This window comes from Puntigrus tetrazona, chromosome 23 (assembly GCF_018831695.1).
Source record: "Puntigrus tetrazona isolate hp1 chromosome 23, ASM1883169v1, whole genome shotgun sequence".
NCBI classification, from domain to species: domain Eukaryota; kingdom Metazoa; phylum Chordata; class Actinopteri; order Cypriniformes; family Cyprinidae; genus Puntigrus; species Puntigrus tetrazona.
Genome location: NC_056721.1, coordinates 18,322,924 through 18,383,871, shown reverse-complemented (window position 1 = coordinate 18,383,871; position 60,948 = coordinate 18,322,924). Strand labels below are relative to the sequence as shown.

Sequence of the window (60,948 nt, the reverse complement as noted above, 5' to 3'; positions counted from 1 at the left end):
TGTAAGGAAGGTCGAACACAATAGGACGTTGCACATAATTGTATTTATTTATTTTGCTTCAATCGAAAAAAACAGCGTTTTACATTCACGACAAAGTCATCCTGGATCACGTGTGGCGGCATTCATATCACAGATTTTAAGTTTGGTTGATTAAAACCAAGAGAAGAGTTTTTCCTCCCCCATTTTAAAATGAAACCATTCCAAACGTGAACATGAAGATCAGTGTTAACTTTGTGTTTATGCAAACAGCGGCTGAAAAATCCGGGTAGATTAGTAGATAATGTTCTGCACGCGTCCCTAATGTTTTTATCTGAAAAAAAAAAATACAAATTCACAAATGATCTATTATTGTATTGAAGAACTGGGTGGAGCCGACACGTGACATCTACGGGTCACATTTGCTCATCGAACCGTTTACGAACGTAAATATTTTAAGCGTATTATGTTTAGGTATAACGTGGAATGCCGTAACAGATTTCTGTGTACTTGAACAAAAGCAACAATGGCAATGACAATGAGGTAAAGCTCGACCCTTGGATATCAGCAGTGCAGCAGCTGACGCGACGACACAATAATAGATCGCACCAGTCGCATTTAACATAGTCTTCATAAGGTTTTAATAGTTTGGAAAGTCGTAGATTAAAAAGTGCAAGCTTCGATGCGCGTGAAAACAAAATGCGTTGCCTCGGACTCGTTAAATCAGCGTTGCTCCGTACCTACACGGGCTCCAACACACGCGCGCATAAATAGAAAACACACCTCTTACAAAACTCGCTTAAAACAACAAGCAGGAGACGTTACTGTTTCACATTGTCTTGCGCGATTTGAAAATTAATCGTTTGAATCTCGCAGATCTTACCCAGCTGAACCACTCCTACGCATCCATGTGTTCCAAATTGATATATGACAATATCTACTTTCGATCACGTGTTGCGGGGCGACTTAGACGGATTGCGCGTCATCTCGCCTTCCCAAATTTTCTCCTTCTGCAGCTCGAATCCAAAACATCATATCTGTAGTACGGACTACAGGAGAAAGATGTTTAACTCTGTTAATCTGGGCAACTTCTGCTCCCAGACGCGTAAAGACCGGACGTCCGAGTTCGGGGACAGGACTGGCTGTGCCTCCAACATCTACCTCCCCAGCTGCACCTACTACGTTCCCGAATTTTCCGCCGTCTCTTCGTTCCTTCCGCAGGGGCCCTCGCGACAAATCACATACCCTTATTCCACAAATCTATCTCAAGTGCAACCGGTGCGAGATGTTTCCTACGGTCTGGACCCCTCCAGCAAGTGGCACCACAGAACCAACTATGCATCGTGCTACTCAGGAGAAGATCTGGTGCACAGAGACTGTCTTCCGCCATCCACCATGACAGAAATGCTCATGAAAAACGAGAGCGTGTACAGCCACCACCACCACCACCACCAGCATCACCCGAACTCTAGCCACCCGTCCACTGGTTTCTACACCGGCGTAGGGAAAAACAACGTGCTCCCTCAAGGCTTTGACCGCTTTTTTGAAACCGCCTATTGTAGCACGGACAATCAGTCAGAACATTGTTTACAAAAGAGCGAGATGAACAAATTAGAGACTCCGTCCCAGCAACCCACAGCTGTTTCCGCAGCGCAGGAGCCGGAAAAGGACGCGGAGGATGAGGAGGAACACACAAATTCGGGCTCGTGCACTTCAGCAGCTGCTAAGGACGGCAACGCAGGCAAGAGCAGCCATTCGAGTAGGTACCGAAGCTGTAAATGGGGAAAGGTTAAGGGACTAGCCCGGTGTTTTGTCGGTCAGATTTTATGTGGAGTTTTATAAGCATTCAAAGGATTTTATTATAACCTACAAAGCTCTTTCCTCCAACGAAAAGAATTTTTACGATGGGAAAGCGCTTTGAAAAAAGAGGATGTTATACACAGACGCTACTATCCCAGAGTCTGTGAAATTTTAAGAGCGCGCTATTGTGACAAATGCTAACTTTGATCATGAACTTGCGTTGGGCATTGCGAGGGATTTTCTCGTTTAGCTGTCGGGGGTTAAAACCAATTGGGCAGAACATGACTTTTGGCATACTGTGAATTTTGTTTTAGCGGCTCGAATGTAAACTAGCTAAGCCCTTATTAGCTTTTTAAACGTGCTGTGACTTGAGTTACCGTGGGGCTGATGCAGCCTGCATAGTCGGTGGCCACACCACGTTAACGCTCGCCCGGTGCTAACGACTGATCGGATCCGGCCAGTCTGTCAATGAAATCATTTTTAGGGAGGTATTTCACCTTTTGGAAAAATATGCCGCGGCGTAAAGTTCGCCCAAAAGCAGCCTCCACTGCGAAGGCCAATCAGAACCGTCGCAATCACCTTTTCAGTAAAACACCATTAGATGTTTTCGGGTTTTGCTGTTTAGTCATTGCGGCGCTTTTTTAAACTCTAAGCGTATTTTGCAGAAGATAAGCTAACGCTATTCACGAGAGGCATTGCCCCAGGCCCACAGTGTTTGTTTGTAGTTTAAAAAAAAACAATTTCTAACGTTTATGAGATCAAGGGTTGTATAATTTGCGAAACACGTTTATTAATGAAGGAAATATACACACGCAGTAGCCTAAATAAAATTACCAAGCATTAAAAAAAGCTGCCTGTTATGTATTGAAAATGCTTTATTTGTTTGTGGTTTTAAAGTTAAAGGGTTTTAAAAAAAAGTTAGCCTGTATTATGTTTTTATACCATGTTTTTATCAGCTTTGCGTCAATGCTGAATCTGTTTGAATCTGTAACCTTTGATGAAATCACGCTAGAAACGACAGATTCGCCTTCCAGGAAAAAAAATAGAAATACGTGTGCATTTATAAACAAAAAAATGTCGTTTTGTTGTTGCAGGAAAGAAAAGAAAAATGTTTCGTAACGTGGTCGTTTAAAGTGTCTCTTTTGATTGCCCCGAGGTACCCCGCGCACAAGAAAGAAGAGATGTCCCTACTCCAAGTTTCAGATTCGTGAACTGGAACGAGAGTTTTTCTTTAACGTTTACATCAACAAGGAGAAAAGGCTGCAGCTGTCCAGAATGCTAAACCTCACTGACAGACAAGTCAAGATATGGTTTCAGAATCGCAGAATGAAAGAAAAGAAATTGAGCAGAGATCGCCTGCAGTATTTCTCTGGGAACCCGCTCTTGTAATCGTCGAAATGGCGTTGCTTTTTATTTAATATTCTGCAGACGAAAATTACGTATGTCTAAAAAATGCCCACCGAGCTAAATAAATCGTCGGAAATGTGTTTGTTACGGCCAGAAACAGTATTAAACACTGTTAGTCGTGTTTTTTTTTGGGGGGGGGTAACAGTATTGTAATGGCTGAGGGTGGGGAGAGAATGCAAATTTGCTTATTTGTCAAATTAAACCGGCATTTCTAGTTTGTGATTCACAAACTAAAACGTACACCTCACAAGTTTATTTTTATTTTATTTTTTTTTATGTACGTGACGCATCTTTTTGAGTGAAACGTTTAAAATCTTCACTTTGAAAATAGTCACAAAATAGCCTACTATAATATATTATAAAATTGTACCATCTATCCTTTTATGGTTGTATATATGTACATTAAAGCTCACACACTCGACTCTGGTTCGAATCTGGAGATGTCATGCTCTTCTTTTTTTTTATGTGTTCACCATTTAGAACTGTGACTTGTACAATCTGTAATATTGTATTCCTTGTACAGAGATTATGCATTGTGCATTCGTGAATGTAAATATAATGTTATTTTGAGTACCCTCGCCCTATCCCTGCTGCTATTTTTCTTTACATTGCGTTTGCAGCCTTGTGAGCTTTGTCGTTTAAATTATTTGCTGTACCCCCAAAGTTCTCGTTCATTTCGGAGGGCTAACCCGGCGACCCCGTTTGGCCTGTGTACTGCATATTAATCAAAAATAAACACGAATAAAGGTAAACTGTTATACGTCGATTGTGGCTTGATTTGAAAAAAAAGGTCATCTACGGTGGCGTAAAATTGTGAATGTGCGCAACAACTCTGCGGTGAAAACGGAGATCTAAGAGAAGATATAATAAACTGACCGCTGCCAAGTAATGAAAACTCTATCTCTCTCTCCCTTGCTCTATCTTCTCCCGGTTAGTCGTCTCCATCACACGTTAGTTCAAGTCTATAGATGTTAAGTTGTCGTTTTGCACTCAACGCTGCCTAATAAATGGGTTTAATATATTTTTTTACCAGGATTTTGGGAACGTAAGTAATAATTTGACCAAAATCAGAAAACCGCCAGTAATGATGGCGACCGGGAAAGGGATGCATGAAACGCGTCAAATATTTAGAGAGCATTTCGTTCTTTTTAGTACCTTCTAAATGGAATCGCCACTCTTGTAGTCTAGACACTGCAATAAAGCCAAAGCCCTAAATTGCCTTTTTTTCCGACTTAATTGCACCGTCTGTTCGAGGGGAATGGTGTTCGCTTCCGCAGTAAATAGTAAACAAGAAAGTCCGGCTGCTGTGGTACAAAAACTGGAACGTTTGAAAATGAACCCCGATTGCCTGCGAGCTGCGAGAAGTCGCCTACAGTCGCAAGCGCAGCCCGTTCTCTTCAGAAGGAGGCATCTTCAACAATCAGAGCACGAGTGAGATATTTATTTTGCGGTGTGCGCTCACGGGGGTTGGGGGGGCATAGCATGTCGTCCCCATGTGCGGTTTTATACGTGATCGCGCCGCACGAATTTTGTCACGACATGTGGGCTCACGAGGCGTGCGAGCGCGCTGTTGGCGCTTACGCGTATGAAGGAAAAGATATAATTAAAAGTTGTCTTTGAACTTCAATAATGTCAAGGCCTTCACCTTTAACCCATTGCAATAAAGCGGAATCAAGGAGCCCCTTTTGTTAGGAAACGTGGTGAACGGAACAGAACCAATCAGCGCGAGTGGGAAAGGACCGAGGAATGCCTAAGAAGCAACACTTTGACCCCTCGCGTTAAACTGCAGCAGGTAACTTTTCCAGTTTTAGCACTGCCATTAAATGCGCTTTATTGTCTCTGTAAAAATGTAATATTTTCATGCGTGAAATATTTTATGGCGTTTTGGCATGTTCTTGAGCGTTTAAGATGGCTCGGTTTGTGACTTTCCCCGGGTAACAGGAAATAGATTTCTGACGGGATTGAAAACGGAGACCGGGGTGCGTGTGTGCGTCGAACGCGAGCAGAAAACGGAGGGGAGGTCTTGCTCGCTGAATTAGCGCGCTGATTTATTGCTGAGATTTAAACACGGCTAACTGTATTGAAACGCAACACATGCGTTCCTTTGTAAATTCCGAAAATAGAGACTTGTGAGTGTGAGTGTGCGTGCGTGCGTGTGTGTGTGTGTGTGTGTGTGTGTTAGTGCAGCCGATTCATTGCCAGTGATCTTTGCTTGTAGAACTGTGGGAGAGAAATGGCGGGTGGGGAGGGGAAGGGGGCACAGGGATCAAGGCTGGAAGGCTTGTCTTCTCGTCACACCCACCAACCTTGGCCCTGGCTCGGTGACGTAGTTAATTTGCCGAATTCCTCTCTCTTGCTTCGTCACACCGAGAAGCAGGAACCGGGACCGTCCGCCTATCAAACGCCGGAGACGCCGTCGCCACCAAACCGAAGCAATCAGCTCGCAGACTTATGAACAATGGTCATAAAATCTGCATTTCTTGCCGTGGGGTTGATTCGATTCATAAAAGAGGCTCTCCTAAACAAACAGTTTGTTCGTTCGCGAGACGTTTTTCATTATGCGGCTGCGCTGTTCGTTCCGAACGGAACAGCTCGTGAAAGATCGAAACGGGAAGCAAGAGAGGAACGGAAGGAACTCTTTCGAATAAACTCTTAAGCTGGCAAGGAGGAAAATGGCGGAGGCTTCAGAGGCGTCTGCGGACTTGGATGTAAACGCAACCTGGATGTCATTTTTGACGCAAAAGCCCCCATGATTCAATAGAGCACATTTCGCATATCTGTTAAAAAAAAAGAGAGAGTTAACATAGTTGCGTTCAAAATGTCATTTTATTTTCCAGTAGGGCTATGCTCGTCCCATTCAGCCAATCATCCCCGCTATTCCAATAACGCAAACATACAAATCGTTCACAATCAGGTGAATTTAGAAAATGTCGCCCAGTTGGAAGCGACACGACATATAGAGTTTCCAGTGTGCGGTCTGAAAGATGCAGTGTTGTTCATTGCTTTACAGTTGCGGACTTTGGACGGATCCTATTAACGCTCTTTGTACGCTCGCGCTCACTTCCGCGCTCCTGTAACGCGATGAAAAGCTGTAAATACAATCGCCACCGGTGCCCACCAGTCATTTGTACGGTCTTTCGTGATATTAAAATTTAATATAATGCTGATGTGCTTTGCGATTACCGCTCTCTGATTTATAAATGTCTTTAAAACGTTACATGCATCAACCATAAATTCCCACAGACCTCTGCGGGCGGACGCCGGTTTGGTGAGGGGGGAAACGGTTAAAAAGCGGGTCTCTTTAAATTGGAAATATGTTTTATGGTGGTTTAAGTTCCCAAAACGGCACGGAATACCCGTCGAATCTCCCTTGCCCTGTTTTTACTCATTTCAAAGCCAACGGGCTCGAGGCCTGCGCGCTTCAACGGGACTTCTTGTGTTTCACTTTTCAAAGTCGTTTTGGCGACATTTCTTTAGTCTTTTAATCGCAATCTTTAGCGCAGTTTACGTCACAGTGCATTTCGAGCCTTAAAAATGATTAGAAATCAGTACATTATTCTCGCAAGGAAAACACACATAGGAAAGAATAAAATGTAAAACATCTAATTCTTTATATATATATATATATATATATATATATATATATATATATATATATATATATATATATATATATATATATATATATATAGTTATATATATATAGTTATATATATATATAGTTATCTGTTTATATATATATGTGTGTGTGTGTGTGTGTGTGTGTGTGTGTGTGTGTGTGTGTGTGTGAGAAACCCGAATGTGGTGCAATTCAATATTCTGTGCGCTAGATCTTTGATCCCCCTCAATGAAAAAGGAATTAGCTTTCTCTGTTTTACAGTAACAGCTGCGCGTCGACTTTTAATAGCATCCCCAAACTTCAGAAATGTTTTAAAAATACACTGCCGCGAAAGCTTAGAGCTTTTTTCATGTTTTTCTTTTCGGCGTGCACGCGCGAGCAAACAGAGAAATAAGTGGTTCAGTGAAGAGTAAGGTTACACCAATTAGTTTTTAGTTTTCTCTGCTGCGATTTGTTGTCGTCTTCGTCCTGTTAAATTGGTTTTAAAAAAGAAACAAGAGAACGGTTGATATTTTTATTTACATTAAGAAACATGGATATGTTGGCGTTATTCAACAGTAGACGCACTTTAATAATACATGCACGATCATTTGTTCAATAATGTACTTTGGCTGCAACGCAAAAATGATTTTCCACGTCCACGAAACATAATGCACAGGCATTTTTAATGTTTTGATTGGGCTCTTTTTCGTTGTTTCTAGACATGTAATTGTAAATATGCAGTGAACCGTGTTTACAGCAATTTAAATATGTAAATATATATCTCTGAAATACGTCTTCCTTGTACTCACATCTGAAATCCGACAGCCACCGCGCCATTGTGGGTACCTGTAATTAATTCATTAATTAAGACGCTTTAGCAGTTTTGTTATTTACATTTCTTTATTTTATTCAACACCGATATCTACAATACGTCGATGTACGCTGCAGATATTAAAGAGAATATCAAACAATATCAACATTTTTTATATAAACAACATCTAGAAAACGCACACACGTGTATATATTTATATGTGTGCGCGCGTGTGTGTTTGTACACACTTTGATGAACATACATTGTTTCATATGAATGCTTTTGAACAATGTGCATTTTACGTTGAAACTCTTCACTTGTGCATTATTCACAATAAAACGTTTTAAAAGACAACAATAAAACGTCGGCGTGCACAACCAATCGAATGCGCTGAATAAGAAATTGTGGTCTGCGTGTTGATATTCTGTCATGAATGTATTTGTCTGTTTGTTTTTTAAAGGCTGAGCTATAGATAAGAGAACAGACCAATCAAAACAATCCTCCGTGTCTCAAGCTGGGTCACAGGCGCTGACCCCGTTGAGAAATGCATTGGCCAGCAAACGCAGAAAAGATCATTCAAGTCCAAGGGGTAATACAAATACGAATTGCATAAATGGTTGCAAAAAAATGACCCAACCGTAGTGCATTAAAATACCTAAGCTTTGGGCTAGGTTTTTTTTTATTTTAGTACATTGTGTATTGTCATTCATCTAGCTAATTCGACGCGAGTTGGAAAAAAAACACACAAAACGAAACCGAATGAAACACAAAGCGTGCCATTTTACAATTTTATCAGTCTTTACCAAAATGGAAAACCACGTTTGTGTAAAGCGCATGCAAGGAAACACCGTAGGAAGCAGAAAAATAAATTCCATTCGTTTGACGAAAACTTCCTGATGGAAATTGTTTCACGTAGAACCGGGTTTATATATATATATTATATAATCAAAATGCGTGATAAAATACGACGTGCTAACTTAACACTTGCAAAAAGAAACGGTGACAACGAGGAAAATAAAGTGTAGGCTAAGAAATAAGCAACTGCATATAATTCTCTAGTTTTTATTTTGCATTTCGCGCGTTCGTAAACAGCTAATTATCAAACCCTGCCAACACAACTTGTATTTTCTTCTTGGTCATTTCAAATTAACAAATAATCTATTGTTTCAGTTTGAGTTTTCAGTAAGATAATAAACAAACCTTCCTCTTGTTACGCGTTTTTCCTATATATTTAAAAAAAAAAAAAAAAAACAGTCAGTTTAGAACAAGGACATAATGAACATTTACGTGATAATCTGATCTCGCAAAGAAAAAAGAAAGCAAAGCGGCGATGCATAAAATATTAAATGCAAATATTACTCCATCTTATGCAATTTGCAAAAGTGCGATGACATCTTAAAACGGATTAAATACCGTGTCGTGACAATAAAAATGAAAATAAAACAGAACGTGTCAGCATGGCACTTTAACAACAGAGCCTGCATGTGGACTGCTTTTATAAAACTGTACGGTTATTGCACTTTCCTCGTTTTGATTCACCTCGTAATGCGTTTCTTTAATTTCCACGAAGCGTTTCATTTACTTGCCTCTCTTTCTTTTGCAGACGCTTAAGCCAATTGCACGCCGCATCCGAAGACAGCGATTGTTCTTTGTTCTGTTGTTGGTTTCCTTGTCGGCAAAAGTCGGCTAGATGGCGCCATTGCTCCACGCCGTGCCACATAAATTCAACAACTTGACCCCAGTGACGTCAAGACGGTCTGGCGCATCAAGGCCACTTTCAAAACCCCATTGGTCTGAAAATCACATGACAGAGCGCCTTGAATCCATAATTATGTTGCTGATATTTTTCGCCCCCCCAAAAGATGTCAGCGTCCTGCTGTCCTTATCCGCTTCGGCATAAAGCAGATTGTTTTGAATCAAAACGAAAAGCGAGTCGAGTAGCAAAATGTCATGCCCGAACAACGTGGCAGCCAACGCGTTCCTGATGGACTCGCTGGTGGGAGGAACGTCTCCTTACAGAGGTGAGAGCTATTCCGCTAACTCTGGAATGTATATGCAAACGTCTGCAGAATATGGTTGCTCCATGATGGGCAGTTTTGGCATCGTCTCCAAACGGGACGATCCGCAGCCGACCGGGATGCATCTCGGCGGTTATCAGCACTCGCATTACCTGTCGCAGCGGGACGCTTGGATCGCAGGCTCTAAAACTTACAGAGGCTCGCAACCTGTTGCCCAGCCTTTGCACCCGTGCCCGTTTCCAGCCAGCAATGTGAAAGAGGAAGCGATTCCTTGCATTTACCAGCCCGATATCGACAGCGCTAAGGAGTCCGCCGAGAAATCCACCTACATCCGTCTGGGAGACGATAACAGCCACCCGAATCAACGCGCCGTCTCCACCCCCGATTATTTCCGACGGGGCCAGGTGTACGCCGGCGAAAGGGGCCACCATGCGGATGGGTTCTGCTCGGACTTTAACCCAATCGCGAGAATATCCACGCCCGCAGAAGCACCGGCAGCAGATCCCTACGTCAAAAGCGGCAAAGCGAGGCAGGACCTAGAAGGCAAGGGAGGGAATGCGCAGGGAGACGACATGGATCAGAGGCAGACTAAAAAAGAGGAGAGTGTCTCAAAAACAGACAGTTGCACTGACGATTCCGAGAGCGAATTGAAAGGTGATAACTAATTCCTTCTCTCTCCCTTTACCGCTGCTATTACGCGCGCGCGCGCGCACGCAAACAAATAACAAGCGCGCTCCTTTCCACGCAGGCAACAACATGTGAAATGACAAGCGAGTTGCACGTCAAAATAGAAGACCTTTTAGCTCGTTGCAGCGACGACCGATCGGGCCCTGTGCGTGTCCTGACCGCGTCTTACAGGCCCACATGGGCTCTTCGTGTTTTTTTGTTTGTTTTTTTTTTTTACGGAAGAGCGGTCGATTAAACAATATCAGGACTGCTTAAAATCGAAACGGCGTTTAACGCCGTTGCCAAAATAAATATAGGTCTTGGCACTGATATAAACAGGATCACCTAAGGATTAACACGTTGTGTTAAAGCGCGCGCAAGCATACCAAAACAAAACAGCGCACGCTAACCCGTTAAACGATGTTAAATTAGATTATTTTTTTTATTATTGCACCCCGGCTGGTTGTTTACAGGCACATCCAGCTGCACCCGCAGTAGTGCGGGATTCACCGCAGCTCCCGCACAAATGCACGCGAATGCATGTCACTTAAAGGCATAGGCTGGGAATTGGTAAATCCAGCGGTTTGCAGAGTAACTTAACGGCACTGGTAAACACGTGGACACCATTTTGTAGACATTTAACGAAAAAAAGCGACCGTCGTTTAAATAAGCGAAGTTTATTTGAAATATTTAAAACGTTTAATTAATTGGCCGGTTTGCGTTAATATTGCGATGTTGATTTTGTTGTCTGGCGCCATGAAATGTAAACAGTTTTATAAAGGAAATTTGAAATCAACGTGTGGTCCTAAAATCATTAAATAAATACCTGCGGTGTAATAAACGCGTGAGTGATGTAACTGAGAGATACGACAAACAATGAACGTTTTCATTATAGGCTCTGTTATCTTCACACAAGCAGTTAAATGATGTCTTTTAAAATCCAACATTCATTTTCTTTCATTCCCGTTATTAACACGTTAATTAGACTGAGTCTGACAATTGCTGAAATGTTTTAAACACACAAGTCAGTTGCGTTTTTTCTTCTTCTCGAGTCTTGGCTTTGTTAACGCAAAATGACAAATTAGCCCAACACGAAAATAAACGTTTTACGCGGCTTTATGTTATTTGCTGATTAATCATTATTTAGTTGAAGAATTTTTTTTTTCTTGCTTAGGCGTTTTAATGAAAGATAATTCCAGGCCGATGACCAACATTGTGATTTTTTGTTGTTGTTGTTGTTGTTTGTTTTTTTTTAATTACAGCAATACATGTGCAGACCATAATTGAAAATTCGTGAAAGAAAATATCAGATACGTTAAATGCCAAAATGGAGGAATCGGCCGCACTGCATGGCTTTGATATTGCTAAGAATAAGGCCATTGTTACATTAAACAGTGACATAATAGACTGTAGACTCTTAAGTGCAATGCTTTAATGCGTAACGCGGTGCTTATTCTGATGAACAAAAAATATATAAATATTTTGTGGGAAAGAGACTAAAAGATTTAGATCAAGCGAGCGTTTGTAGCGCAGGTCGTCACTGAATCTGCTCTTATCCTGCGATCATAACACAACGTAAATTTTTTTTTACTCTCTTGTTTGCTTCTGCAGACGAGGCTAAATTGGAAAAAACCACGGGGAGCTGGCTAAAAGCGAAAAGCGGACGCAAGAAGAGATGTCCTTACACGAAGCATCAGACACTTGAGCTAGAGAAGGAGTTCTTGTTCAACATGTACTTGACTCGAGAGCGCCGTCTGGAGATCAGCAAGAGCATCAACCTCACAGACAGACAGGTCAAGATCTGGTTCCAAAACAGAAGGATGAAGCTAAAGAAGCTCAACAGAGAAAGTCGCGTCCGAGAGCTAACCGGCTATAGTTTCAACTAAACGCGCTTAACGCAGAAGAAATAAGAAATGACATGCTCTCGCGCGCTCCCCACGTCCAGCCCCTCTCTATTATTCAATCTCTCTTTTTTTTTTATGGTTTTCTCATTTTGCATTCACAGACTCACGCACACATACCGATACAGAATAGCTAAGCGCTGGCCCGTGACGTTTAAGGCAAAGGGACGCATCCGAACCTAATTTATCATTGTTGAACAGACCAGAATAATTACTGTATATACGCCAGTGGGGTAAGAAAAGGACGCTTGGTGCAAATAATCGTGGCGGATTTGTAATTAAACAAAAAAAATGAACTCAAAATATATGAACGAGATGTCCGTTCGATGTCTTTAGATTAGTTTGTTTGCTGTCCGCGCGCTTGTCCCTCGGCGCGCGCTCTGTATTTTGCATGCTTTGTTCTTTGACGTGTATTTGTCTATTTGATGTTTAACTCGAGAGGCTGATAAATAAAACAGGGGGTGGGAAAATATAATGTCCTGGTATGTCCTTCCCCTTGCGTATTTTCTCCTGTATTCTGTTGACAGAGAAATTTTGGGTGAAGACAGGGAAGAGAGGCAGGAGGAGAAAGTGCATAGCGCTTTCAGTGTGAGTGGGAGACCCATAACGTTGATTTAAATATTATCCAGGTGACCACAGTAAGTCAAGGTCATAAAATTGTAATGTCATGACGGTCCTGGAAAGCGCTGGGGGTGGATTTTATGATCTGCAAATATAATGTGCTGCTGCAGTAAAGATGCATTAAAAGGTGAGTGGAGGAGGGCTAATTCACATACTCGGAACTGCAATGTGCTGGCCTCACCGACGCGCTCTGCGGTCTGCCTTGGCTGTTTTGGAACCGGGAACCTTTCATTATGGAGTAATGGAACGCTATGATACGATGGACTGAACACGGAAGAACGAAAGACCTACAGCGGCGGGGAATGAATGAGCGGATCCTACGGGTTACGTTAATCAGACGCGCGCGCGGAACGTTCAAGGTAGGATAAACGTTTTCCTTATTATTTTTTTTTATCGATTGAGCTCGAGGGAGGCTATTCTGGACACCCTCGGATAACAGCTTTGATTTGAACGGATTTCTTGAGATGCTGGACTTTGCTTTCGGTTCTTCTGACAAGTTGTTGATGAGATAGTGCCGTTGTGGCGGAGATCTGCTCATATTGACATTTTAAATAAATACCAGCCGGTTCCTCCTTTCACTGCAACTCCATTTGATTGCTTTCCCGGTCTGCTAAAAGTCTGCAGAAAACTCTTTTGACAGTGTCCAGTCCTTGCTAAAGGTACACGCTCGTTTGCATGCTACTGTTTTTTTTTTTTGTATGTGTTGGAAATTGCGATGTTGGTTGATGGAAGTGTCATTTGGCGTTCAGTTTGGTGTCAATTCCTGAAACTACCCAAAGCTGTGGCCTCATCAGGCATATTAGAGCTAACCATCTACTGTAACAGAACTATCGCACGCGGCGTTTTATTAAATGAATGCTCGAGGCTTTTAGAAATGGAATAAAACGACTTATCTGTGCAGAGTTTGTTGTTTGCCTCCTCCTGTGGATAACGCCGTTACGCGCGGCTGGTGCGTGGTTTAGGTAGTTTCATGTTGTTGGGATTGGCTTCCTGGCTCGACAACAAGAAACTGCCTTGATTACGTCAGTTCGTCTTCATCAAGGGCGACAATTGCCGTTAAATTACACCCTGTGCAATGAAGTTTCCGCAAATGGCATTGTAAATGAACTGAACGATTATAGCCACAGCGGGCTCTTTTTCTCCTTTGCTCGCCTTTATGTGTCGGGCTGTAAAAGAGAATTTAGATTCTCAGAGGGAGAAAGGACTGGGGCAGACTCAGCCCGTTTCTTGTTATGGCTCGTTCTTTTATTTCAAGCTATGGACAAACGCGTTTTAGCCACTTTGATGGTGACTGAGGTGGTAGCGAGGGGTTGCAGTTTCTAAAAAAAAAAATTGTGTAAAAAAAAAATAAATAAAAAAGTATAAACTGATGGGCAATTATGAAAAAAGTGTGTGTGAGTGTGTGCGTGTGAATGCATATATATATATATATATATATATATATATATATATATATATATATATATATATATATATATATATATATAAATAATTAAGTATTAATTCTTTCCACATGCTATTCCATATGCGTACTAGACACCTTTACAAATTTCATGACTTAGAAACCTGACCTAAAAAAAAATACAAAATTAAACTTCATATTTGTTTTGAAACGCTACGCTTCTTTTCACTCGTGTGGGCCAACCGCACGTTTTTATAACCCGTAAACGGCTTGAATAGCAAAACTGCATTCGTAAAAGGCCATTTAAACACTAATTATATTTGCATAACAGCAACATGCAGCAGTGGCAGCGGTTAGTAGTGACAGCACACGCAAAACCACATTAAAAAAGCTTTGCCGCAACAAAACACACCGGCTGTAGTATCCATGGCAGGCAATGTTTGACCTGTAGCTTCCGCGCGCTATAAACGGTGAACCTGTGTGGCTTCCTCGGAGAGATCAGGCTTTTAAAAAATTCGTTAGTGTAAGCTATTGCACGTTTATGCTATGTGCTATTCGGTATAACGGCCTAGTAAGGGCGACTCGAAACGTTTCAGTTGTAGATCATTTTAAATGCACAGGTTTTCTTCACTCGACGTAATAAATAATTCTAAATACTACACTCCTTTCTACGCTTTCATGAATTAATTAGTAATATCTTACATGCTTGTACAGAAAAGCAGAGACGAGGGAACAATGTTATGTTATAGTTATAGTTATCTGTTGACTAGTTAGTTGCATTGCGGAACATGTGACTTCAGATTTTTTTGTAAGTTAAATATTACTGATTTATATAATAAAATGCACACATGCACACACACACACACACACACACACACACACACACACACACACACACACACACACACACATACACATACATATATATATATATATATACTATTTTAAAACAGTCTAGATGTGTGTGTTTGGGTTACCCAAGATTAATAAGCTGTAAATATCATAGTTTGTGCTATGATGTTATACACTGTACAGTAGCAAGGAGATTGCGGCTTAGCATGTGGAAAAAAAAGAGAGGCTAATTTAGTGAAGGTAATGTTACTGGTGAAGTTGCTTGTTGTTAAAGGGCCTCATCAGCGACTTGTCTTTTTTTCCTGAGAGAGTAGTCTTTGGATTTCACCATATACGCTTGTTTTCTTAACCCCCCTCCCCTCCCTTCAGCTGTTTTGCGACGGGAGGAGACAGTCTGGAATCCAAAGTCATTTTCATTCAGTTGAGTGAATGGGGTTCTCCTCTGGAATGCGTCACCAACAAAGAGTTTACAGCACGCGTAATAGCCCCACAGGACACTGCCGCCTAGCATGCGGATATAGCGGCAATATCCTCAAATAGCCTAAGGATTGGAGGACATCAAAACACCTTCTTCTGCTTAGTATATATATATATATATATATATATATATATATATATATATATATATATATATATATATATATATATATATATATATATATATATACACATAAAAATAAGATAAAATGAGTACCGTTTCCAAACCTGTGGCGCATTACAGGCCTATCTGTAGTAGCATTAGCAATGGCCTGTTTGGTGCAGACCTTAATGTAAGCCTTTGAATAGACGTTCACTATCACACACTGGACTAGAGTTTAACGCAGATTACACTGGTTAGTTTTCAGTTGGTTTGAGCTAAGATCATTTGGCTTTACATGTGGCTTGATTTTTTATTTTTATTTTTTTTTTTACGTTTGTTCCGAAATGTAATTTTTTTTTGCTTCACTATTTTACTTTTTAGTGAACGAACCTGAATGCAGTTTAAAGCACACGTGGTTATTTCAAACGATTTTATGTATCTGTATTTATAAGCATTTTGCTCTCCGTTTAGTCTGAATTTGGTTTACGCGCTTGTACGGAACCGCGTTTGATTGCAGCTAAAAGGGTTTCTTATTTAATGTAAGTTATAAAGGTTCGCTAAAAATGTATTGTCATCTGTTCAGTGCAGCTATTTAACACCATGCATTATTTTAATGCAACAGTATTTTTTTGTAATACTGTGTATGCAACAGTAGCCTTTTTTTGGATATGACAAGTAACTGGTTACGCTATAATAATTTGACTTGTTTAATTGAAAGGTTAAACCTTTGCTCTGATTTTCTGTTTATGTTGCTGAAGGCCACAAGAAATAGTAATATGATGTAATATGAGACTGTCTACCAGTTGTGATAACAATGCAATTGAACTCTCAACACTTTTTGTTTGCTCCGTAAATAAATAGACTGAAAAGAGATCTAATATCGACATATTTATATCGTGCTTTTTTGTAAAAATGTGAAATCGACATTACACATTTGAAAAAAATGTTTATTAGTACTAGAAGAAGGCCTTATATGTTTAACACGATATCTTAAAATAATGTGGGATGATTCTGATTTCCAATATTCTGGATTGATACGTGTCTTTTAACAGCGTATAGTTTTTTTTTTATTAAAATGGGTGTATGCCTACTGGAAGACGTAAACGTTTCTCGTTATACTCCAAAACAATAAATAAACAAAAATACCGTTGCTCGGGGAAAAAAAGGAAATATGAATTTTAACCTGTTTTTTATATTATAAACGTCAAGTATTAAAGCAAATGCAGAAGCCTATTAAAGATTAGCCTAACTTTATATAATAGACGCCGGAGATTAATGTCGATATATTCCCGTAAATCAAAGTGCATTAGCAATGATACCGCCATGCTGCTGTTGTCTCCGAATGGAAAGTACTCTGATGTTTCTTAATGACAACTCAAAGCCCATTTGAAGTATTCAGTTACGCTAATGCAAAAAAAGCTACGTGCAGCTATATTATAAAACCCCATTGTTTATTAAAGGAGACTACGAAATGCACTGGAGGGACCGTGGGTGAATAAGTAGCTCCTTGCACCGTATAAACAAGACGTTTGCTGCGTTTCAGCCACACACGTATGTGATACGCGCGTGCATATCCCCGCATCTTATAAAATAGTTTGCTGCGTGGTAACGCGTGTAAACCGCGTGGCGTTCTAAAAGCTGAATGCTGGGATGGACAGAACGGTGCGCTCGTAAACGTGCAGTGTGCACCGCGGTCTCGTTTTTACCCTGAGTCACCCCGCACGGTTTAACTGCCAAGACTGCAGCGAATACTGTATTCCACCGATTCGTAAAGTCCAAGCACGAGATCGTTATCCCCGAATTAACGCGACCTCACGGAGGACCCCCTCTTCGAGTTTTTCTCATCTAAAATTATTAAAAAATTATAGCAGGTGTGAAAAACATCCTCGTTGGCCACCGAGTTCATTTAAACCTCTACACGGGGTTTTAAATGAGGCCGGACAGAGATCACAGTTCGGTTAGACGTTTTCAAAGACACTCATAAAACAGTCAAACAATTATTATTATTGTTATTGTTTATTTCAGTGATGCGTTATTCAATTCAAAACGACGTTATATCATGAAACAAATTGAATTTGTATAGGCTGTGCCTCATGTTAACATCAACAATATCAGAACACCATAATAAGAAAAATAAATAAACGTAATGAAAAACGGTCACGATGGAAACAACTTTGGTATCAAAGAACCACGCCCTCGGAAAAGCAGATATAAAGACTCTTTAGCTCCTTGTTTTTTTCCCTCTTTTTTTTATGTGTGTTACAGATGTTCCTGAATAATATGCAACATTAAACGTGCGTTTGTTCAGTATATATGCCACTGCGTAATTATCCCAACAATTTTGATTTAGATGCGTTGATCCCCACAATATGCTACAGTCTGCAACCAAACCTTTCAATTATTTATACAGTAATATAAGATTTTGCTTTCACTTTTGTTGTAAATTAAATTCACTTTTGAGAATCTAAATCCCATGGCTTCCGCAGTACATTACGATGAGAAATCAGATCCAGGCTTCCTTTAAAACACACACTGAATTCGCGAAACTGCATAAAATCAGAGATTTAACGCCCTTTGCTTCCTCTCGCTTTTTAGTCGTTTTGCTGAATCAAAAACATTAATTCGCTGTTCAGCAGCTGAAAAGAGAGGCATAATGGCGCTCGTTGCATCGAGCTGCACTCTCTATAAAATCGTTTGACTAATATAGCTTCGCAACTGTTTTAATAACATATTCGCAAGGCAAACGGAATATTAATAATCCAGATTGCCCTCGTATTGTTATTTGGTGCGTCTATATTTTGGTAATGTCTGGTGTTCCCACAGAAAACAGGACGGGGAAAAAAAAAAGCCTGACCTCATGTGGCCGATTTCATACTGGGCCTAACACTGACAATGACTGCAGACCAAAATCAACGCATTTCCAATACGTCGCAATACGCTTAGGAGAAAGTTTTAACGTAAAACAATCACGCATTAACTGAAACACGGTCGAGTGGTCTCATTTTCATAAAAGGGCATGTCCTTAAAGAAGCCTGTTGCATTGATTCGTGTGATTTTTGTTGTTGTTGTTGTTGTTCGTGTGCGCGCCTGTATTAATAATTGAAAATTAAGAAAGCAAACCTTTATATTCACGAATATTTCACACAGTTTTATTTCTAGCTGTGGTGTATAATTGTATTTTCGGCTAACAAGATCGTTTCTCTCGTTTGACAACAATTGGAATTAAGCTGGACAGAATCGCAAAAACGGCAAATTGCATAAAAAGAAAGAAAATGGAAAGGGAACGGATAGCACAAGGAATTTACTAAACCTCTCTATATTGTTTTATGCACATGCCTTTTTAAAAAAAAATACCACACGAAGCCAACAACGCTTTTTCCTAGCTTTATCACGGATATATACAATTTTAAGAGCTTTGCGAACAGCCACTCGTCTATTTTCTAGTGTATTCGACAAAGGTTTGATGAGACTCCTTTCACAAGCGTAGTGTTGGTTTTATATTATACCAGGAACTCAACTGCAGTTTTATTAACGACACGTTTATGAACAATCAAATGGTCCTCGTAAAAATTTATTGAAGGACATAAAAGCATGCACGACCACTTGACGAATATAGCCGCAGTTGTGGTGCGTTTTCAGGCGTCTTACTATTCCCACCGCCCCGATTTGTTTAAAACTCCATTTTATGAGGGATATCCCAATTGCATTTATTTGAAACTCGTGGAAAATAGGACTTCGGTGCGTAAAAGCAACCCTCTAGACAACACGAGAGCCGTATATTTGTCAAAATTATCCCGTTGGGTCCTTTCCAATTACATAGAATTAATAGTGAAACTGAGAAAGAAATATACAACGGTTTCTTTTTTTTTCTGACTGTTTTAATAAATAACATTGTGCAGTGAGGGATGCGCGCAGGGCTAGCCACGGCACAGTAGCACGCTCCAGACAGAGATTGATTACGCCGACAAATAGTGCCCTTTTTAAGAGCGTTAACGCACGCGCACCGTCGCTCCGCGGGGCTACAAATAATCATTCGGTTAATCGGCCGCGTCGCAATATACTAGAAGCACACCGCGTTCGTATATTTAGGCTCGGCGAAAAAGACAACGTTAGTATTAAGCAACCTACTGCAAGCTCGAAGCGCGTCGCCGTTCCGGGAGAACGCGCGCATTGATCTGCTGTGCAGTTTTTCTGGGGGTAAACGCAATCACGTGTTCCTCAGGCGTCCAATCCCAGCTGGGGAAGCTTTCTGAAATAATTACCTGTCTTGATTGTTCTACGGTCAGATAAAAAAGTACACATACACTCCATATAATAATCGGATGCATGTAAAAGAGAAGGGAAACATCGCCATGTCGGCTACGGGTCCCATAAGTAATTATTATGTGGATTCCTTGATCAACCATGAGAGCGAGGATGTTCTAGCGAGTCGTTTCACAGCCACCGGTCCGATATCCTCCAGCTCACGCCCGACGCCCCTGGTACCGGAATGCGCGGATTACCCGTCTTGCAGCTTTGCCCCGAAACCACCAGTCTTTACTACCTCGTGGGCCCCTGTTCACTCCCAGTCGTCAGTGGTTTACCATCCATACACTCACCAACCTCACCTAGGCACAGACTCAAGGTACGTTCGCTCTTGGCTGGAGCCTATCCCCGGCACCGTGTCTTTTCCAGGATACGCAGGGAATAGCAGGCACTACGGGCTGAAGCCCGACACCTTCCAGGATCCCCGCGCCGGAGACTGTTTGGGCTCAAACGGACGCACTTACACGGATTATCTCTACTGCTCTGCCGTCGACATTCGAGAAAAGCAACAAAACACGCCATCGCCTGAGACGGAAAGTCTGTCTTCCGGGAAGCACAAAGACGACAAGGCTGAATTAGACCCGAGTAAGTCAGAGCTATTATTGTTTACAACCGAGAATGGGATGCTTCCCAGTTTATTGCGTTCGCTTGGTGGTTGGCTGTTGTCCGTCGTAAAACCAAGTTCTATACCCTTTCATCCTCTCTGTGCTGTTGTCGGCCGACTCAAGTCTGCTTTGGGGCTATCCGTGGATGACAAACGCCATAGGATTGGGTTGTAAAACGGGTTGCGAGCTATAAAAACGGTCTCCTAAAAAGCCAAGTCTAGCTAAGAAGGTTGCATGTGATGTTTACAAATAGCCGTACCATTATCGCTATCGTTGCGTATATATATATTTATATTTTTTTATTTATTTATTATTTTTTTGCACGATACGCTTGCGCGACAGCGCGTTATTTAACGCGCAAATGTATAAACGTAGCCTTGCCGTTGGCTCGGCAGCACCGGACGCGTCTCAACGTTTTAAGCATTTACATAGCTAATTGTGGGTTACAAGTGTGATCTATTTTATCATAGCTAACCTATAAATACTAAATTACAGGCTGCTCGTCGCGTACCGTGTTACAACACAACCACCGAACTGTCAAATTAAAAACGTAGCCGCTCTCTCGAACGGTTCAATTAAATATAATTTACATATAAATGAAACGCAGCGTTTGCATCGAGAAACAGCACGTGGAACGCTCTCGGTGCATTCACTGCATAGCAGAAGTTTGAGCGCAGACTTGTGAAGGCTTGAGTCACAAGCCTTCGCTTTTTTATGGGCCTATAAAGCAAATAGGTACATTCACCAGTTTACAGCGCCATTTCTCTCTGAGTTTGCAAAGCTATTTAAAATAGACAAGAGATAGGAAGCTCCCGTGAAAGTACCCGGTGTTTATTAAGCCTGGACATTTCATTGAAGAAGCGTTGTTATGTGATACGGCATGAATATAATATATATATATATATATATATATATATATATATATATATATATATATATATATATATATATATATATATATGCAGCTTTATGCACGCGAGCAAGCAAGATTAAAAAAAAACTATCTATAATGCTCTATTTCGGATAGCTTGTTTGTTCACAGCAGCACCTAATCAAGCTTTTCATACGTTGTTTTTTCAGATAATCCTGTGGCAAACTGGATCCACGCGCGCTCGACCCGAAAGAAGCGTTGTCCGTACACCAAGTATCAAACACTCGAACTCGAAAAGGAGTTTTTATTCAACATGTACCTCACAAGAGACCGGCGATACGAGGTAGCGAGGGTGCTGAACCTGACGGAGCGACAGGTCAAAATCTGGTTCCAGAACCGACGGATGAAGATGAAGAAAATGAACAAAGAAAAAAACGACAGCAAGGAACAATAGACCAAAAAAAAGCCGCGCTCATCAAAAGACTGAAGGAAGATCATCGTTAGCATCGTTACGAGTCTTAACGTTCGCGCCTCCGGCCCGTAAACAGGAAAGGGAGAAAACGAAAAGGCCGTCCTCGCGTGGATGGCCGTCAAAACGCGATTATATACGTATGATTTAATGTAAGTGTAATTTTACCATCCTGACGCGAGTCGTATTAATGCGTAGTTTGGATTTGCGTAACATTTCTTTACTCACAAATACGAAAGTGGACTCCGCGGAGAGGCTGCCCCGAAGTTTCAGAGAGAAAAATACTTGAACTACTTTATTTTCAAATTCCTAATTTATGCTCTCCACGTGGCTGTCTCTTTTCTACGCTTCCATTATTTGTAGGAGGTCCGAAAGCCGAATATTTTATAAAGAATAACAATTCTGTAGTTTAAAAAAAGTATATATATATGCATATATATATATACGTGTTCGCGTCGATGTGCTTAGTTTGTTTCTGATGTACCTGTTTGTGTATTTTACATTCTTTAAACTGTAAATGAGTTTCATCATAGATTGTAGATATATCCAAATATATACAACCATGTTAATATGGCTTTTTTTGTGTCTCATTCCGTTTATTTGGGGGGGGAGAACGAGCGCTAACCGGTCATATCGTGGAGTTTGGCCTGCACGCGCAATGCTCTCACGCGGAAAGCACCGAGGTTGGAGTAAGCGCGCAATGGCAAGGTTATTGTGAAGAGGCTGTTTGTTGGTTGCGACCGTCGAAATGTCAGATTCGAGCATCCCACAAAGAGCAAACGCCGAAACGCCCGCGGCAGGCCTCGTCCTCTCCCGCGCCTCGCTCACATTTCGCCATTTAACTCGAATCCAGCTTCCAAAGCCCTCTTCCCTCATTTTTAAAATTCGATTCGATTTCACCCTGAGATGTAAATAAAACAAATAAATAGATGATTGTCGTCGCTGTTGTTGTTTGTGACTGTGGTCTTACGTGCATCAACCTTTTTTTTTTTAAAGGGAAAAAAGTACGCTGTTTTAAATCCGTCAGAGCAACAGATCGCGTAAATGTTTAACACACACTTAAATAAGTTAAATAATAATAAAAAAAAAAACTATCTACAACAATAATGGCTTGCTTTGATAAGACCTAGGGATTGGTAAAAATATAATAGGTTTGAAGGCCATGCAAGATCCGCGTTTTTGGTGTTTGAACTTTAAAATTTTAAAGAGCCCTGTCGTGTTTTTTTTTTTTTTTTTTTCTCCAAGTCACCACTCTTATCTTACGGTGAAGCAATATACCTAATCGTGAAATGTATCTTGCACTTATTTATATGCGAGAAGCAGCTGTGGTGTAGATATAATTAAAGTTCATATGTTTAGCACCAGCCTTATACGCTGGGTTGAAATTGCCTTTTTGTGGGCCTTAACAATACGAACAGGATGCGGCCGTTTCAAAGCCCGATCGACCACGTTTCCGCTCCAGAACAAAAAAATGCTCGTTTTACAACCCTGTTGGAGCTTGGTGTTGTTTGTCTCAGATGCAGACGAACAAAGCCAACCTGGCTAACTGGCTAGACGTCTGGGCTAAATTACTTTATGGTTTAATGGACGTTGGTGGTGGAGCTCTCAAAGAGCTCTGCGAAGCCGTTTAGTCCTTCGGGCTGACTCTGGGCAAAGGCAAACCAGCAGCACCACAAAATCCATTTAGGAGTCACTCCGAGGCTGAAAAGCGAAAAAAGCTTAGTTTTCACTACGGCTAATACGCTACACGGCTGCTGCCACCTTTAAAACCGTGCTTCCGGTACTGCTAAAAGCCTTGCGTAATTTCACAGTCAAACGTTTCCTGCAAAGGTGCATTCAAATTAGCTTTCTGTCATTGTCCTAATTTATTTGGATAACTGTTTGTTTTGCGGTACGAATTGTGTGGCCTTGGCCTCCAGTCAACGGTCGTTTGTAAAAGTGTCCCGCACGCACACTAGATGGCGCTGTTGACTCACACTTAACGCGTTTTGGGCCGCGAGAGCAGAGCCGAAAAAACGGCCTTCTCCGTTATTAATCACAATTTTGGCTTAAAAAAAGCAAATGTCGACACGCAAAAGCAATAAACTTTACGGTCACACCATCTTTATCATATTCTTGAAACAATCGTTGGGTTTATTATTTTTTAATGCAGTTTTTATGTCGATGCTACGATGCTTTTCGCACTCCTCCGTCTTTCCTTTGTTTTGTCAAAATCCGAGGATGCTTTTAGAAAGCAGCGCGTCGGTTTTAATGCCTCGGTAACCCACATAGCTGACATAATTTATTGAAGGTTCTGGGAAAGGGTAACAGATTTTTTTTTTTTTTTTTGCTTTTTTATTTTTATGCGTATTTTGCGCACTGTTTATTTTTTACATAACATTTTAATCTTTACATTTCGGTTTAATTGTCCCTTTTAGATAGCAATGTGCTATTTACCGTTCAAAAGTCTATCAGCGATAATAATACAAATTATTAAAATGATTGCGTTAACCAACACGCGTTCGTTTTTTAACTAAATAAAATGATTGACCCAGTTACTGTTTCGTTGCTCTCTTTTTTTTCGTTGCAAAAAAAAAAAAATAAAGTGCTCCATGGTAGCCGTGTTGCTGTGACTGAGACGATGACCCGGAATCTGCATCTTTATAGACTGTGAGATGTCTATAAATTTCCTGTGTGTGCCTTTCCCGTTTAACAACGGAGTGTAAAAATTGTCAAGTAACGACACAAAACCACATGCTCATATTTTGGGAAGGGCTTTAAATGAGCAAAGCTGAAATAAACAACACGCCATTAATGTCTAGTAAAATAACGAGGCATCTATTGCGCAATTTTATTGTGTCACTGCGGCAGATTTACAACTTTTTAGTAAGGTTTAGGAGGGCCAGGAGAGGCTTGCGTGTTCAGCTTTTCTGTGTGTGTGTGTGTGTGTGTGTGTGTGTGTGTGTGTGTGTGTGTGTGTTAGCAGTCTAGCACAAATAATCGAAATTAGGCGTCGCTATTAATTGTCACAACTATAATAATAGCAGCAGCGGCAGCAATAATAAATAATAACGTTAATTAATAACAGGCTTAAAATTGTACAATACATATTTTGCATGTGTATTATTATTATTGTAATTTGTGTTTAGTTAGCTGGCACGCCGCGTTCGCCGATTCTTCATAATGTTCGTAAACTTGAGTAATGTTGACCCTGTGGGTTATGGCTCGATGCACAACCTTATAAACCCTTTAGCGCACCGGTCGAAGCGTATACGGCGTTTTAAAAGAAAACGATACCTAGTTATATCACAAATGAAATACTAGACAGATTGTTTCAACGTGACCGCAGGTCTAAAATGACCGCAGTAACCCGCGGTTACGTCCTAAAGCAGACATTAAAAAGTTAAAAGATTGTTTCATTTAATACGTGCAGCCGATGCTATTCATCGATAATAAAAAAAAAGCACAGACAACTGTGTTTCCCCTTCAAGGTAGACGCCTGTGGACGCTTTGGAAAGATGAGGAGCCAAAGGGTGGGGTGTAGGGGACAAGGGGTGTGGGGGGTCTCATTGTAGTGGGGTGGCTGGTGGGAGGCAAAAAAAAAAAAAAAAAAAAAAAAAAAAGAGTACGAGCTTGTGACTGAGCCGTCGGAGCTAGCCAGCTTTAACCTTAACACACATCCACCGCGCGCGCCATGATTTGAGGCTGCAAAAGGAAAAGGCTGGCGATAGGAAGAGAGAGAGAGAGACTAAGCGAGTGGAGCTGAAGTGGGAGCTGCCTCAGATTGTCCGAAGGGGCAGCATTTCTCCATCTAGTTCCGGTTGCTCTGTCTGCGTTGCATGCCATTTGGAACTGCAACAATAGGTTGCCACCATCTGAGAGGGGAATTTATTTTTGTTTTTCAAGCAGACTGACTCTTTTTAATGCTAGATAAACATGAGCTCCTATTTTGTTAACCCTCTTTTTTCCAAGTACAAAGGCGGCGAAACGTTAGAGCCAACTTACTACGACTGCAGGTTTCCACAGAGCGTTGCCCGAAGCCACACGCTTGTGTACGGACATGGAGCAGCTGCGCCGGGCTTTCAACACCCGTCGCATCACGTACAGGACTTTTTCCATCACGGGACCACAGGTATCACCAACCCCGGCTATCAACAGAACCCTTGTGCGTTGGCATGTCACGGAGACGCTACGAAATTTTACGGATACGAAGCTCTTCCGAGGCAACCGCTGTACGGTACCCAACAAGAGGCCAGCTTAGCGCAATACCCAGACTGTAAATCGTCCAATAGCACTAACCCCGGAGAAGGACAAGGCCACTTAAGTCAGAACTCCTCTCCGAGCCTCATGTTCCCATGGATGCGGCCTCACGGTTAGAGCTCTTACTCTTTCTCATTCTGTTCGTTTGCTGTGCCCGTGTGTCCGCGTCAGCGCGTCAGGAGCCTTATTCCCGCGTAGCGTTCGTAAACACAGATCAACACACAAGCGAGGTACGCTTTTATGGTCGCGTAAATGAAAACACGGTTATACGTGCCGCGGCGTTTTTTGTTCGTCCACCTCGCCGGACCGTCGTTGAAAATTTGTAAAAACGAATGCATTGGTTTTGATGGCTGGGCAGATCGCGTAGACACGCTATCCGTTATCCATGCTCGTTTTTTTATTATTTTATCCAATTTGTAACGACCAAAGGGAACGTTTTTTTGATTGTGATGTGTAGGGGTGTTAACGGTAATAGGGAAAAAGTTCGTGTCGGTTTTTTAAAAAATAAATCGACGTTGTTCGAGTGCTTCCAATGATACGCGTTTCCGTCTTGTAGAGTGAAAAAAATAATAAAAATTCAAACAAAACAAAAAATAAAAAACAGTCAAATCAAATTATATTTTAAAAGATAACTTTTGAACACCTACTAATGTCAGGTGTATTCGGCTCTCATTGGGTACTAGCCCACTTTTAATTAAAACAGACTCGTAATGAACCTGAATGAGTACATAAAGGTTTCATCTATTTATTTTGTTTGAGTGACGGGTACTACGAAAACTTGTGTGTGTGTGTGTGTGTGTGTGTGTGTGTGTGTGTGTGTTTGTCTGTCTGTCTGTGACTGTGTTTGTGTGTGTGTGTGTGTGTGTGTGTGTGTGTGTCTGAGTGTGTGTGTCTGCGTCGCGAGCGAGCGCACACGCGCGCGCTCCCTAGCACCAGGTTAAGTGAAATTCTGCGCGCAACTGATCTAAAATGAAGCTGATGTCTAATTCAAGCACAGAAAGGGTGCGTTTATGGGAGCTCTACTAATAGCAAAGCCACTGAGCATTTTGGATACATCTCCTAGATAACTAGTGTCTGCCTACAGCTGAGAAATTTGAATACGCTCTGGTGCAAACCTCGATTTAAGGTACACTCAAACAAATGACAAATTTTGCTCCAGTATTCGTCTTTAATATGCAATGAGTCGAGGTGCGCGCGCGTAGGTGGGTGTGTATTTTTCTACAGTTCGAATAAAAAAATTAATTGCACTTCGTGACAATTCCATTACAAACAAATTGTAAGTTATTTTGCGTGCGCTTGCGAACAAGCGTAGCTACTGCTGATGTTTTTGTGACCGCATCCCAGAATGTGTAAATGTGAAGAGAAAGAAGCGACGAAGACGTGCGATTGACAGATATTTCTGTTTCACTCCAAAGCTCCAGGGAGACGCAACGGAAGGCAGACGTACAGCCGTTACCAGACTCTCGAGCTGGAGAAAGAGTTCCTCTTCAACCCGTACCTCACGCGCAAGCGCCGTATTGAAGTGTCCCACGCGCTGAGCTTAACCGAACGGCAGGTGAAGATCTGGTTTCAGAATCGCCGAATGAAGTGGAAAAAGGAAAATAACAAAGACAAATTTCCGGGCCAGAGAGGAGAGGCTGAGGCGGAGGCCGAAGAAGAGGGCAACGAGGACGGCGAGGTGGAGGAAGGAGAAGACAAGGAAACGGAAGAGAAAGAGGAAAGCAAGGAGTGATTTTATGGTCTTTTTTTATGGTTATATGGCAGATATCGAAGAGGTCTCGCGAATGGGCAATGAAAGAGAAGACGCGCCAATTTTATTACAAACAGTTGGGTCAAAAAGTGAGAAAATCCCCCTCTATACAAAAGCACCCTAAAACCTGCCCAAAGAAAAAAAAAACGTTTTTTTTTTTTTTACCAACACACGAGGACTTTTACCATTAGCGAAAAGTGGATCTGTGCGTTTGACAAATTACTCAAAGAGACAGACTAACAGCAACACAGTGACCCATCGTTTTACTTAGGGAAATGTAAGCAGCATGAGAAGCATATAACGGAAATAAACATTAATTTCATACTTTATGAAGATGTTTGGGGTGGGGGTGGGGTGGGGTGGGGGTAAAATTGACTAAGATGCAACCCATCGAAACGCTGAAGTAATTGCATCAGCTCGTCACTTTTAAAAACGATTGGTCTTGTATATACAATCAGGCCACAACGTGCTGACGTTACGAATCAAATCGACAAAAGAATAGACTGTGTTCGGTGTAACATTATTTCTGCGATCCGAATATGGCAATATCGCATTAGCGCCACGCGCGTGGAGAAAAGGGGGCGGCAAGTGTAGAAAATGCATTCTGTATTACATACTTTATCGATTACTTAACTGTTCTTTATTGTTATTCTGTGCGAGCGGGCGAGGTTACAGTTTGTATTTTTTCGATTTACTTTATCGGACTCACTAGAGATTGCAATCGTTTGAAAATCTCGAAAGAAGCTACCTAATCATGGGGAATTTGCAATATACATTTCTACCTAGAGATTTCACAGACTCTTGTTTTGTAGTATATTAAACGTAAGTTATGTAATTTACCCTTTAAACACTTATTACGATCGTCGAGCTCTTCGAGGTCTTCGGAAGACGCGAATGGGCTCGAAGCCAATCTTTAACTATTTTTCGAAGATTGTACGGCACTACCTAAAAACGAAGTTTTGCTGGCGAGAATGAATGGCTCATTTGTTCCACGTTGCTGCTTTGTTGACGATATTTAGACATTTCCCCCAACAACTTAAACTGCCTATAGAAAATGCACATTATGTGTAGATGAATAAACACGCTAATTACTACCCTACCTTACCTAAGGAAAGAGAGTCATTTATCGTGCTGGTGTTATAGCGTAGATTTTGAATTGCACTGAGTATAACCTTCATGTACGTCTTGTAATATCTTGCTGTTATCAATATGCTCGTTTTACTTGTGTTCCTCGTGTGAATATAGACAAATTCGTGTGTGTCCACGCCATTGTTGTTGAAATCAACAGAAGAATAAACAAGGTGGCTCATTCTCTCACGTCTCTTTTTTTTTGTTGTTGCTTGAATCCGCTCGTTGACACAAAATACCCCGAAAATACCCCAAACTGCCTTTTTTTGGTTAATGTTAACTAGGCTGCTGCAAACGGACGACTCTAAATGCTTTTGGAGCATAGCCATGCGTTCCATGCGTGCGTCAAAAATGGCGGATTGAACGCGTTTTTAGATTTTAAGTCTAAGGTGATGTAGGCCATCGATGCAACACTTCAGGCTTTGAGGATTTGCCTCCACATCACCAAAAACAACGCAACTGCAAATGGTCATATTGTCGGCTTTTGAACTGCCCGCTTAATCAGAAATATTAGTCATATTATTAATATATCAGCACGAGCTAAACCGCACGCAGTACGGTGCAGCAAGACGAGGTGCGTCATTTAAATCAGGTCAAATAGTGCAGTTTTGGTTTCGAGCAAAATCTCAACACAATCATGAAATAAAAGTTCCTTCTCAGTTGTCTTAATCCGCCTCATATTATGCAATTTATCAGAAAAAGCACTTCACGTCAGAACCTGTAAGAGTCGCAAATAACGGCACGTTTCAAAATAATAGTATTTAAATATAAAAAGTAATATAGGGGGTGAATGATCTTTGGATTCACTAGTGAGAGGCTTTGCTCGAAATAACAGCACTGGGGAAACATATGAGAGGACAGGTCGCAGGTCTCGGCCTTGTTAGGAGACAGTGAAGGTATCTCGTTGTTCCTCACCTGTGCCGTCTTCTGTAATAATAATAATAACCTCACTAAAATGTAAATATTCTACAGAAATACAGGTGTGTTTGCTGTTTGCAGTCTTCTCTGGTCCAGCATGGAGACCAAAGTGTTGTCCAACAAAACATAAACTTTCCGTTCCACGCGCTGTTTACATACAAAAACGCAGAACCGTAACGCTCATGTAGCGCAAGTTTGGACGTTTACCGAAGACGCCTTCCAGAGGACGCACGAGCTACAACGTTTGTCGATGTCAATAACCATAAGCAACATTTACACTGCATTTGTTTACCATGCGACCAAAAATATGACCGGGAACGTGAGATTTCCAATCAGTCGCCGCAAACGCGTATTTGATCCGCGTTAATGATAACGTGTCGACGTATAAACGTTCGCGAGTGCATGGAAATATTACTATCATCGCGAAAATCCTGGTGCGGCCTACTTTACGCTCGAGCGTTGAAACATGTTGTCTCTTTTACAACTTTTAATGGCAGGTCATAACAGTAGCCTAGTGCCCAATAAAGCAGCCGCAATTAGGCGAGTCTGTGACATCACGAAGATGAGGCTAATATAAACAGAATATGGAAATAATAACAGAATATCAGAATTTACTAGCACCAGTGAGATTCACTGGGTTTTACAGGCAAACAGCTCGCAGCGTGCCCGAAAGCACAGCCAAAGCAACGTGATACATTTACAAACGAATATTAAAATCCTGAACGCCAAAACATAAATCTAAGCGGTTGAATAAAGCGCAGCTACAAGCAGGCGCTCGAAATCTTCATACAAGCGACACCTGCGCAAAACGCAGCGATGCTTTCGCCATATTTTGCGAAGCGCATTTTCTTGAATTTGCATAAACGCAAAAATCTAATTATTAACGCGTACAAAAAAAAAGTGGCGACCCGCATCTGCCGCTTTAAAGAGCTACATCCACTTCATTTTTGAGTTTTGATGGCAAAAATGAACGCATTTAGTTATGATGTTTGTATTTAAAAACCAGGATATTAACGATTGACATTTGTAGCTGCTCACTTCGCTCTCCTTTTGTCGTTGTGCTGTCGGATGGTCCCCTGTTGTAAAAAAAAAGATATTTTTAGTTAAGGCATGGACCCTTTCAGGAAGTTCCTGTGGTAGTGACAATTGCAGTGGTCATTGTCCATCCGCCTTGCCTTTGTATTGCACTGCTGTTACATTCCAAACGAGGGCTTTACTATACCTGCAGTAAACTTTATTGGTGGTGTAAACCCGACAGTGTCGCATCCGGGCAGACGTTTTTGCCTTTTGATTTCTGTGCAGTTGCAGACAGGCTAGAACAAGACTCAAGGAAAGCAACGTGGACGTGGGACTGCTTTAAGTGTATGTATGCGTGGCTGCGCGTGTGCGTTTTTTTGATGCATTTCGCTTATCGACTTAACTTGCTTAACGGTGCAAGTTATTATTTGTTGTCTTTCTTTGTGGCTGCTGTGCTATAAAAAAAGAGGGAAATTGCAGTGAAAGCGGATTAATTAAAGGGGAACGCTCACCCCGGCTCTTGGCCGTGCTCTTCGGTTAAATAATTGTGCTTTTTTTTTTTTTTCTTATTGGATATTTGTATGTCCATTTACATATTGTTTATGTAATATGACGTGAAACTAAAAGGGCATGTAAAATGAAGCAGGGAATAGTAATAGCTTGCATAGACTTTGTAAACTTTCGTCGGTTGCTTTAGCTGTGAAGGATCGTTGAGTGAAAGCATAGCAATCCCACAAAATAGACTTTTTTTAGGCGTTTTGTTTTGCTTTTGTCTGTGCTCAGTTTTAACTATCCGCGTGCATTACATGTTACAGTTACCCGCGTGGAGGATGTTTAGGGCAGAGGTAAGGTTAGACGCTATCAGCTTGCAATTAACGATTTTAATACTATTTAATTATCCACTCCAGATCATATAACGAATTTCGTTAATGGAAGGAAAATGACCGGCGACCGTGTTGATGAATAGCGCTGAGGACTGACAAATAAAGTAAAGCCCCATCAAAACGATGCGTTTTACTTGCTTGCGCCGTAGTTCAACAGTGAACTTTGTCAGAAAATTGCAAGAAATGTCAGTTTCAGAACTGTTACAGTCTTGAACATGTTAATATCATATTTAAAATACAGCTAATTTAATTCATGAAACATACCTGAAGCTCTATCTGTCTATCTATATATCTATAGAGATAGAGCTTCAGATATGCTTCATGAATTAAATGAGCTGTATTTTAAATATAATATTAACAGGTATGTTACGTTAATTAAATAATTAAACATATAACGATATATATATATATATATATATATATATATATATATATATATATATATATATATATACGATTTGACAAAAATTATAATATACCACTGCTGTCTGACGAGATACCACTTTTTAGCATTAATATGATTATTGAATATATATATATATATATATATATATATATACACACACACAATATATATTTTTTAGCATTAATATGATTATTGATATATATATATATATATATATATATATATATATATATATATATATATATATTCAATAATCATATTAATGCTAAAAAATATATATATATGTGTGTGTGTATATATATATATATATATATATATATATATATATATATATATATATATATATATATATACATTCCACAGCACAAGAGCAGCCAGACTTCTGCGAAAGCGTATATCACGTCAAAAGTATTTTTGTAAATAAATAAAAATCCAAAGAAATCCTAAACTTTCTCTCTTACAAGTGCCTCTATACGCAGGGAACGCATCCAGTTACAGGCTAAACGATAACTTTGTAAAACAAATACGTTTTTGAATTAATAAGCGCATCAGTTGGGATCTCAATCGACATTTTGCTCTCATGAATGCTTTTTGAAATTGTGTGATTATTTTAACTTTACCCTAAACACGTGCCTGTTACAGGACCTGTCTATCCCAGGGATCCTGAGTGATGCCCAAAACTAAACCTCTAAAGGGTCAAATGGGGTAAATAAGGAAACAGCCCCTCGGTTAAATAGTGTGAAATATTTACTGCATCGTACTTTTAATTAATTTCTTATATTTTAAATATTACCAGTAATACTATTTATTTATCTATTCATCTGCGTGCCTGTTTGTTTGTTTTAGCAAAATATAAGCTAGATATAAGTATGCAATACCCACTATATTTCATTTTTATATTCGCATTCTCACAGTTATTAACCAACAGGCCTGCCCTTTATGCTTTTTCCCCCCGTCTGACAATTTTCAGAATACGCACCATCACAAAATGTGAACGTTATCGTTAAGCTCTGCACTAATAAAGTTTTTCACAATAGGCGACGTGACGAATATAATAGCGGGTTATCAGTGCCGTCGACTCCGGGGACAACAAAAGGAAAAAGGAAGAGGAAAATGGGAAACGCGATCTTTGAGAGAGGGTGAAACGTAACACATTCCTAGTTGTTTAGAGGGGGAATTTACAGCTAAGTAATAAAAGTTTACGACTGAATACACGCGGTCATTGGTTGCGTCAGACCACGTGGTACTCACTCTATGAACATGAACTTTGTGCTGTTGTCTTCCCCTGGATCTCCCCATCTATCGACTCGCGAGCTCGCGGTGCTGTTGAAATGATCTTAGCGCCAGACGGGTTTTTTTTTTCTTTTCTCCCGTTTTCCCGTTGCTCGCTAGCCCCGGCGGATTTTTTAATTTTTTTATTTAAAAACGCGCTATAACGCCGTCTCGTCTCGCCTGCCTCATCGCCAGCAGTGACTGACCGTCCTCAGACGCCGCCGCCTCCCCAGTCTCCTTTCTACCCATCTCGTCCCCTAGAGGGGAAAACAGCCCCGATGGCCGGAGCGCGAGGGGTTAGCCTAAACGTGATCGTTTCTCCTCGAAAGGTGACATTTTTCCCGAGCGCGGGAGATTGGGATCCTAGTGCCGTTCCCCGGCGCGATCCGCTTCTGTGCGCCACCGAACGTGCGTCACGCAGACGACCGCGAACGCTGGTAAGTGAACGATTCTACGTTTCTTATTGGCTTCTTCCAGACCCGCGGCTACGGACCACGGGGATCTGACAGCATCGTATTCGAGTCTGAGGAGACACGCGATGCGTGGAAACGTGCTTGTACTGTGGCTTTCAATGCTTTATTGACCGCGAACGCAGAGCCTCGCTGACAAGTGACTTGTGTCGTCGCTTTCCGGATCCTATTGCTGAATTGTATTTGTCTCGGCGACAGTGAGCGTAATGTATTTAAGTTGAGTTGTCCACACGGGTGTGGTTGCTTTTTGTTGTTTTTTTTAATAGTCAAATATACTCTTGTGTTTGATCGTGGTCATTTGACACGGGGGTACTGGATACTCGAGCTTGCGTTTGTTTATTCTGCACGACTTCGTAGCGTAGCTTTATAAAAATGGGATGCATGGAAAACACTAATGAATGCCGGGCCTTTGTTTTTTTTTTTCTCCCTAAATCTGTGTTGTGTGATTATGGCTTGCACTCGTCGGGCTGTGTGCATTGCGTTTTCTTTCTATAATGCATTTTAGTAAAATTCATTGTTATAAGGCGCTGGAGAATGCTAGTTATTTATGAGCGAGATATTAACGAGTGAGTCATATTTGGGAAGGACGGGGCAAAAATTGAAGTGGTCTCGTTAACTTGTGTTCAAACTGATGTATCCTGGTTGTATCCGAGTTGTAATGACCAAAGTGTGTCAAACGTCCATGCAGTCGTTTACTCTTGATCATGCCTGTAAAGCCTAAAGGCCTTGTGGTTCATAGCAAACGACTCATTAAGCGAGATATAGTATCTTATTTTTTACGGAATCAGGATCAACAACTTCTCTCTCTCTCTCTCTCTCGCTCCCTCTCTTCCTCTCTCTCTCTCACACACGTGTTCAATCATCCAACACTGTCATTCCTTGAGGATTAAATCAAACAACACTGCCACCTTGTGCCTGCTCCATATGCAAGGCATTATACAGAGCATAAAGTCAGGAAGAGCAACCGCCCACGTAAAACGTAGATCTTAATTTTCATGTGGTAATGCGTTTGCCATTTGCTTTGTGCCATTTGCAATGTGTTTAACAGAATTCAAAAGCATCGCTTTAATAGCGTTCTCATAATCTGCGTTCACATCAATACACTCGTTCGAGAAGATACGAACATTCATTACGTCTGCATGGTGGCTTGCTGAATATTATTAATAACAAATCGATCATCATTAAGTAGAGCAATTTCAAAACAATTACAGAACACAGATTGCTTTTTTAAATTAGGTTTATTGCCGATACAAAAAAAGTTACAAAACTGACAAACATCAAGCTTTAGATTGAATACCAAGTTACTAACAGATACGTAATGAAATATTAAAGCTGCGATCTTCCGTCAAGGGCCTCTTGAAATCCACACGTGAGGCTGGAATGAGAGGAAACAAAAAGAAAAAAAAATGTCAGCAATAAAACCAGTCATCACGAGCGTGCATTTTCAGCTGGTAAAGACGTTTTTAGCAATGCATTTTTAAAACAACTTTATTTGTACCATTAAAGCATGATAAAAGAGGTTCTCTTTCAATGCTAAGTTTGCGTGAACTCTTTTTATTCTCGATTTATTAAGGCAGAACGCCTCCGCGCGTTCGTCGATGTGCATGTGTGTATTTGTGTGTAAGTGAGAGACAGAAAGCGAGTGGAGGGCGGGGTTGTTCTACAGTGAGCCTCCTCTCCGCCTCGGAATAATGACTTGTCTTTTGTTTGTCATTAAAATGGAGGCTATTAAACTAATCCTCGCGCCCTGCGCGCGTACGAGGCGCGCGAGATTTATTCACGCGCGCGCTACAGTTATTCTTAAGGTTAATAGCGACGTTCCAAACGGGTTTATGGAACTGACACGTTTATTATACCGTCTGACTCTCGTTCGTGTAAACTTTGGGCCGGTCTCGTGTCCGCCGCCGCCGTCGAATTTGAATCATAGGAGGCATAATTCAGAGTCGCCACGAAAATGAAAACAAATTCCAGGCGAACTTTCAATTCCAAACATTTCCTTACAAGAACCGCAGGGCAATGCGACTCCGCTCTACTTCAAAACGTCTTATTCCGAGGAGGTCATTACGCGGCCACATAATTTCACAGAATTATCTCGCGCTAGTTAAAAACCATAATGCCCCTTCGGGTCGCGTGTTGTTACAAGCGCTCAGCTGCACACGAAGCTCCGTTAAAACTGTCACGTTACCGTTATGGATTTTGTTTTCGCGTAGATGCATCGACGTGGATGACAGGGTAGGAAAGTTGGGCTTTGGAGAGGAAAGCTGGAAGACTCGCAGGAATTCGCAATTGCGAACATCCGTTACAAATAAATAGCGAATAAAGTTCATTTAACTCTCGAGAATGTGCAGACCGGGCCGTTACCGAGCACGGTTAGGACGTGCGTTGCTTGCTTTTTTTTTTTTTTTCATCTCCCAGATCATCATATCACGTATATTACGCATTAGAAGCGAGTACGGTTTTGGCGCACGTTAGCGCGCAGTTTCGTCGAGCGTAAAGAGAATACAGGCCAAACGGGATGTCTATTTATTGCCTCTTCAAACGCTAAAACACAACCGTGCGATTTGTCTTAAGGGCTGCAATAAAACACTTAAAGCTCTTTCTCTCAGTCACATCAACATACCAACTGCAGACTGAGTGTGGTGTGTTTTACTCGCCGCTCCATTCACAAGACCGATGCTGTAAAATAGATCACGTTATTAAAAATCTCCCCATCAAAGGCTTTCAGTTCAAAGTCGTTGAAGCAATATCCAACATCAAAGAGTCAGATATATAGATACAACCTTCACTTAGTATCTGATCTCAGTTCCGCCAAGCTACACGTCGAACAATGCGGTCCGGTCATTTCATTATACAAATCAAATATTTCTTAATTGATAATGCATCTTCAGTTCGCCTTTGGCGGCGTGCTTTCCTTTGTCGAAACGTTTTTAGCGCGTCGGCGGCGTGTCGCGCTCGCGTACTGAAAACGTAGGCCTATGAAAATACATCAAAAAATGTAATTATTGCTTTGATAAAAAAAAAGTTTATTGCATTTCAAATATTTGAACTGGCAACTGTTCAATTTCCACAATTTTAAAGGCCGTGAGTGAAATATGGCAAAACGTGAGCGCGCGTTTTTCACGCAAGAAATATTTTTTATTACGCTTATATATTACTTTAATTAGTTTCTCTTCACATTATACGTGGTGCAATATTGTATAAAGTAAATTATAGTAACACGTTATTGTCCACGCCTGCACTACCAGACGAATATTTAGTGCGGCCCGCATTTATTTATTTTATTTTTAATTACTTTTATTGCAGCTCGGTTATAATAATAATTATATAATAATTATTATTATTATTATCATTATAGTTATTACCATTATTATTATTATTATTATTATTATTATTATTATTATTACTACTACTACTATTAGTATAAACGTCAATGAATTAACTTCGGAAGATATTTAATCATATTCATATGCAGCAGTCATGCACCGATGAAACAGCACTTACCATATTGGTGTTTAGATATTCAGATTCGCCTAAAAGAGTTACATTTCGTCGCTCTTATATTTTGTCCAAAATATGACAACCCATCAAAAACATTAATCCTTGATATTGATCGATCCCGGTCTCAGGTAGCCTAAATTAGGATATAAAGAAATATTGTACGCGTTTAATCAGTCGTTAAGCAGATTAGCCTGTTTTATAGCTGCTAAATGCCTTTTCTCACTGTCGGGCTGGAAGTAAATTTTACTGTTCTGTCAATCTCGTGTTTTGCGCACCTCTTTCTAAACCACTGTTTTTGGCCTCACACGTTCCGTCATGTGGCCTGCATTAAGGTCATGGAGCAAACCGTAACCATTCGCTTAAAACTAGTCCTTTTCCCACCACTGGTTCTTTAAACGCGATAACATAAATCGGGCTTTCCAGCGATGTAGCTGCAAGTATCTAACAAAGCAGAAGAGTTGTTTGATTTGATTTGTTTCAACGGATCGTTTGCACGGATGATCCCTGTGAGAAATCCTGTAAAAATAAACCTTATAAATAAAACTGATAGTGCTTGCGTTTTGCGAAGACGGTCGCACGGTATTCTTTTTTTTATATTCATAATTATTTTACATATCCTAAAAAGTTGCACGGTGGAAAAAAAAACGAGCAGCTTTCTGTCCACAAGATAAGAGACTGGCTGCACAGCCCCCATACATTCAAAGGGATAATTGCCTCAGAGCTGGAAGTCCTCAGTTGGTTTTGTGACTTTTATGGCACCAAGGCGCGTTTGACGCATTCTTTAGTAAGATGCCCCTTCCCCCCCTCCTCGCTCAGGTCCTTTTTACCATTGAAATTATCAATACATTACAAATGGGGAAAGGAAAAGAACAGACGTTTCCCCTTCAGCGCAATAAAAGCCCGAGGAAATCGGAGAGAGACACAAACGTTATAAGGAAATATCTCCTGAAAAGCACGAACAACGGTGTGGTCCTTTAGCTTGTTCGCCGGCTTGCGAATATTTCTAATAATGTATCGTGAAAATGTGCGTCAGACGACTTGTTCACACTTTTGTTTTAATGAAATGATAAAATTCCGTGTTTGAAAAAAAAAGGGAGGGTGAACGATATAAGCGTAGATAAGCCTCGTAGCATTCAGCCCTCGGTCGTTTTCCTTTTTAAAACAAAGGGTTTTATTTATTTGAGTTGCATGATCCATCGAGCAGTTGGATAAATAAGCAATAAAGTAGTTGCGTCGATGAGAAATATGCTACATGTAGTTATGATTAGTATCGTCATTTTATGAAATATATATATATATATATATATATATATATATATATATATATATATATATATATATATATATATATATAGCTTTGTATAAGTCAGCGACAACAACTGTAAACTTGATCTTACTGCTAGTTCATTAAGAAGAAAATTAGCTCTTTGTAAAACGCACGATTAAAAGTGTCGATTTATCTTCTCAATACACGTGGATAAGCTTTGTGCATAGAACAGATTAACTCGACGATTAATGCGCAAAAAGGCATAATTGATTGCTCGCGTGAGTGCCTATTCTGTATTTTTGTGTGTGTTTACTTAAACATTATCAACTGAAGCCACAAGGATAAGAAGCTACAAGCTCGATATTCCTCCGTACACAGCGCATTCAATTGGCTGAAAGTGGTCAGGTGACGCTGTCATATTGTCCTTCCATGAGCCAAGCCTTGGCTATAACACTTGCTTTGCGCGTCTTAACCGGAGACTGGAAATTAATATTATTGAAATCCTTCTGAAGTTCGTTTGAAAGAGAGTTAGGAAAGAAGGCGGGAGACGCGTGTATGTGACAGAAGGAAGCGGACCCCAAAGCACAAAGAAAGTGCGAGATTGAGAGAGGGGAAATAAGATAGGAGGGTGAGTTGATGAGAGGGCGATAGGAAAGGTATGAATTCGTATTTCGCGAACCCGTCGCTCTCGTGCCATTTATCTGGTGGGCAAGAGGTTTTGCCCAACATGCCACTGAACACGACCACATATGATTCAGTCAGACATTTTTCGTCTTATGGCACCACTGTGACCCAAAACCGGATTTACGCGTCCCCTTTCTATTCACCTCAAGATAACGTTGTGTTTGGATCAAGTCGAGGACCGTACGAGTATGGATCTAACGTGTTTCTTCAAGATAAGGATGTGCTTCCCAGTTGCAGGCAAACTAGTATGGGACTAAACGCGCAGAGCCACGTTGCCCAGGAGTACAACCTGGAACAAGCTCGTGCAGGAACACAGGAACAGAAAGGGAACAACATTCAGATCTACCCGTGGATGCAGCGCATGAACTCGCACAGCGGTGAGTTTTTACTGCGACTTGGGACATACCCTGGCGGAATTGGTCTGTTTTACGATACGTCCTATCAACAGAGTAGCTACATTTTATGGCCTCATAAACCACTACTAAATCATCAGACTATAAAAGCCCCCTTTTCCAGAGAGGGGAATCCCATTTGGCTACCTCCTTTTAATACCCGAGTGCCAAAATGATTTCAAAAACTCGTGCAATAAGCGCGAGCGCGTTAGAAAAATACGCGACTAAAAGTCAAATTTCAACCGAGTTTGAGAGCGCGCGCCGCTGCGTTAAAATCTAACCCGGCTCTTCCGATGTGCTGTTTGAAAGGCAAAACGCGATAGCGGAGTAAGTTGAAAGAAATGTTCCAGAAACGCTTAAATTCAAACGTGTCGCGTTGCTTCGTGACCGCGATATGTGTCAGATACCGCGTAAACGCACCATTTTTGCCAATTCGTTATATTAGTAGCGTTGTGAAGTTAATTTAAAAAGAAAATAACATGCACAAAGTAGCCTGTTCCACCAGCCCTTGCGTCAATAGCGTTTATAATTAACAATTTCTCTCTGCGTGCATGTGTGTGTGTGTGTGTGCATTTAATTTATTTTCGCTCTTTTCTACAATAGGTGTTGGGTACGGGTCAGACAGAAGGAGAGGTCGCCAGATCTACTCCAGATACCAAACCTTGGAACTGGAAAAAGAATTTCACTTCAATCGGTATCTGACCAGGCGCAGACGCATCGAGATCGCCAACGCTCTCTGCCTAACCGAGCGTCAAATCAAAATCTGGTTCCAGAATCGGCGCATGAAGTGGAAGAAAGAGACCAATCTGACTTCTACTGTACCGGGGAGCGAATCAACGGGCGCTCCTCAAGAGACCGAGAAGGAGACCGAGGAGGAAACCGAGGAAGCTAAAAAAAAAGATTAGGAAGTCCATTTCTCGTTCTCGAACGCCTGTTAACTGCAACGTAACTACCTAAACTCTGAGAATTTGCAAATATTAATGCATGGACCGTATACTCCGCTATTCCTTTGACTGCCCCCTCCTCCTCCTCCTCCTCCTCCTCCTCCGACCCCGAATACCGTACACGAGCTCTACAACAGCCACCACGCCACTAACATACACACACGTTGAAACAAATGGAGAGATTGAGAGAAAGAAAGACGCACGTGTTATCCACCGTAATGTAACTCACGTCTCTTTGTATTGAAAATAGCTCCTTATCGGCTGCGTGGTGACAACGCCACAGATGAACTTTTTGTGTGGTTCTAGTATTATCATGTTGCTATAGGCTAGTAGAAATTACATTAGATGAAAATGTATTCGAATTTGATAAGTAGGCTACGTCTCCCCAACTATTAAGCCTCTGAACAGTACCCTAAGCATTCCAGAAGTGAAGGAAACTTCTTATATGCACATTCATTTTTTTGTGGATGCATATTTGTACAATGAAACAAGCACTGACGGGATGAACTATACTACCTAAATCCTTAATGCATTTTTTTTTTCCTTTTTATTTTTTCTTGATATTGCCTTTGCCCTGTCAGTGTTCTGTCGTTCAAAACGCCGCCGTCCCGGCGCATTAACTATTGAGAGAACTTCAAAATCATACATTTCATCATACTTGTAGCTGTATGCATATAAACTTGTCTTAAAGTGAGAATCACACCCATATGAAAACAAACGTATATCTTGTTACGCAATTATATTGTTTGTGTAAACTGTGTATTATTTAATAAAATTCATGAAAAACAAACCAAAAAGAAACTATTGTTTTAATTTTGTCTCCAGCTTCGCGCTCCCCGCGCGTCAAAGAGGATTTCAGAACTGAATTAAAAAAATAAGTCTTTACACACTTTTTCTTTTTTGCTTTTGGGAAAGTTTTTATTTACGAACTATTAGGCCCACATATGTGTGTGACTTTTTTGGTTCAGATCCACATTTGCAACGATTTCAATGTTGCACCGGAGTTAAATGCGCTCTTTTAACTACAATTTAACTCGTCCAAACTCCAGTATTTGAATGGAATAGTGCACCTAATTATCGTTCCCATACCTAATGAATGTACGTGACGACTTGAGCTTCATTTGATAAATAAAGTATGGCTTACTTCATGGCACAGCGACTGTGCTTGATTGACAAAAACCTTTCGAACCACGTTTGCTTTGCATCTAGTCGCATAAAGCTGAATCAGTTGTTCCGCGATAAATAATCACATGTGGGTTTTGGGATGCCGCCTGCAGCAAATGCACCTTTATTGACGCAGCGTATAGTTCTGTAATAATCACGATAGGCATAGCCTCAAATTCTGGAAAAGAGTGACACGTACGCACGCGCACACGCACGCAAAACACTCCAAACCCGAGACATATACTGTGAAACTGGAGAAAGACACATTTGATGCGTTTGGTGTTTCATACTCCGCATTTTTCATATTGCCCTGTCATTTGATGTGTCATAACATCGTATCGCATTGTATCTTGTCCATCATCTTGTTTGCACAAGTCTGCGTGCGTGCGTGCGCGCGCGCGCGAGGCGGCTCTGTCCAGTATTAGACGCCAGATGACGCTCTTGTCTAACGGTCTCGCCCTTTTTAGCCCAGACCCTTAGATGATTTCCATACCGAGAAGTTATCGGACACGTTTCTCCGTCTATCAATAACCTCCTGGGGATCAAGCCAATTTATGAGTGGCCAGGAGCTGCACGTGATTCTATTTAAACATTCCATATTTGGGCATTACACGTCGTATCAAGAAAAAAAAGGAAATGATTTCCTCCACCTATAAATCCTGCTCTTTTTTAGGACAAGCCCAACGTCCTCTAGAAATACAAATAAAGCCCAATAAACAAATAAAACTCCTAAACAACTTATGCATACTTTATTAGCCTATTCCGTCTCTGCGGTGACCGTGCGCTTTTTTTGCGAGTCTCTCCAAGGTTATATTGTTTTGGAAACAGAATGAGCTCGTACGTTGGAAAGTCTTTTTCCAAGCAAACGCAAGACGCCTCCTCTTGCAGAATGCACACTTTTGGCAACTATGGAGCTCACTCTGAGTTCCACGAGTCCAATTACGCGTACGAGGGACTCGATCTCGGCGGATCGTTCAGTTCTCAGATCCCCTCCAACTCTTTGAAACGGGAGGCGATAAACACAACCGACCGCGCGAGGAGCGGTGCGGCCGTTCAGCGAGCACAGTCCTGTTCAGCTTTGGGCTCTCGTAGCTTCGTAAGCACTCACGGGTACAACCCCCTCAGTCACGGACTGTTGAGCCAAAAAGCCGAGGGGAATATGGAAGTTATGGAGAAGCCCAGCGGCAAGAGCCGCGCAGACGATATCAAAATGGAGACTACTTCGGCGATAAAGCAACAAACTAATTCGACTCAGCGTCAGAACCAGTCGCAGCCGCAGATATATCCGTGGATGACAAAGCTACACATGAGCCACGGTAAAGTTACGTTTAAAGTTTGTTTTAGAAGAGAGGAAAACCGCACGCATCTCATCCTCCGTCATTGCATCTCCTTCCTACCCCGTTTTGTCGCTCCATATTTTTCCTCTTGAGTTTTATAGGCCAAACGCAGGAAATAATAAAACTAGCGGCCGTAAATTTTATGACAAAGGCATCTATTGCTCGTAAACCTGTCCTGTTACTGTGAAGAGGTGATCTCCGGTCAAATTTATGGAGAAATAATTGGTTAAGAAAAGCAAAAAATGTAAATGCACGTTTTTTTTTTACATGCTTTGAGAATCAAAGGGAGTTCACGTGTTATTTAAGTGAGGTGTTATTAAACAAATCTTTTGTATACACATGCATTTCGTTTCCGGTTAGTTGCACTCTTCACCGCTGGAGTAATAAAGTAGGCTACAGCAAAACTATTTGCGTTCTCTAAACAGTGAGGCATTGCAATCGCAGTGTCGTTTTTTTTTTTACTATATTTCTCTCGTGGCCTTCTCACAGTTATGACAGTTTCATCGCGTTTGTGTTATTTCTGCGCATGCCACTTTCTTATTTCAGAATAAACGAATATTAGCGCCATGCCACCTGTCCACTGTTTTCATTTCGGATTTCATAATGCTTGACGTTTTCACATCGCATCATACGGACTGTGTTTGGTGGCGACTTCATGAATGATTGTGAAAATTATTTTTTTATATATATAATTAATATGCATGAGGACGACAGTCGATCGAATCTTTCACAAATAGGTAACCCAGTATCTTTCTGATGCCACCTCAGAATCTGATGGTAAAAGGTCACGAACCAGTTACACCCGGTACCAGACTCTGGAGTTGGAGAAAGAGTTCCATTTCAACCGATACCTCACGCGTCGCAGACGTATCGAGATTGCCAATAACCTCTGCTTGAACGAACGCCAAATTAAAATTTGGTTCCAGAACCGTCGCATGAAGTGGAAGAAGGACTCGAAGTTGAAAGTAAAAGGAGGACTATAATAAAGTGGTGTGCGGATCAGCTTGGAAATAAAGGCGGTGTACTGATTTCAAATAGATTTTCTTTGTGACAACAGTCGATGTCTTTTCATTTGTCTACACGGTGTCATGTTGTTATGTGAATATGTCCATATTTTCCATATTTATTGATAGCGCTGCCTCCCAGGAGCGCGGGAGGTGCTTATCTGAATAATGTATGAGCTTAAAACTTTATTTGAATATGCTTTACTAAAATCACTTGTGTCAATAACGTGCATAATATGCCAAGGCCTGCATCCAGTTACGTTGACTTAAATGTAAGTGCAAATAATGTGGTGCTTTGCTTAAACGTTCATCAATCTGCCCGTCGCGTTAAGCGTTTTGACGGGACCTGTCTTTCTGTCCGTTGTACTTTCTGTCGTAAATACATCTATACAACTGTAATGTCCACAGAAGGATGGTAAACCGCACGCCACGATGATAACGCAACAACTGTGGTGTCATATTAATCGCCGTGTATCATGTTGTCTGTCAGCCAGCAGCCAAATGATAATTTTCTCTTGACCATCACGTCTGTTTAAATACTGTGCAATCAGAACATTTCACTGGCTGTGTTTTTTTTATTTTTTTTTTTTTTTTTGGGGACTATTTCTTCAGGCAGTCTTCACGTTTCTATACACTCTACACTGGATGAGCATACATAGGACATCCTGTAACGAATGCAAGGAGTGGCTTATTGATACATATCTTACCAAACGAGCTACACGACCTACTTTTGCGCGAATCGCGATGCTCCGCGATTCGCTATTTCTTGTTATTCCAGACGAAGTTAAGCCACGTCGATAATTTTCCTGTCAGCGATGCATTATTACAGTAACGAGATTAAATTGTCAATAGTGGCAACATATCGGAAAGTTTCCCCAGTCCTGGGTTGAAAGCCATCTGTGTTCGATAAGACGTCCAGTGTGGTATCATTGTAAATAAACTTGGTTAACCTTAAAGAATATCCTATTGTCGGCATTATTTTTGTCTGTTGAAGCAACAGGAACGCACACACACACACACACACACACACACACACACACACACAAAGAGTTTTTCTTCAGGCAACGCATTTTGCACCCAAGGCCCGTTTGATAAATCGTGCGGAGTTGAAAGAGGAAATCGTTCCGCGCGAATTTAATACGATTTTGATAAATATCCGTGCGTCTGAATGCGCGTGCTTCCGCTGATGAGACATGAATGGACTTTAACGCTCTGGTCACTTATTTACAGTAGCCCTTAAACGGAGGCACATAAAACTTTATGACCCCAATAAACTTTTACAGCACTTCCTCTCACCCATCAGACGCTGACAACTGTTTCCTTTTTTAACAGATCGGCGGAAGTTTACGCAAACATTTCACACCCCCGTTTTTCTTTACACAGAACTCACAGAAACAATAATGCAGTTAATCAAACACCGTCCAACTAAATGATGAACAGGCGAATTATTTTTCGAAAAAGCATTTGCGGTATGATACAACAGCGTTATTAATCGCGTGAAAAACGTAATTAAAGACGCGAATTGCTCACGCTACTACATTATTGTTGAAATTCGTCATTTAGATAATGAGACGTGATGTCAGTCACCCTGTGCGGCGAAATCACGTAATCCAGGCCCGTGTCAAACAAAGGACACGAGAGCGCTGCCGGTGTGTATATAAAATGCAATTTTTTCGACTGGCTCGTTCTACACTCAAACACCTCTCCTGTTTGAAGTATCTTCGTTTTTAATTCGCCCGCACTCGGTGTAACGGTTTAATTAAAACGCTACGGAACGTTTCGATCTCGACGCGCCAATCTGAACATTTCAAACAGGCAGCTAGTCACCATTTCAAAAGTGCTTTCATTTTAGAATCGTCTCACTCACCTATATTGGAGATTCAATGTACATTTCCACGCTTCTTTCAATATCTACGCTCGCTATGTTGGCCGAACGGGCCACTTTGCGAGTTACCGTGGTTGCTATGTTGCTTTTTACACAAACCCCTCTTTTTTTTAGCTCTCTTGCCACGTATTTTGAAGTTTTGAGGGTTATTTATGCCAATTGCCCAAAGCAGGACCAGTGAGTGGTGCAGGAAGAGCACGTGGGGTCATTAAAGTGGGTTTTATGGCCTGCAAGACCTGACAAACCCTCAATATATTTACATCATATATAATGTTAACTGTCCGTAATCGCAGCTGTTGGCTAGTCTTATCTCTGAGAGAACGGCTTAGAGCCTGTTAGTGTGGGTTACTCGCGACAGGGCTTGTAGAAGTTCGACTCTCCCAAATGGATCCCAGGCGGTTGAAGTAAGTTAATAATCTTGTTTTCCTCTATTTAATTAAATATGTACTTTCCTCTGCAACACCCTCGGGAATTAATCAACGACGTAATTCAATAGTTCGCGGAGAAATTGTGTCAAGTGATGCGCAAATGCGTCCTCATCTGTTCAGTTTTGATCGGTTTTAAAGGTCCAGAGTGTACGTTCGTGCATTCGTGCATTACTGTTAATTTGGCGTTTATGTAGAATTATAGCTCTGGCAAGAGCTTCAAATCTAATTCTCTGTATCGTGATTCTTGCGCACTCGCAAAAAGCGTCTTAAAAGCGTCGTGCGTGCGTAAAAAAGCTTTGTATTGTTGTTTATATGCGATCTGGTATCACAGAATGTGCGCGTTTAAAAAAAAATACCCCAATTTTGCACGTCGAAAAGAGCTTCGTTTGTGCCCGGGATGCGTGTGTTGTTGTAAAAGTGAAGGTGAAGGACTGTGAAAAGCGAAGTGATCTTTTTATTGGTTTGCAGATGAGAGCGCAGAACATAGATCTTTAGATCGGACATAATGTGGGGTCATGTGCAGGGCAGAGAAGATGTGCTGTTGTGTGGTGGGGTCATGTACAGGGCAGTAAGGATGGTGAAGCAGAGTCATGATTAACATATATATATATATATATATATATATATATATATATATATATATATATATATATATATATATATATATATATATATATATACATACACACACACACACATACATACACATATATATATATATATATATATATATATATATATATATATATATATATATATATATATATATATATATATATATATATATATATATATATATATATATATATATATATATATATATATATATATATAGGTAGATAGATACATAGATAGATAGATAGACACACACACACAACTGAAATGACTCTAAATTGTTAAAAGGCACATAAGAAATTATATTTTATACAAAGCATATGACATTTTTTCCACCACTGTTATTTGTCGGTTTTCAACACCGGATATTCAGCGGTCTTTATTTGACAGATGAGGCTCCACTTGACCATTATAATCATGGTATGAAAAGTTTAAGCCATATCTTACTTTATGATGTTGTGCTTGGAAACAGAAGTAGTCAGACTGCTCTGTTCATCCACAATGTTCTCTTTAATCTGTGCACTGTGATCTTTGCTGAGAGGAAACTCCACTGCCATCTTCATACTGCTGTGTTTCTGTTCTGTGGGGGCCTGTGATGTATTTTGGGAACTTTAATTTAAATAAAAAGAAACAATGACTGATTTTGGCTTTATGAACTGATCCGGGCCGTTTCGTGGTGCAAGGGTTATACAATGCAATGCAATACAATGTAATACAAGCAAACAATAAATATGTTTAAGGTTTAAGAAAAGGACATCTAAGTCGAAATTTGAGGGTCTGAAATATATATATGTGTGTGTGTGTGTGTGTGTGTGTGTGTGTTATGAGGCAACTTTAATCACAAACTCAAAAGATTTTAAATCAAGAAAACCACGGATCACAATCGATGTATCTTCATTTTATGTCTTACTATTTCATTTCAGTTTACCTCGTTTTAAACATCATGATGAAGAGTCAGTGTTGGTATGCAAGCATAGAAAATAATAGAGTGTAAAGACCAGACCTAGCTCTGTCTTGTAAGGTTGTGTCTAGTTGTAAATACTGCTGAGTTGTAAATTCCATGGCTTGCCAAAGTTCTTTCCTCCAGGCTCAAAGAAATTCCTTTTGTGTGTGTTGTGTGTGTGTGTGTGTGTGTGTGTGTGTGCTTGTGTGCGTTTCCATTTTATTAAAAGCAGTAAGAGGGGTTTTAGCTGATATCAAGTGTCATTTGTAAAATATAGAATTTGACAGAACTTCAGTTAGTATTAAGTTTAAAGTTGGCATTAATTTGAATCTTATTTGCTATTTTAACAAAAACATAGATTAAATGATCGATGTTTACCAATCAGTTGCCACTGATCATTGTTGTGAATTATACACACGTGTTTATAATATATACAAGAACGTTACACATAACTTCAACAAACAATTTTTACGCATGTTCAATAATCCCTTTCATTTTTAATGTCTATGTGTCCCAAAAATCTAGAAATATTTAACCAATTTAAAAAAATGATTGCTAAAAAAAGTTGCTTTTTTTATTAATATAAATGCCTTTCTTAGATTATATTGTGTTCATGTATTTATCGTGTAAGAATGACAGTGTTGACAATGGCATCGTATGAATGTACTCCACTGTTAAAGTGTTTATCTGATATCTGTTTTTTTTTTTTTTTTTTTTTGATATCTGCATTTTTGGTTTGGAGTAGGTGCATGTTTTACTCATTCGGAGGTTGATAATATTCCTGTACTGTACACAGACTAGAATGTTATTCAGTGTAATGCTAAATGTACACACCATCGTGGGAGGGTTTGAAAAGTGGTTAGTCATTCAGAGAATAAATGGGTCATTTGGTGTATACTGCGGTACAACCGTCACAAACGCATCCTCGGCTATTTGATTTCATACAACATTTTATTTTACAAAAATTGTTGTACCTAAGAGAGGGACGCGGTTAGTAAATTCAAATCAATACATTTGCTTTAATATTTTTAGTAAGCCCTTATGTGCATCTTTTTATGTTATCATTAATTCTTTGAAAACTGTGTCAAAACATTAACTGCCAATAGGGGGCAATAGTTTTATATTCCTCTGTTTCCGTCTCTCTCTCAGTGCAGGTTACTCTGGGTTCAACACATTCTTTTGTCATCTAGCAGATTACTATCTAACTACCCATACGAGGAAGCCGTTCAATACGTAGATACCTACAGAAAGAATGAGTGAATGACTCAAGTCGGTAATCATGCCGTGGCATGCAGAGCAACCAAACAAGGCATTGCTTTTAGTTTTGGAACAATTCACGTTCTGTTTGTGGGCCGTTCCTGTTTGGACAGGCATTTAAAAAAATAGAAAACAGCACCTTTGTTCTCTTTGTGGATAAGCTCTTCTTCGTTCGGTGATGGATGAGCTGAATGAACGAAGAACAAAATTAAACTTGGTACTCGGACTGGTGGTTTTCTTAATAAACCAGTGTCAAGGTTGGGATTTATAGAGGAAACCTTTGGTCATGACAACATGAGCTGCATTTGCTACAATAAAACATTGGTATGTAATAAGAAAATACTTTGTCTTTAATGCAGGGGTTTAATGAATAAACACTGTTCACGTTTAGTTGAAACGATACCTCTGCGTTTAGATCAGTGTTAGGTTTTTTATGCATATTTTTATCCAATGTTGAGCTTGGTTAATTGCAGCATTGAGTATATACTGAACATCACAAAACAGCTATATTTCCCTCTCGGTGTATATAATATCACCACACATTATTTAATTGCATTACTTATATTCTTTTCTTGGCTTTAACATTCAGGTTAATTATTTTTTTGCCATTAATCTCGATGACAAACAGCGGCCCAACACTTTATGTTAATTCACAGTACGCCCACATTTACATAGCCTTCTTTTTTATATACCATAAGGCCCTAAAACCAGAAACATGCCACATTCCTAAAAAGACAAAAAAAAAAACCCAAAACAATCAATAAAAAAAAATCTATTCTGAATTGCCATGATAACCCGACCAAGTCGGAATTAATTTTAGGTCCTCCATTGTTGCAAAAAATAACTACATTCATCAAAGGAAATAGTTCTGAAAATAACCTGTGCTAAATACATAGCCTTGTCCTACTTTAAAGGATCATGCCTTTGGACAGTTCACCCTCAATGAGAAACAAAGAGAAGTTGTACTAAAAACACGAAAACATCATTATCAGTGAATCGTTTGAATGCAGCTGTCAGATTGATACAGGCAGCTTTGCATTGAGCTGCAGCTTTGCATATTTCATGCGTGATTATTTTTTTAACTGATTGCATGAACCTCAGATATTCATTTAAATAGCGGGATATTGAAAGAGTGCATGATCACAGCATTTCGATTATTGCAAGACTGTGTCAAACGCTTTACACGGTCAGAAAGGAGATCCTCACGTGCCTGAGGAGACGAGTGTATTTAAGTTATTTTTTTATTTTTTTATTTTCTAAATTGCTTTCTTTCTTTTTAGCGCATGAGGAAATTGTGAACGTGAGTGCATGGAGGACCTCATTGTTGCATTGGTAAGTCTTCCCGTTATATTCTCGTTCTTGTATAATATTCTTGTCCCATCTTGTTTCGCTGCGTATAAACACAGAGGGCAGTGTTCCCTGACAATAGCTGCGAACGACTACAGCATATGCCCGTGTGTCAGTGGCAAGGAGCTGCAGTTTGTCGTGCTGCTGAGCCAATAAGCTCTTTAATATTTTTAAAAATGTAGGCCAGACATAACAATGCACGTTAATGCACATTGTCTATTTATTCATTGTCTATTTATTAACGCGTCTAACGCCATATTTTAATATACGTTATAATAAAACTGAATTATTACATAGCCTGCATTAATATATAAATGGAAAGTTGTATACGTTTAACCCGCCTGACCAGTTTTAAGCATGCTAAACCTTAAAAAAAAATACAAAATATATATATAGTCATATAAAAATCGTAAAAAACAAATAACAAATATATAAAAAAGTAGGCTATGTTGTTCAAACAAGCTCATAAACTATCCCACCTCAAATAATTAATCAATGCTGATAAATCACATTCATGATTTCTTATATAAAAGATTTCAGATTTTGTAGACCTAAAGCAGACTTTAAATGCTTAAGAATGCAAAAGATAATAATAATAATCATCATTCTAATGATAAAAAAAAGGCCTTGCGCTTTTTACATTGTAGAGCAACTTAGGAAACGTGGACTAAAATTCTCTCGATATTTAAATCAAGAAATATGCGCTAAAAAATGAAATCATTCAAAATTACTGCAAAGGGCATGCGTTGAATATCATACAGGCCTAAAATGTCATTCGTTCAAGCGTACTGTTTCAAGATTCTGTTTATGGATAACTGGCATATCCTTCCATCTAAAATCCTAACTTTACCTAAAGAATTGTCTACTGAATTATTTTATCTATCTATCTATCTATCTATCTATCTATCTATCTATCTATCTATCTATCTATCTATCTGTCTGTCTGTCTGTCTTCGTCTGGGGGGACTCACCTATATACAAATGAATCATCAGGCAAATTCGCCGGCGGTTATAGCTTTTTGGAAGTCTCTACATTATAACTAGTTATTGAGCTGGTGCAGGATCTGAGGCCATTTATGTGCAGAGGGAATTCATCGCTTTTCGCTCATCAATAACTCCTTGGCAGTGAACTATTGGAACGAGTCGAACGCGAGGGGTGAAATGCGGGTCAGGCTGTCTAACTAATATTAAAATGCGTCCGCAACACTAGAGCAGCGCCGAGTGGGTGGATGGGGGCGTTTTCAGGCCGGTGGGGGTGGACAAAAAAAATACCCCTATCACATCTATAGGGTCTCGAAGTCGAATAAAAGACCCCAGATGAGGCAAAACGGCTGCTTCCGAGCGTAACTCGGGTTATGCGTGTTGGTTCGGTTTCGACATATTTAAGGAAAAGCAGTGACTTATTTTGGAAATGGTTGGAAAATGGATTTGAAAACGTGGGCTTTGTTGCTTAGGCGGATTCTAAAAAGTTTGGAATTTCTTTCCCGTTTTGTTTTTCCACTTTGATTTGTTTGTTTAGTTATTTTTCGTATCTATGTGGGTCTATTTAGATGGCTGGAGAGAGAAATGCAGGGCACGGTCTCGCGGGTTACCGGGCGGTCATATGGTAATGGTGCGCACAATAAACCCCGAGGAACAAAAGAAACTTATTTTTCATCAGTGCTGTCACGTGTCCGCTTTGTGCACAACACGTTTGAGACTGAATATTCAAGTGGGTGCTCCTATGTTTTGGAGATTTAATAGAATTTCTTAGCAAAATTATTTTTTCCCTCTCATGCCCACTCGCTCTTTCGTGTTCTCGGTGTCATTTACTTAACCTATAGGAGTGTTGAAACGCGATGTGGGAAATACGAAAAAGGCCCAAACCCGTAAAAAAAACATTTAACCTCAACGAAAAAAAAATTCTCATGATGCTAATTCGGTCATAACATAAACTGGTTTTGTTAAATGGGGCAGTGGCTTTGTTGTACATGTGGTTCAAGTGAAAAGGCTAATAATTTAGGCCAAGTTTTTAATATAAACAAACAAACAAACAATGATGCTAAATAAACAGCATTTCCAAATCCGAAAAAAGAAAAAAGTACGTTGACTGTCAAGTTTTACAGACATTTTTTTTTGCTCCGTTGAAAAATAAATCAATAAGATTAAGATTAAATTAAAACATTTTTTCTTTTTTATGTTTCTTTAAAGTAACGACTAACGAATATTATATATATATATATATATATATATATATATATATATATATATATATATATATATATATATATATATATATATACACATAGTACCATTTCCCTAGATATTAATTATGACCAAATATTGTAGATCACAAACAGAAACCTCTCCTGAGAAAATGCTTTAGCCCGTATTCAAGGTGGTGAAGAGGTCATAGTCTAACCTGAATTCTCTTTCAAAACTTCCGATAGAAGAAAGGCCTGTCAGTAGTCGTCTATATGTACCCTGTAGAACCGAATTTGTGTCCAAAACATGAAACTCGCAAATACGTCTCTACAGGAATACATGGGCGACGTAAAAGCCACGAAAGCCAAGTTGGGTTTGTATTCATCTCAATCAGAAGCACGTGACTTTGCATGAAAGTCTCGTGTGCTTACTATTACAAGTGGAGTAGTTTGAATGAACAGGGGCTACTGCACGAAGACAAACATACTAGCCAAAATTGTGCAGGTCGTAGAAGTGGAAATATGTGATCATTTAAAGCCTTTATAGATTAATTAAACACCAGATCTGCTCTCAACCTCCACATTTTGCCTGAAGCCGTGGACCCATGAGGTAACTGTACAAATATAATTTCTAACGCAGTTTCACATAGCATACAGAAATTATAAAGATAACCACACATCGATAAATGTGCCGGGTAGCCAGGAAATTTGCTTTGCGCTGGCATGTACAGATTAAAGATAGAAAATATGCTCATTCTGATGTATTTATTTGCCTTCGTGTTAAACCTGCTGTAATGCAAAGTGTGGTAAAAAGAAAAAAGAAAAAAAAAAGCACCAAATAGCGCCGTGCAATTATTAGCCGTGGATTAAGCGTATCTCTAAGTAACGTTACATTCAAATGTGGATTTTTTAAAATTTCATTAACTTTTTTTATTTTTTTTTAAACGGTGTAATTAGCGAAAATCTTTTAGGCAACGGAACACACGAACAAGTTAACTGAGAAAAATGTCTAGGTGCTGTGACATGATCCGAGAAGATTTGGCCATTGTGTATGAGTATGAGAGAGCAAGAAAGGGGAGAGAGAGAGAGAGAGAGAGAGAGAGAGAGAGAGAGAGAGAGAGAGAGAGAGAGAGAGAGAGAGAGAGAGAGAGAAGAGAGAGAGAGGGATAGAGAGACTGAAAGACTTCGCGGACAATGGCGGAAAATTGAAGGTATATTTGCGAAAGCTGTGGTTCCTTATCCGGGGACTACATCGCCCCATGCCATTGGGCCATCGAGTCACGTGGTTAAAGTAACTTTACAGGGTTGCTCGCTAGTAGGAGGGCTTTATGGAGCAGAAAAACGACAAAGCTAGAAAAATTATTTTCCACTCCAGAAATTAATGATCATGAGCTCGTATTTGATGGACTCTAACTACATCGATCCGAAATTTCCTCCTTGCGAGGAATATTCGCAAAATAGCTACATTCCCGAACATAGCCCCGAATATTACAGCCGTGCAAGGGACAGCGGCTACCAGCATCACCACCAGGAGTTATACCCTCCGCGGGCGAGCTACCAGGAGCGTCAGTATAACTGTGCAAGCATCCCTGAGCCTGATACTCAAAGAGGACATGGACTGCCTCACGCGGGGCACCTGCTCGGGAAAGGGCAATCTGCCTCATGTGAGCCCCCACCGTTACCCCTGTCTCCCGCCACCCCTCCGGCTGCATCCTCCGCCTGCAATCAAGCCACCCCGGAGCATCCCAACAGCTCAGCTTCTGCCAAACAACCCGTAGTGTACCCCTGGATGAAGAAAATTCACGTCAGCACCGGTAGGCAACTTGAGCGTATTTCTCTTAAGCACTATAAAGCTCGCCCCTCATCCTAACTCTCTCTCTCCGTCTGCCTCACTCCTTTTTACACTCATCCCCTGGCCAGCCTCCGCTACGATAGGATAGAAGCCTTTGAAATGGCACAATTGAGGCGGATTTACGACTAGGCATTGGTAATTACACCCACCATAAATTTTATAGCCGAGGTATACTCTGGGCAGTCGTATCACCATGTGGCTTCTCTTGTTATGAGTGTGCGAGAGAGTGAGGGAGATCTGGGACCAGAGAAAAACTAAGCTTTATAATGTTGCATTAATAATTCAGCGCCGAGTCCAATGTGATTTTAGCCTTATTACAGAAAGCTAACTTTTAGATATTTTAGCCCACCCTCATTTCCTCTATCGCCACCATTTCTCAATGAAAGACACGCTTGTTTACCCTATCCTTCCCTCGCCGCTTCTTTTCTTTTCTATTCTGTTCTGTTCTTTCTTCCTTTCCCTTTGCTTCTCCTCTTTCCAGTGAACTCTAGTTACAATGGAGCGGAACCCAAGCGGTCTAGAACCGCTTACACTCGCCAGCAAGTCTTAGAATTGGAGAAGGAATTCCACTATAATCGCTACTTAACGCGGCGAAGACGTATCGAGATTGCGCATTCCTTGGTCCTCTCGGAAAGGCAAATCAAAATTTGGTTTCAGAACCGCAGGATGAAGTGGAAAAAAGACCATAGGCTGCCAAACACCAAAGTCAGATCCTCTTCCTCCACGGGCATTTCCTCCGGGTCCAACACAAGCTCAGCGGCTGGCGTTGTGGCGGCAGCTTCCACCACTAACACCATGTCAGCCTCCGAGGACCTCTCCGGAACCGAGCGTGGCGAGGATATTACAAGGTTATAAGAGAACTATTTCGAGGAGAGGAGGGGAGATCAAATGACTGATTATTTATAAAATATAATATATTTTGTTTTCGTAGGTATCTTGTGCGTAAAGGGGGTTCCTCTAAGTCCACAGTTATATAAAATGCATGTTATATAGCATGGATTATTGCGAATACCTATGGATTATTTTTTACGCGAAACAGGGTTTAATTTATCTAAAACTGAATCAATATGATGTTTGTTTGTTTTTTTGTTTTTTTTTTGCTTTTTTTTTCAAGAGAAATGTTTTTGGCGAAGCAGGACATGGACATATTATTCAAATGTTATTTGTGGGCCTTTCTTTGCCCAGCTGCCAAGGTGAAGTGCACAACGAATCTATTTATTTCTCACTTGAGAGAGCTGGTACGTTTTTTTTTTGTTTTTTTTTTGTACTGTAAATGAAAAACACTATCGTGGGTAGCGATAGAAAAAAAAATATCTTAAACGTCTTTGTTTTCTTTAAATGTAAATCATGCTGTGGGTTATCTGTCGTATGGAAAGGTTAAGATTTTAAATTATCATTTAGTTTTTGTTGTGATGGCGTTGTGTTTAGGCTATTAACAGCAGATTGTTGTGAGATGCAATAAAACCAGTTTAGTGTATTTGTGCTAATTATATTGGTCAATAAAACGTAAGTGTCTATTAGTTTTACCTAGACTTGAGTGACTTTTATTAATATGCGGTGTAGGTTAAATCTCCGTGCATAAATAGCGAACAAAAAATCTCTATGATTTTTAGATGCTTTTATGTTAGCAGTCGGTTGAATATGCAGATGTAGGCCTTAAAGTAAAACAATGTTACCCGTGCATTTAGAAATCTACGTGGTGTCACTGGGGTTGCAGCATTCGTTCTTGCAGAAAATTAATTAGGCACTTTATTTCTGCCATACAACCTATAATATCTACAACGCAGCCTCTCACATTTAATCGCTGGGTGTGTGTGTGTGTGTGTGTGTGTGTTAGCATGGGTTATGTACCCGTCACTTTCCCACGTATGCCACACAATTCAGGCCTTTTCAGCAGGGACCTTATCGCTTATCATTCCAGGGGATGGCTCGTTGTTATTCATTACTGTTTTCAACATGGCCGAAAATGTCTCTAAAAATCAATTCCGGTATTCAAAAATGTCCTGCACCGCTTCTATTTTTTCCCCGCTATCGATTTCAAGCTGAGAAACGAATTCAAGCATTTCGTTTTATTTTATGCTTTAACTAAACGGTAAAAAAAAAAAGGTAGATATTGAGAATGTAAAAACAGGTTTGGCAATTTATGGGCTCTGGATTTTTTTTTTTAAATATGTGCATAGTTTAGCTGAGTTTAAATAAAAAATAATTTAAATTCGTTAATATTTAAATCAGCCTAAATTCATTCATTTAAACTGATTAATCTCGCTGCGCTCACAGTGTGACAAAATAACCGTGACTGGACAAGATTGCACAAAAAAAAAAAAAAAAGTGTTATGGGATAAGTGTGTAAAAAGGTTGGTAAACAAAGGCTTTGGAATCGGTCGGCTATGTCCATTTGGCTGTTATTAAGTTAGCCGTTTGCATGTTGTGTAATGTAATCCCGCCACCTCGGCTTTCGAAAGTTCTGATTCAGGCCACTCCTCTTTGTGTGCCATATTGTTATTTTTAAAAAGTGGCGCTAGATCGCGTTCGAAGCGACGTCACCGCCGAAGCAGATAGCAGGAGCTTAGACGCTCAGGGGCCGAAACGTGCACGTAACGCGTTAGAACGCCGCTCCCGCATGCAAATCAGCCGAAATTCTATTGTGATGTTTTGTTTTGTCCCCCCCCTCGAAATGCACGAGAATATATTCAAATTTAAATATCAGAACACTCAGCGCCTCCGTTGATATCAATTCTCGTTGAAGAAAAAAACATGTACAGAAAATAAGGAATGTGTTTGATTAATTGTGAATCGGCCTGACTTGAATGAGGATTACACAACGGCTCGCTAAGTGGGGGGCTGAGAAGCACAAAGGAGCGAGTCATTTTAGACCATCAATCAAGTCCGGCGGCAATAGTCAATTGTACTTCTAATGTATTAAGTTGTACAGGCGCTAAATGGCGCACAAAAGCGTCGCCGCGAAATATGTTTCGGCGGATAGCTCGTCCGAACCTAAACGAGAAGAAAGGCGCTGGCCATCGCCTCGGCCTGGCCGTGACTTTGGGGAGGCACTTGAAAAGAGTAGGCGCAGAATTGCATTCGGAGACCATTATGCGAGTGAAGGGCAGAGAGAAATGAATGCGCGCGCCTAAATCGTAGCATCCCGGCAGTCTCTTTCGAGATGCTGTCGCCTCCATGTCGCGAGGCTGAAAAGGTACTTTATTGAAGTTTGCGGCGGCTAAGAAAAGTCGAGTTCAATTTGGGGACACATTTTCTGTCCCATTAGCTTCGTTTCGGCCGGGTCGGCCGACCTCTCCCACCCCTTGACCCCACTGGCTCTCTCAACGTGTACCTTCTGTGTGCACCCTCACGGGCTTCCCGGGGTTCCACCGGTGCTCTCGGTTTCATTGTGGGGTTTTTTTTTGCTCGCATTGATGTGCCGATAGAAGAAGGACATCTGAATGTGTTTCTCCTTTGTTGTTTCGGACCGTACGACCTACGAGATCGGTGAACTCTGGGACAAGGCTCTTCTGTAGCGTGCGACCTTGGAACTTTTTCTTCAGGGGGGCATCCATTTTCGAGCTGTTAGTGTAGTGCTGGTCAGTCTCTAAGTAATGTCTGTTCTCCTTCACCTAAGGAGGGGGGGGGGGCATATAGTTTTGAACAAAATATCCAACAAAACTGGCACGCACAAATATTTAATAGCAGCCTTTGTGTTGTTAGTCAAACGCGACAGCTTTTAAAGACTAATTTTAAGAATCCCTTTCTTGTGGGGAGCGCTGACATTGCTTGATAGGTTTCTGAGATTCCACGGCAGATGTGAAGCAGCTTTTGTGTTACGAAAAGGCGTTTTAAAAGAAAGAGCGCGGCGCGTAAATCACGTTCGGCTTCTAAATGCGCTAAACTAATATTTACATTCATAAACTAAACAAACTGCGTCGCGGAGGAGACGGGGTGCGTGGCCTATATGAAGTTATCTCATCTGTGGCCGCTTGCCAGCCAAAAAAAAAAACTTTCATACAAGTTTGCATGTATAAATTCTTTATTTAAAACAATATCGCACACTGTAAAAGGCCATCTTATGTGTCATCCGATGCTTAAAAACAGTATTCATCGTAGTTGATTTAGTCGTATTAATTTTACTTTATACAACCAGTCAATTTAGATGTTGCCAAATGAAGGACATATAAACCTATTTATGCATTTTGCAAGGAGCCTCGGCTCTTTGAAACATATATCGCAGAAGACACTATCTGACTAATATCAAAAGGTTGCGTTGAATTCGTTTTGGTATTTGATGGAGATGATATCTTCAGGCACATTACTTTAGTGCTCCGTGCTGCAGTGCTCAGAATGTTATTCTATTCCGTCGCTGAATAAGATGTGGTCTAATTAGGTGACAAGTACACATAATTCCAAATATTCTACATTTTGAAAGCTGTTAGAACGGTATTGCATTAGATATATTTTCCCACGGTATTTGTTGACGGCAATTACGAAATGCACCGAGAGCTGCAAAAACAGTAGGCCTTTTCCAATACCTCATAACTGATCCCAATAACTTAATTTATGCAGAATGAGCAACATGGCGCCAGCAGTTGCACTAAGCCCCGTTTTCCAATAAAGTTACAAATCACCCTCCAAAGATCGTCTTCGCTCCTGTCGTACATTATTTAATGATAGCGGCGTACCGTTTCCAAAACCAGCACATAGGTCGTTTGTCCTAAAATAAAATGTAAATACAACTTTAAATTACAACCTTGCGATATGACAAAAAGGCTAACTGCAAAAAAAAGAAGAAATGTCTGCAGTTTGTTAAAGAAGTTGTCCTATTGTCCAGTTGCTGTGAGTTAAGAAAAATATCGAATTTATTATTTTACAAATGTCTGCTTTTAACATAATTTATTATGCTTTGGTTATTTTTTGTACATTTATAAGCTATATGTGTATTTATATAATAAGGCATGAATATATATTGTATAATATTTACTTAATAAAACAATAATTATAAATATTAGAATTTAGAAAATAATTTAATAATTATGATTTGATATAATTCAATTAATATGAGCGATCTGGCAGTGGCTAACCTATAACACTACGTTTGCTGGCAATAAAAATCATAGAAGGACACAATGCAGGGCTACAATTACGGCCACGGTCTCATCCGTACTGTAGTAAACAGCACCTTATAGGGAGGTGGACATTTCTTTGTATGCGTCCATAAATCAAAAAGATGATTGAGGGTTTGCCCCGCTTACAAGTCAAACACAAAAACTGTTTCACTTAGGTTTCTGAACCTGCCCTCGCAGGAAGAAGAGGAGGAAGAGACGAGCAAGAAGAGCTAGAAGATCATCACTGTCTGCAGAAACCCGTGTTTGCCAAACACTTCATGCATTTATTTATTGTAAAACATAAGCGCACGCATACGTTATCTAATATCGGAATTTATCGCTAAACTGCAAGGTAACGATTTTTTTTCTTTCCGAATACAGTTACAGTTGTTTATAGTTTTATTACTAGTTGATATAGACTTAGTGATTGCACATTTTGCATATCGTGTCAGTGATGAATCGGAGGAGTTACTCTTTACCTTTGCACAGTAGTGGTTTAAAATAATCTCTGATCTACAAACACATTTACGATGCACTCGGATCACTTTCACAGTTTAATTTTAAAGTAGCCTAGCACTTGCCTAGCACTTAATATCTGCTTTCGAGGAAACGGCTTACCTAAACTCCACTTGGCGTGTGTTTGTACTGAACCTGACACTGACACTGACCCATTAAGACGTACAAGCTCTACTACCTTAATTGCTGCACAACGCATTCAATTATAACGAGAGCAGTTGATTGTTTCTTTCAAAGAAGCAGTTAAAACCAGCAACGAGTCATCCGTGTGAATTGATCTGGTCGCCCTGTAGTTGACTTGAAGGATTTGGATGAAGTTTTTACAAGGCATCACTTTTTTTTTTACAGACTTATTTGAGCAAATCTTCTGCCCTGCGTATTGCTCTCCCCTCTAATTTCCAAAACCATGGCGTTTTTTCTGGCATTTCTCACAATATCTCACTAAAACATGATACATGTTATAATATGCATCTTTCATAATAATAATAATAAAAAGTAACAAACAATGAGACATTAGCATTAAAAGATGGAGTCGCGTTGTTCAGTCAAGAACTGAATGCATTGTTA

The 60,948-nt window shown here is 40.4% G+C and overlaps 7 protein-coding genes across 7 annotated transcripts in view; all 7 read left to right on the top strand.

Annotated features, from left to right (window-relative positions):
* The first annotated feature begins 941 nt into the window (after positions 1–941).
* Positions 942–3,918, top strand: hoxc11a (homeobox C11a). Its single transcript, XM_043224261.1, has 2 exons — positions 942–1,735; positions 2,933–3,918. Exons 1-2 carry the CDS (start codon positions 1,039–1,041, stop codon positions 3,163–3,165), a joined length of 930 nt encoding a protein of 309 aa, XP_043080196.1. The 5' UTR covers positions 942–1,038; the 3' UTR covers positions 3,166–3,918.
* Positions 3,919–7,708: 3,790 nt separating this feature from the next.
* On the top strand, positions 7,709–27,674 carry hoxc10a (homeobox C10a). Its single transcript, XM_043224330.1, has 3 exons — positions 7,709–10,267; positions 11,891–13,160; positions 27,540–27,674. Exons 1-2 carry the CDS (start codon positions 9,541–9,543, stop codon positions 12,163–12,165), a joined length of 1,002 nt encoding a protein of 333 aa, XP_043080265.1. The 5' UTR covers positions 7,709–9,540; the 3' UTR covers positions 12,166–13,160; positions 27,540–27,674.
* hoxc9a (homeobox C9a) lies at positions 17,632–22,818 on the top strand. The gene is made up of 2 exons (XM_043224331.1): positions 17,632–20,525; positions 21,626–22,818. The coding sequence occupies exons 1-2, from the start codon at positions 19,958–19,960 to the stop codon at positions 21,868–21,870; spliced, it is 813 nt and encodes a 270-aa protein (XP_043080266.1). The 5' UTR covers positions 17,632–19,957; the 3' UTR covers positions 21,871–22,818.
* Positions 25,491–28,211, top strand: hoxc8a (homeobox C8a). The gene is made up of 2 exons (XM_043224332.1): positions 25,491–26,236; positions 27,540–28,211. The coding sequence occupies exons 1-2, from the start codon at positions 25,801–25,803 to the stop codon at positions 27,854–27,856; spliced, it is 753 nt and encodes a 250-aa protein (XP_043080267.1). The 5' UTR covers positions 25,491–25,800; the 3' UTR covers positions 27,857–28,211.
* A 10,648-nt stretch (positions 28,212–38,859) lies between these two features.
* Positions 38,860–41,538, top strand: hoxc6a (homeobox C6a). The gene is made up of 2 exons (XM_043224333.1): positions 38,860–39,795; positions 40,414–41,538. Exons 1-2 carry the CDS (start codon positions 39,393–39,395, stop codon positions 40,713–40,715), a joined length of 705 nt encoding a protein of 234 aa, XP_043080268.1. The 5' UTR covers positions 38,860–39,392; the 3' UTR covers positions 40,716–41,538.
* Positions 41,539–42,637: 1,099 nt separating this feature from the next.
* On the top strand, positions 42,638–44,823 carry hoxc5a (homeobox C5a). Its single transcript, XM_043224334.1, has 2 exons — positions 42,638–43,234; positions 44,024–44,823. The coding sequence occupies exons 1-2, from the start codon at positions 42,748–42,750 to the stop codon at positions 44,236–44,238; spliced, it is 702 nt and encodes a 233-aa protein (XP_043080269.1). The 5' UTR covers positions 42,638–42,747; the 3' UTR covers positions 44,239–44,823.
* Positions 44,824–53,170: 8,347 nt separating this feature from the next.
* The window catches only part of hoxc4a (homeobox C4a), a 14,065-nt gene continuing 6,287 nt past the window's right edge, over positions 53,171–60,948 (top strand). Inside the window, exons 1-2 of the mRNA XM_043224329.1 lie at positions 53,171–54,731; positions 55,251–55,617. Of these exons, the coding sequence (XP_043080264.1) occupies positions 54,299–54,731; positions 55,251–55,617 (800 nt within the window). The 5' untranslated portion in view covers positions 53,171–54,298. The remainder of the gene's footprint in view (positions 54,732–55,250; positions 55,618–60,948) is intronic.

Coding starts and splice junctions, on each gene's coding strand:
- hoxc10a (XM_043224330.1), top strand. CDS start 9,541: ATGTCATGCCCGAACAACGTGGCAGCCAACGCGTTCCTGATGGACTCG. Junction 10,268..11,890: donor TTCCGAGAGCGAATTGAAAG/GTGATAACTAAT, acceptor TTGCTTCTGCAG/ACGAGGCTAAATTGGAAAAA.
- hoxc8a (XM_043224332.1), top strand. CDS start 25,801: ATGAGCTCCTATTTTGTTAACCCTCTTTTTTCCAAGTACAAAGGCGGC. Junction 26,237..27,539: donor CCCATGGATGCGGCCTCACG/GTTAGAGCTCTT, acceptor TTCACTCCAAAG/CTCCAGGGAGACGCAACGGA.
- hoxc5a (XM_043224334.1), top strand. CDS start 42,748: ATGAGCTCGTACGTTGGAAAGTCTTTTTCCAAGCAAACGCAAGACGCC. Junction 43,235..44,023: donor AAAGCTACACATGAGCCACG/GTAAAGTTACGT, acceptor ATGCCACCTCAG/AATCTGATGGTAAAAGGTCA.
- hoxc11a (XM_043224261.1), top strand. CDS start 1,039: ATGTTTAACTCTGTTAATCTGGGCAACTTCTGCTCCCAGACGCGTAAA. Junction 1,736..2,932: donor AGGCAAGAGCAGCCATTCGA/GTAGGTACCGAA, acceptor GATTGCCCCGAG/GTACCCCGCGCACAAGAAAG.
- hoxc6a (XM_043224333.1), top strand. CDS start 39,393: ATGAATTCGTATTTCGCGAACCCGTCGCTCTCGTGCCATTTATCTGGT. Junction 39,796..40,413: donor GCGCATGAACTCGCACAGCG/GTGAGTTTTTAC, acceptor TTTCTACAATAG/GTGTTGGGTACGGGTCAGAC.
- hoxc9a (XM_043224331.1), top strand. CDS start 19,958: ATGCATGTAAAAGAGAAGGGAAACATCGCCATGTCGGCTACGGGTCCC. Junction 20,526..21,625: donor CAAGGCTGAATTAGACCCGA/GTAAGTCAGAGC, acceptor TTGTTTTTTCAG/ATAATCCTGTGGCAAACTGG.